General features: G+C 35.8%; 8 protein-coding genes across 8 annotated transcripts; 5 read left to right on the forward strand and 3 right to left on the reverse strand.

Moving 5' to 3' along the window:
* Nucleotides 1-11405: 11405 nt before the first annotated feature.
* Nucleotides 11406-21979, reverse strand: LOC132184652 (uncharacterized). The gene is made up of 7 exons (XM_059598368.1): nt 21628-21979; nt 19132-19941; nt 16450-16805; nt 14284-14495; nt 12346-12602; nt 12066-12244; nt 11406-11953 (listed from the first exon to the last, which is right to left on the reverse strand). The coding sequence occupies exons 1-7, from the start codon at nt 21881-21883 to the stop codon at nt 11870-11872; spliced, it is 2154 nt and encodes a 717-aa protein (XP_059454351.1). The 5' UTR covers nt 21884-21979; the 3' UTR covers nt 11406-11869.
* Nucleotides 21980-23940: 1961 nt separating this feature from the next.
* On the forward strand, nt 23941-27220 carry LOC132184057 (uncharacterized). The gene is made up of 3 exons (XM_059597540.1): nt 23941-24124; nt 24927-24997; nt 26436-27220. The coding sequence occupies exons 1-3, from the start codon at nt 23941-23943 to the stop codon at nt 27015-27017; spliced, it is 837 nt and encodes a 278-aa protein (XP_059453523.1). The 3' UTR covers nt 27018-27220.
* Nucleotides 27221-28327: 1107 nt separating this feature from the next.
* LOC132185865 (cypmaclein-like) lies at nt 28328-29356 on the forward strand. Its single transcript, XM_059599669.1, has 3 exons — nt 28328-28390; nt 28568-28613; nt 29026-29356. The coding sequence occupies exons 1-3, from the start codon at nt 28328-28330 to the stop codon at nt 29205-29207; spliced, it is 291 nt and encodes a 96-aa protein (XP_059455652.1). The 3' UTR covers nt 29208-29356.
* A 1468-nt stretch (nt 29357-30824) lies between these two features.
* LOC132184915 (gibberellin-regulated protein 9-like) lies at nt 30825-32674 on the reverse strand. The gene is made up of 4 exons (XM_059598705.1): nt 32412-32674; nt 32290-32340; nt 32141-32201; nt 30825-31185 (listed from the first exon to the last, which is right to left on the reverse strand). The coding sequence occupies exons 1-4, from the start codon at nt 32454-32456 to the stop codon at nt 31004-31006; spliced, it is 339 nt and encodes a 112-aa protein (XP_059454688.1). The 5' UTR covers nt 32457-32674; the 3' UTR covers nt 30825-31003.
* A 2025-nt stretch (nt 32675-34699) lies between these two features.
* On the forward strand, nt 34700-41715 carry LOC132185912 (uncharacterized). Its single transcript, XM_059599725.1, has 11 exons — nt 34700-35189; nt 35289-35614; nt 37190-37267; nt 37408-37510; nt 37930-38018; nt 39009-39120; nt 39974-40027; nt 40113-40161; nt 40725-40825; nt 41019-41131; nt 41241-41715. Exons 1-11 carry the CDS (start codon nt 34818-34820, stop codon nt 41578-41580), a joined length of 1737 nt encoding a protein of 578 aa, XP_059455708.1. The 5' UTR covers nt 34700-34817; the 3' UTR covers nt 41581-41715.
* An 11407-nt stretch (nt 41716-53122) lies between these two features.
* LOC132185007 (NAC domain-containing protein 30-like) lies at nt 53123-56964 on the forward strand. The gene is made up of 4 exons (XM_059598822.1): nt 53123-53219; nt 54072-54244; nt 55051-55326; nt 56111-56964. The coding sequence occupies exons 2-4, from the start codon at nt 54085-54087 to the stop codon at nt 56674-56676; spliced, it is 1002 nt and encodes a 333-aa protein (XP_059454805.1). The 5' UTR covers nt 53123-53219; nt 54072-54084; the 3' UTR covers nt 56677-56964.
* Nucleotides 56965-58572: 1608 nt separating this feature from the next.
* On the forward strand, nt 58573-64022 carry LOC132184344 (proteasome subunit alpha type-1-A-like). The gene is made up of 2 exons (XM_059597943.1): nt 58573-59049; nt 63161-64022. Exons 1-2 carry the CDS (start codon nt 58699-58701, stop codon nt 63662-63664), a joined length of 855 nt encoding a protein of 284 aa, XP_059453926.1. The 5' UTR covers nt 58573-58698; the 3' UTR covers nt 63665-64022.
* A 1028-nt stretch (nt 64023-65050) lies between these two features.
* LOC132185718 (uncharacterized) lies at nt 65051-69009 on the reverse strand. The gene is made up of 8 exons (XM_059599488.1): nt 68775-69009; nt 68011-68274; nt 67830-67901; nt 66953-66991; nt 66452-66559; nt 66076-66173; nt 65836-65947; nt 65051-65585 (listed from the first exon to the last, which is right to left on the reverse strand). Exons 1-8 carry the CDS (start codon nt 68958-68960, stop codon nt 65337-65339), a joined length of 1128 nt encoding a protein of 375 aa, XP_059455471.1. The 5' UTR covers nt 68961-69009; the 3' UTR covers nt 65051-65336.
* Nucleotides 69010-70536: the final 1527 nt, after the last annotated feature.

Here is a 70536-nt window from a genome sequence, read left to right on the forward strand (position 1 = left end):
GTGCATGGTGAAGAAATAAATGCCTTGTACTAAATTCTTTAAAGGAATCATTTGAGCTCTATATATAATTATTTGGAAGGATGATAGGCTACAAAAGCATTCATATCCAAATTAATAAAAATAAACAATTAGTAAGATTAAATTTCAAGATATATATATAAAACGTGAGTTACGGGACAAAATAGTCAAGCTAATTCAACTACAATTGGGTAAGAAGTCATTAAACATTGGCCATCAAAGTCATAGGGATTATCTCCCAATTTATTTATCCTCCAACCCCAACTTAAGCAGCCATATTAAATAAGAGTAACTAATTCTAAATGTTACCTCATATCCCCTTGTGGCCTCCTACAACTAATATGACTATTAAAATTATTATTAAATTTAAATTTAATAATAATTTTAAAAATTACACCAACTTTGAGTTAATAAAAGGGGATATGAGATGACATGTAACAATACTAGTTAAATAAACCTTGACCCAAAACGTCAACACCTAGTTCTGAAAAGTTATGATATTCAACATAAGTAAGACAATAGCATTAATGCAAAGAAAAAAGGGTTTTAGTGATATGACGGTAAAGATAAGCCCATCGCTAAAAGAAATTATTATCGATGACAAAGTGTTGTAACAAACAAAGAACCGGTTTTGTAGGCGGTTAGAAAAATACCGCTAACTGCTTTAAGTCGGAGTAGTTAGCAGTTTTCGAGGTAGGCAAAAGCTGTTAATAACTGCATAATCGATTTTGTAGGCGATTGGAAAAATACTGCTAATCGCCTAGAGTGAGGTGTTAGCAGTTTTAGGTGTAGGCAAATGCGATTAATAACTACTAATTGCCTATCCTTATTCATATAATAATATGCAAACCGACGTCATTAATTTTGTTGCGCTTGATATAGGATTTTCATTTTGAATTAAAATGAAATTGATCTTTATTCATTAAATAATAATAATAATAATATTTTTAAGCTTTCTTACATTTTGAAGCCTTATAATTATTTTAAAAATGCATGAAATCATCTAAAATAGGCCCTAAAAATGGCTCAAGAAGGCCCAAAAAGTATATTTCTAAAAAGCGGAGGGCCAAATTTTTTTTTGGGAGGGACCAATTGGGGCATAAAAAACATTATTATTTTTTTTTTTTGCATAATTTTTTTCTTGTGATTTTTTTTTTTTTTGGGGGGGGGCACCAGGGCCACTCCCGGTCTCCCCTGTCATTGGGTGTAATTATTTAGTTTCAACAACTACTTATCGGCGGTTATTTTAAAACCGCTAACCACTTAACGCATAAAGGTTGCAACAATTATAAAACAATCAAAGGATAGATGTCATCGATCAATTTAGCCAATTTCAAACGTTCAACCCTAGCTGAAAATTGAACGATCGACCATTGATGACAAACATTTTATGACAGTTAATTCAGAAACATCTAATTTTGACGCATCAACCCTTTTTCGGTGTGCATGAGGAGCCTATTTAAGCATCCTAACATCCATTCTTAACTATTTTGTCACCCACTACGTTAGAAAAATCATAGAGTAAGAGGGAGGAAGTGATTTCTTGAAGCCTTATCTTCAAGGAGAGATAACTCCTTACGTTAAACTCATGAGAATTGACTAAGCATTTTTAATTATTCATTTTCTAGCTTTTTTTTATTTAAAAAAGAAACAAACCTAGCAGACAAGAATGCTACGAGACAAACACTTGTGAATATGATTCCGAGGCTTTTTTATTTTGCTAATTTTTATTACAAAGCTAATCAAAATTATCTTTTGACTACTTTGACTAGCACAAAATAAATGCTCTTGGCGTGCGAGTCATTGGTTTCAATACAATAAAAATAGGTAGCAGCTGGATTGGAGTTTGCCATTGACACGTGTTTGGACTACAGTGCAATCTGCTAAGGAATTCATTATTTGGGCAGCCAAATTTTGACTGAAAAGCCATCTACGTCTAATCAATTTACCACCATATATGAATACCAAGAATGAGACAGAGAGTTGGTAGCAAAGTTACGAGCATCAAAGATTTTCGAATCTTAATTTAGTCAAATATGTCAAACTTAGAACACAAGTTGTTTTGTAACTCTACTTTCGAAAAGGAATGAAAGGAAAAAGAAAAGAAAAAAGTTGTTTTTTTTTTTTCTTTTGTTTGTAAGTCAACTTCAAATCTTTAGATCACTTGTGCGGTGTAGTGGTTTAGTACGTAGTTTCATGTAAATGTATCAATGAAAAATCATTTACACAAATTTGATTAATATGAGCCGTTTTGAATTTTATTAATATTCTGGTAATGTTTAATTAATTTATGATTTAATTAATTTTGAGAGTCACGCCCAACTAGATTAGCAATGGCCATAGTTAGTTGCCCCCCTCCTATCCTTATTAAAAAAAAAAAAAAAAATGTTTTTCTCCATAAATGCCTTCTATCCATGCATGGCAGCATGTGTGTTTGCACTAATAAATTATTTCAAGCAATAATTTTAGATCTATAATTATTTGGAAGGATCATGGGCTACGTCTGCATACAATATTAAACAATTAGTAATAACGTCGTGGATCTAATCCTTATTATATTCCCCATTGGCCAACTTTCATAATAATTGAAGTTGGTAATCAATTATTATATATATATATATATATATATATATATATATATAGGGTCATGATTCTAAGCACACCAGGTCATTTAATTTTTTTTTTAATTTTTAATATTAAAAAAAATTACAAACGTGCCATTACTTCACCCATATATATATATATATATATATATATATATATAATTAATTACTTAATTCGAACAAATCCAGAAGAGTCAGAAGACAGTAACAATAGTGTTTGACTGGCCTGGCCCCTTCCCGGAAAGGTATATTGCAAGCTAAAAACTAAAAACATACTTTATTGATTAGAAACCTCTATATCTAATTGTTTTTTTGTCTACATAAAAGCCTTTATACTTCTAAATGCGGTCTTTCAAGAAATAATTTGAGCTCTATAATTGTTAGAAAAAGTTATGCTATTGAACACGCGAAATTAGAAGGGGTCGGCTCAATAGTATAGGCAGTTTAGGCCGCCTGTTTTGTAAAGACCTCATGTTTTGTAAATACCTCAAAGAGAATGTGAAAGGGCTTGGAAATAAAGCAAAAACAAAAGAGGAGATTTTACTTAACATGCTATGAGGTCCTTAAAAAAAAAAAAAAAACAAAACAAAACAAGGAAGGTGACAAAGAATGTTTAAAAGACTTCATACAAAAGAACATCTACCTCTTTCTTTGGTATTTTTTGTTTTTTCATCATCCCTACTCAAATCTTAATTATAAAAAAAGTGAACTTTTGGCGATGATAATGATTAGTTCATCTCATCGATCGCTGATAAGACTTTTGCAAGGACTTTTGTGTATGTTATTTTTCACTGCATTTTATTTTGATATTTGTTGTTATAAGTAACACTTTAGTTAATTACCAATTATTTATATCGGAAGAGTTACGGTAACACTCAAAGTTAATTACCATCATTAATTATTTTGGGGAAGTTAGTTACGGAGTGGGTAAATAGAGTTAATTACCTGCTAAGAATCATTCAGGAAGAACCTAAACAGTAAAAATCACATATGTTTCCTCATGACCGATCGAGCCGTATCTTAACACCAACCCCATCGAAAACTCTAACATCCAAGCCAATAACCCACAACAGTTTCCATTGTAGAATTCGAACTTGAAATCTAGCCATCACTTGGACAACTCAAGTGCCACTAAACCACACTCTGATTGGTAGATGAGATTGAACTTTATTAATAATTCTAGATAATTTCAAATTAATAAATCATTTCGGAGTGTGAACGTGTGTACGTAGGACTCCTCGACCAAACAGGGACTTTGTGCTCAAGGTTATTGCCATGCAAATCATTGGTCCAAAATAGTAGGTAGCTGTGCTTATCGGACACCATTGACTCCTGTTTAAATTAAAATGCCGAACATGTTGTTGCTGAGATTCAGATGGACAACAATTCATTATTCAGACGACCAACGACTTTGAGAAATGCAACCATTCATTATAAGGTGTAGTTGTTTTTGTTTCTTAGTATATGTTTTTTATTTATTATTATTTGTAGTTAATTAGAGTGTTACTTTCTGAACAATACCCCACATGTTGGACTATGCTATGTATTCTATTTGGGCCGTCGAATTTTGAACGAAAATACAAAAAATAAAGCAACCCACTTGGGACCTCCGGCCAAATTTTACAGCGAAGGTGTACCATGAACAGGAATCATACAACAGTTCGACCACGACAAAGCTACGAATTAATTAACTTGAAATATTTTAAAGTTTTATACTGTATGTTCACACTATATAACGTATTCAACGATATTAATACTTTTATATATATTTTTTTAAAATAGTTAAAATAAAAATTTATTTGTAATAAGTCACTGTTGAAAAATAGTCTCACATTACTTATGAATAAGATCTTGGGCATTTTTATAACAAATGGATAACCCTCTCTTATCAAACCGGTTTTATGAGATGAGTTAGGCCATGAATTTTTCATGTATTAAAGCCTACTCCAGGACAAATAGGAGCCCACATTACTTACCCCGTGACAAGGACCAAGAAAAATACTGACCTACACGTAAGGGAGGGTGTTGAGAAATAGTCTCATATTGCCTGTAGATAAAATCTTGAGTATGTTTATAAAGAATGAATAACTCTCTCTTATCGAACTGATTTTATGAGATAAATTAGGCTCATAAATTTATTCGGTGACGTCAATTAATATGAACGGAATATAAAAATTTTGTGAAAAAGTTCAACGTACCAAACACTTGGGTTGATAGAGCGACAGATGGGTCAACTCCTTTTGATATATTGTCCGATATTGTGATTTGACAAAATAAAAATCAAGATTACGTACAGATAATGCCTACTACCTCACCAAACCCTATCTGCGTTCTTCAACCTCATAATCGTACTTTTATATTCCCCCTTGGCCAACTTCCGTAATAATAATTTCTTCCAAAAAAAACTTCCGTAATAATTAATTATTTTCTGCATATATATATATATATGCCTTCTAATTTCAAGCAATGATTTGAACTCTATAATTATTTGGAAGGATCATAGGCTACAAAAGCATACATAGCCAAACAAGAATTAATTAATGTATACAATTAGTAAGATTAAATTTCATCCTCCAATATAATTATTTGCAATGAGATTTTGTTTGCACAAAACCTTCAGAATAGCGATCCTAAATCTCGAGTTTGTGTTGAAAAAATTATTAGACATATAGAAAAATTGTCACTAACGATGAAGGCGAAGAAGAAGATTGCATTTGAAAATGCGTTTATAACAGATATAAGAAATTAAAATTCCACTATTTAGTTGAAAAAGTTTAAGGGGACCATACAATAGTTATGGACGTGATTGGTCGGAATGTACTGCAAATTCAAAAACTGACTACTGTTGAAGACTTTTGTTATTGTCGCTAATCAGCTATTATAAATGACGACTGCGACGGATTACCAATATATGCTGTTTTGCTTCTACTAATAGATAATGGTGGTAGGAAGAAGTCAACTTCATAACATTAGTTACGTGGATAATAGTTTAGGTAATGGTGTTTGGTAAAATGCAAGTTTCATGATGACATCATGATTGATTTTTTTCTAAAATATGAGCCGTCGTCAAGTAGGGAATAATAGGTGTCATTTCTGATTCAAGAACATCACACTAGTAGTGAAGTCCCAAGAAATAGAAAAGAACATCAACTATTAGATGAATAATAAGATCAAAGGTAAATGAAGATTAATTACCCGTAACATAAATTAAAAACAACAAATTAATTTTATGTCGATTAAAAAAACACAACAAAGTATTTACTGTTGATCCTGAAAAACCCAACTCAATCGAGCTCAAAGAGCTTGTTTAAGACTATAAACATGGAGATGATGATAGACATGATCAAGTTTTGCTAAGATCCACAAAACCCCTACGGTTGCTCAATGAACACATCACCCACTAGATGGCTATGAAAGAAAGCATTGAAGACATCTAATTCACTCACACACACACACACATGTATATATATTGTGCAGTCTTTTTAACGAGCCCATAACATCATAGCATGTAGCATGTTGAAATACCATACAACCTAAAAACTTAAGCCTATGAGTTTGAGCCCCAACAATACTATACATATTAGTTAACTACTCACACTTCTTACATATATTCAATATGGGACTCTATCCTTTTTACACTCACACAAATCACCACATTGTTATACTCCCACTCAAACGAAAGCCTTTTATCAATCTTATGTCTTGTGCCACAAACTTTTTTGCTTCTTCTCCAGTGACCCTTGTTTATACTCGCAGCTTGCACTTTTGTTCCAACTCCAAAAATCATACTTAAGCTCATGCCATGAGCCTTTGTCCTTCACTCGATACTCATTCATGCTTGCATTTTACACCCTTTTTTGTCCATACTCCAGGAAACTTATTTTGTCCGTGACTGCGCCACTCAACAATCGGCTCTTGTCAAAGAATCTGTTGTGCTGACGGTTCAACCAACAAACGTATGTTACATGTTCAGATTTTTCTCTCCTTCCTATTATAGAAGTTGGAGTGCTTTGCCATTATTTATTGACATCTTAATTAATAGAAGCATTTTAGGCAATTTCGACTTCGAGGCCTTGAAAGATTAATTTGTAAAATTTGGACCGGAGGAAAATGTATAGCACGTCTCTTATTTAAAACTAATGAAACATATATATATATATATATATACACGCATTGCCCTGAGTAGCAAGTAGAAAGAGGAGTGGTGTTGGTATTTGCAGACACCTTCTATTGTAAGCAAAGATAGAGTATACAACAAAGTTACATTGTTAGGCTATGTGGAGCCGACCCGGTTTGCACTCAACTCGGTTTGACGTTGGAAGCATTACGATAGGGGGCTGTATATTTATAGTTGCTGTTTCTCACTTTAGGATTTTGTATGGATGTAATTGACGCCTCTTATATTGTTTCTCAATAAAAACGTATCTCTTAGTGGTGAATTACATAAATTTCAAGAAAGTCATGACCTCCAATGGCTATTTTGAGGGAGCCTTAACCTCGAACCAACAAACTATATTGTACAAAATAATAATCAACCATTCTTTTATTATTGATAGTTCCTCCTTTAAATAGAAGAATGTACAAGAGACTACCGATTACATGAGAGCCTGATTAAGTCTTAACTTCTAGGACTAGGACTTTAACTCTGTTAAGGTCCTTAAGGAAACAACTAGGATTCTGACTCTATTAAGAAAAAAATCTGAACTTTAGATTTACTCTTTATTAGGGTTGGAGATCTATGAAGATATACTCCTCATTAGATTCTAACCGACTATAAGGTAGGATTACATCACACGCTCAGATAGAGTAACAACTCCCATTTTTTCACACAAGGGGAGGAAAATAGTGAGGATGATTCGAACTAGTGACATTCACTTCATGAGGTGTGGTTTCCATCTAATTGAGCTACTTTTTGAAAACATAATTGCATGCCTATCTAGTATGCAAGACTATCACAAATAACTATATTAAAGCAAAAAAAAAAAAAAAAAATCTATTTGTTTTCCTTTTCTTTTCTTTTTTTTTGCTTTTTTTTTTTTTTTTCCCTGTTTTCTTGTTAGGGTGGATATAATTTATTTTCTTGGTTATTTAATGAATTTGAGGTTGAAGAGCAAAGGTCAAATGTTAATGTGTTATGCAGGTAGAAGGGGATATGTTTGTAGGTGTCCCAAAAGGTGATGACGCCATTATATCAAAGGTCACTTAATTAATATCCATTCACTTGAAGCTTGAAAGTAGAGAACAAAAAAAACAAAAAAGATGACTTCTGCTTTGCTTTTTCATCATTTCATGCATGTTAATAATATATTGCAGTCTACATGTCATGACTGAAGTGATGAACATTTCATTAGACTTTTGAAGAACTGCAAGAAAGTGTGAAGGTGATTATATATCATTGACTATATATAATGGCAGAGGCATCCGAGTCAAGTATTGCTGCTAAGCATATTTCTTCTATCTTTGATAATTCCATGGTCTCTAAACTTGGAGGGAAGGAAATAATTGAGAAAGGAGTTCGAAGCCTTGAGCAAGAGTTTAGGATTCTCTAGCGCTGAGGTGCAACAGTGTCGTTTTGTTCACGTGAACGATTCTTATAACATGCATTGCAAGATGCGATTGCGAATGTCGTAAAAAGGCATTGACTTTTCTTGTTGGACACTAATTAGTTTTCAGTTGATATAGTCAAAAGCTCAATCTAACACTTGGTTTTCAAGTTATCTGTTGCATGTGCCTACAACGTTTTGGGAGCTATGAAACTTCACAAATAAGTCTCCCAACCATCTAGTCTGTAGTGATCTTCTTTTAGCTAGTTTCATTGCCTAGCTATCAATTAGGGGTGCGCAGATTAACTGTTTACCACCTACCGACTGTAACCGAACTGACATTAACTGCCTACTGCTAGAAGTTGATCGGTACTCTGTTAAGACTTTTTAATAGAATGATGATTACGAGAGCATTAGCTAAGTTTTTTTAGTAGAACATATTAGTTGGTGGATTCTATGACCAATTTATTAATAGAACATAAGTAAGGTAGACTCTTATGGTATTAATTAATGGGCCCATTTAAAATTTGTTTGGTTCAATAAGCTATTTTAGCCTAAAAAACAATTTGAGCCCTCAAAACAATCAATTTTTTGCCCAATTAAAAAAGCTTACGGTTAACCGATTAATCGAACCGATTTTAACTGAGATATCCGTTTAACCGAAACTTTCGAAATAAATCCTTATTGAAATGTAATCGGTTAATTAACTAATTTAACTGACAATTTCGATTAACCGAATTGATACCCACCCCTAATCAATAGCTAGTCAAGCCATGTATGTCCATGAAATTGTGTATTTCATGCAATACATTGTGTGATGGTGATCAACTTAATCTTAACTCGAATAAGATTCAACTATAAAATTAAAAATAAATAAATACCTAGCAAATGCTTAGATGTGTGCACATCAATTCAACAAATTTAATATCTACGAGTGGAAATTTCAAGGTCTCTGAAAAAATGCAGCTTTGATTCAAACAACATGTTGAAGAGATGAATAGGTGTTTGAGACAAATAGCGCCAATTTTAAAGATGAAGAAGACAATCTGTTGAACAATAAGCAACCACATAATGATTATCAGAATCAAATACACACACTACCTGTCGAAGTCAATACAGAAAAAATGGTCTCTAACGACGACCAAAAATCGTCACTAATGACTATTAGAGACAACCAAAAGTCGCCACTAGAGTTGTCGCATTTGCGCTAAATTCCTTGGAAGTGTTAAGAATCACGACCTATTGGGTATTGTTCATGACAATGAGCCATGCCCACCAAAGTTTTTGGTTGACAAGTGATCCTAAATACTCACTTTGGCAGGAAAAAAAAAAAACCTTACCTCTTGCTTGCTTACTACCAACATTAGGCCCGTTTGGCTAAGTCTAAATTTTTATGAACTTCTCAACATTCTTACATTTTATATCATATAAATTATTTTTTATTACCTTTTATTACTATTTAAATAAAAAATTCATTACAAAACAAATTTCTTTTCATTTTTTCATACGAAATTTTTTAAATTTTTATCTACTTTTATATTTATATTAATCACTTTCAAACTAAAAACTACTTATCCGGTCAATTGCCAAACGAGACCTATAGCTGTGGAAAAGCTGGAAGATGATGATGATCTCATCTCTTTCTTTTTTTTTTTGTTTGAAGTAAGAACACTCCCAACAGACTCCCTTATAGGGAGTCTGTTCTCTATGTGTAGGGAATATGTCCAAAAAATCACAAAAAATGTCCCACAGCAGATTTTCTAAATAAGCCTTAACCATGAGGATCGCTACAGTAGAACCTAAAGTATAGGGTTCTACTATTGCGATCCTTATGATTATTAAATTCAAAAAAAACATTTCTCTCTCTTCTTTACACTCTCCTCTCTCCTCTCTCCTCTTACAATTCTCTCTCCTCTCTCCTCTCATATATATAATATAATTAAAAAAATAAATATTTTAATGATATAGGGAATGATTAAGGGAAGCTATTGGAGCATATTTTGACATAAGAAAGCAAAAAGTAGTTTGGATCCTTAAATATAGGAAAAATGACGAGGAAGCTGCTGGGAATGCTCTAAGGGCTCAACTTGTTTGGTGGATCCGATTTTCCCCCCAAAATCATGAATATATATATATATATATATATATATATATATGCTATGTTCCCCCCATAGCCTATAACATGAAAAATGCATCATATAATTAGATGGATGGAGTCGAATAAGCTTTGTACCGACAGAAGTTGGCATCATGCAAAACAGAGAATTACTTTTAACTCCATCCAGAAGACAGCTATGGTGATGTGACGTGCCCCAACAAATAGTGATGATGGCCGGGCGGCTACAATGTTCAATGTTGGACCAAATTTGCCATCAACCACTTCAACGAAACTCCTTTGTTTTTTTCTTTTTTTTTTTCAACCGAATCTTCAACAATATTGATGGCTGGCCACAATCTTCCAAAAAAAAATGCCCTAACGTTTCATCAACCCTGCTTTCACCTTGTATGCGTCCACCAAGAAGAAAATGCTCTCTTATTGTTTCTTCTCTTCTATTAGATTAAAAATAAAACTATACTACTCAAAGCAAAAATTGGCTAGTGCTTCTTTGATAGTAAGCAATTGTGAGAGGCCTTCGATGGAACCCACATGTTTGAACAGATGCTCAGACAACTAAACCTCATGGGGACCTCTCTCGATTACCAACACGATTACACGGAGCAAACAATTGTAAGAAGTCCCTAATTGCAAGGTATCTCAATCCGGAACCCAACTTTACCATGTGGTTTTGGGAGCCTTTAGTACAACAGTTGGGGTATTAGGCTATTAGAAACAACGACAAAATTTAACTTGGAAAATTCAGAGGCTTTTACTGATTCGTTGACAATCGAACTCAGCATTCAAGTACCAACGCACCATATTTGAATTTTGATTAAATAAGAATAAATGATTGTCAGTGGAAACATATCCAACCCAAAAGTATGCTTATACAAATGTTCACAATCCTTAAACGTAGTGACTTAATTGCCCACACTACCAATCACGATTCCTAAAACACCAATGCCTTTCGAGAGAGAGGAAGAAAAAATTATTAAAAAAAAAAAAAAAAACAAATTTTCAGTAAATGGTCAATCTTTCATTCTCTTAACAATGGAGCGACCAAACAAAATTTCACTGCCAACTCAGAATATAGGTATAATGAATCATTGTCTGACTAAAAAAAAAACAGAACTGCAAAATCACTAGTCGAACTGCCCAAATATCATACAAGCTTGAATGGCCAATCAAAATTTCTTACAGGCAACAACGAACTCAGTGAGTTAGTGAGAAGGGAAGATACATCGAATGGTAGCTGTGGTACCGGGCGCTTCGCTTGCATTCAAACGAAGTAATGAATGAGAAAAAAAAAATGGATATCACATGGATGCTAAAGCGGATTGCAATTATCTGTTTCTATAGAGACGGTCAGTTCAAAATACTGCAGAATGTTGATCTCACCACAGATGACTTACTGCCAATAAAATTCTGCATCCGCTATAGCCATCCCTCACATCAAACTCACAGAATTCATGTATCATGTGGAGAAGCAGCACTTCTGCAACATTTAGAACATTACAGGACATACCTTCACCAGGCATTCAAGAAGTGAGCGGCAAAGCACAACATAGAGAATCCAGCTTCCTATTGATAAGGTCAAAGACACATTTTTACTCCGTTGCACTTTGGCGAATATTCCGCTTTTCCTCTGCTCTGTGATGAAACAACTTGGCTATGGCTCTCCTCTCACAGTCCTGGATGTAAGGAACCAAACAGAACAGTTAGATTAAGTTTAAATTTTATTCTTTGTGCTGTCATTATGGTCTCCATTTAGTTTAAGGCGGTGACATTCCATAGGATATTGACCTTGAACATATTAAGACGAAACGGTTTGGCATGATTCTTCCTTCTCAACTTCTGGTATGTATATGCGAAACTCAGTTGATCACGAGGAGTGAACCGCTCAACTTCATTGAACCAAAGGCAGGAGAACAAATTTGACATCGGAGTGTGAGCCCTAATGATAAAAGATCCTTCAGGTACATCTGTGGCCAGCAAAGCAGAAGGCAAATTATGTCATAAATTGTAGGAGGAAGTACATATAGCTGCAAGTTTGGACAATAATAAATTCTTATATAACACATACTGCTAGGGAGAAGCTTGTTTGGATCTGACGCATTAAATCTTTGCAGCCCATCAGCCCGGTAGAATGCAAATTGTTCATCGATGATAGTGTGGTTGTACTTGTTCAGTTTTTTATTCTGCACAACTTCTTCCCATACACAATGCCGGTCATAGTGATTAGAAATTGCATATTCATAACCTTTTCGCCACAAGAAGTATTCCAAGATCAGAAGAGGGTCAAGTTGGAGACGCAATTTGCTATCCAACCAGATTGAATACCTGAAAATATTTTAGATACATGAGATTTAGACACAAGAGCCAGTGCTTTTTTTATTATTATGCCACAAGAGCCAGTGCTTGTTTGCATAGAATACCCACCTTACCAGCAAATATACAATTCCAATGAGCAACATATGACATAGAAGCAGTTCCTACAGAAGTCCTATGGTAAAAATGGACTTCTTTGACAAGCAGCTCCATTTGAATAAAAGTGGACAAAGAGTTTGCGTGTTTATTTATGATGTATTACTCTAAAGTCACAAATTTCTTGATAGCACTTACATTTTGAAATAAGGAGCTAAGATTTACAGCCAGCATTAACCCTTTTTCATTTTTTTTTGTTGGCAGCTCTAAATCAAAATTATAGCAAATTTGAAAAAGTATATATATATAAATCATGTCATCATTATTTATACACAGAAAGGAACTTAAGCAACCACTAAACTAATAATAAACAAAAGGCATACTTTCTTCTCGATTAGATTCTCTGGGAAAGCTGCATTGAATTTTATAGAAAGATGACAACCCTTTCTGACCAAAAATATAAATAACTACTAACTCATGTCAAGTAGACCTTATTGAGAATTATAATCATTAAGCTGAGAGGGCAACTTTAACATTATAAACCACAAACCTAGTACAATGATGCAGCTGGATTGGGTTGTTACGCACTTCACAGACAACCCCCCCAAAAAAATAATAAATAAATAAAGCAACCCAAAAAAAAAGGTTTATGTATACATGTTTATCTTGTATACTTCATTTGTACGAGGCATTAACTGGGAGCCCTCTAAAGCACTGCTATGGCATATTACAAATTTGGTAGCAGACAGTTAAATGCTGCAACAGTCTCGTACTAGAAGTTAGACGACTACAATAAGCGGAATTTAAAATTCTTCATTAAATACTCAAAAGATATATAGAGATTAAAGAAAGTATGAACTTCTGAGAGCATGTCGGGTATTTCATTGATAATTCAAATCATAAAAATTTAAAATACTGGAGCTAATTTTGGGTGTAACCTAAACACCTATGCTTTTAATTAATTAACAAAAGTTTGTGTAAGAATATGAGCTACATGTGAGTAATCAATATATTCTCCAACACTCACAGGTCACAGCTTACTCCCAATCAAAATTAGGTACAACTTTGCAAACATAAATTTAAAAAGTGAGAACCATATTCCAGTTTCAAGCTTGAAAAAATATGATAGCCTGTGGAAGAAAGATTTTATTCACTATGAACTATGCATATCTTTCGGTATATCATATAAACTCTTAAAAAAGATTATATTCAAAAAGAAAGACATTGTCATCAAGACTACATTCCAGTACATTTCTAACAAAGCAACAATTAAATGGTCCACATAGCAATTGAAACAGGGTTGCATGATGGGAGATTCTTCTAAACATTACTATTTTTTTTTTTGATAAGTAATGTTGTATCTAAACATTACTAATTTACTAGACATTCAATTTCCATCACCAAGTTCGACAGTAGATAAGAATTATAATCATCACTATCATCTGCCATCCATGATATGTACGTATATATATTAATCAATGCAAATGCAGATGAACAGAAACAAATTAGTTCAGTTACAAGCTATAGGGACTACAACATTTTACTATGAACTGCAATGCAACACACACTTCTGTAGTCAACGTAGTCTCATTCTTACCTTGCAGAAGGAAAAAGCCTATGTGGCAATAATTTAGGTATTTTCCCCACTCTTCGCATATCAGAATAAGGTAGATTCTTCACCAGCACAACCTTCCATAAGCCAATAAAACCCATTCTATCTGGTACGTGACCTTCTGAAGAAAGTTTCTGCAAAGTAACTTCATCCATGAACATAACAAAACATACGTTTTTCCTTGACAGTCGAGTCACCTGGAATGAAGAGAAACTGAGACATCATCTACAATCCCAGACAACACTCTTGGTAAAGAACTAGACCAAATATATAAATGACATTCAGGACAGTATTGTTATTCAAAATCAACCACATGTAACTCAAAATCACTGTAACCTTAGAAAATCCCATCAAATTTTATCACATCTAATACCCCTTTGTAAAAGTGGGAAAAAAAAAAAAGGACATCTACTTAATTCGGCCTCAATTTGCATCAAGATGTGACTTCTAGTTTCAAATTTAAATTCCTGTTAACATCTGGGATGCAAATCATTACGTAATGATTATTAAAAGGGTAGCACAATAGCTCTTAAATTTTCCAGCTGGCACAGTAACTATAGGTTCCCTGATGCACATGGCATGGGTAATGATGAAATTGCAGACAACATGAGGTTAAGAAAAGCAGCATAAACCCCCAAGGGGTTGGCTGGAATAGTAAGTCACTTGACCTTGGTGTCTCATAAAGTATTAGGTCTAAGGTTCGACCCCCTTGAATGTAAACAATTCCTTGGGCCACACCACGGGCAAAAGCCCGAACTTTATCCAAGCTGTATGAAGGAGGCACTTCGCATGGTGTCCCAGATATCTAGTCGGAGCAACGCCCTGAATATCAAAAAAAAAAGAGCAAATATAGGCAGCTAAAAAGTCTATCCAATTTGGCACTTTCCAAGGACTGTAAATCACTTGCTTTGAGATCAACTTTGAACCTATGTTTTCCTATGTTAGTAGGAAGTTTGCGTAATTTTTTTCATATTAATAAATGAGTATGTTTCAAGATTTCTTAGACTTGGCCCATGGGTAGAATTTTGATTAGAGTTCGTTACTGAAGTCTAATGTGTGTTTTAAGCAGTTTCAAGCCAAATTTTTAAGTCTCCCTTTCTGAATTTCTCACTTCTATATTATAAGTAATCCTGTGTACTTATCCAACAAAAAAAAAAAAATAATAATAATCCTATGAGAAAGATATGTTTCACTGTACTTCAAATATAATCAACCTTTGATGAATGTAATTTTCCATGTGTCCTCCCCCTCCTCCTCTAAGGTCGCAAGCTTAGACTTTTCTTTTCTTTTTTTATAAATAAACAATCTTACTTATCAAAAAATAAATAAATAAACAAGCTTAGACTTTTCTTATTTACCAAACCTATTAAAGAAAGCCTAAAACCCCATCACACTTCTTCACCATAAATAGCCTAGAGCCTTTATCCCAGAGTTGCACATCTTATTCCTAACCTAGGCACCACATAAACAAGAGTAGCCTAATTTCCAACTGTGTTTACATCACGTGGGCCCCACATAACACCAGGTGGCATGTTCACAGAGGGCTATGTTTACTGAAGGACCCAAAAGTATATTCACATGCTTAACAGTATCCATATTAGGAAGTAGAACAAATATCATTATTAAGCATAAGATTTTTAGTTTTCACTTCCACTAATCTTTTTAGGCATCAATATCTTAAATTGAGGTTCAAACTTTCTACCTTCACGATAAGTCTAAAAGACAATTTTGCACAAAAATACACCTGCTCAACGAAGCAAAATATATATATAAGAAAGATTGTTGTTCATCTTTTATGATAATGTAAAACTATCACAGCCGCCTCCTCATTTAAAGTCTCAACTGATAATTACAAATTCATACTGTAAAATAATATAATATGTCAGATAGATATTTCAGAGACAATATACAATCACAGCATCCAAATGTGTCCAGCAGAAACACCATATTTGAAGTGCAATTGCTCCTTGAAGATGATATTAAAACTCAACAGCTCAAAAGAAATACAATAGAATGCCATAGAGGAAGTAGAAAAGATTCCTATTTCTTCTAGGTACAGGCATAATTCTCCAGAATAAATGTCTTTTTCTTCTAGCATAATAGTGAACATTCTTGTTTCTCAATTAAAAAAAGAAAAGAAAAAAACTGTACCGTTTTACCAGTCGGTGTCCTCAAGCGGTCTGAATTTCCAAAAATGCAAGAGACCACAGCAATGTGGCATTTACTGATGTAGTTTACGTCATCTTCTGCCAAGTCAAACCCTGTACTTGGGGATCCTTTGGGACCTTTAACAAGGCCACAATTTATTTTCTGATCATGGGCCAAAAATGAATTTTCCCTTTCTTCCAAACTCTGATGTCCTGCAAACCTAGGCTCCCATTGTTCTTGTCCACTGGGCTTCTCCTCTACATCTGTGTACTGCAAGGTAAATCTTGCAAACTTTCTACTTTCTAAAGGCTCTACAAGCTGTGCAGTAGAGTTTAAGAACTTCATCTCACAAGAGGAACCTAAAGCAATTAAACATTATATGTCAGTAGGACTAAAACTGAGTACATAGAAAGTGAGTAAAATGTAGAAACAGGGATGGAGGGATAGTAACACTTGATGGTCAAGAGACAGCAAAGAGTGACTACTTTCAGTATCTAGGATCAATAATTCATAAGGATGAGTAGATTGATGAGGAATAGTAGAAATAGTGTCACTGATCTCACTGATCAGTGATCAGTTGGTACAAATAGTGCCATCAATCAACAAGGAGTCAATGGAGTTCCTTCTTTTGTTAGAGTAAGCCGTCATGTGAAAAAACTTCATGCACTTATAACCTTCCCTGAGCCACAAGATCCTAGATTTCTGCCTCCAACTCACTTCGTCCATGAGAGTGGATCTTTCTAGTTCGCTAACAATTTATGCCTTCTTCCCACTCTCCCCAACACTTAATCCCCTCCCCTCTTCAATGATACCGAGAACACAGCTCCTCCAAAAGGAACTTCGTTTCTACATTGTGAAACACCTCATTCCATCTCTTTAGGTCAACTTTCAAGGCCTTAAGCTAGCTAGCTAAAATGAAGCTAGGAGTACCTTGGAAAAGATAAGAATCTCGACACTGTTTCACCCTGTCCACAAAGCCCTCAGACTTTAGCCACATATTTCCAATTTTGATGACCTACTACCCCTATGAAAGTCACCTCAGTCGAGGAGGATTGGGAAATGATCCAAGCAAAATCTAGGAAGCCTCCTCTGTGACACACCAGGAAATTGGCCTTCCTACTCCGAAGAAACCAAGAAAGAATCAATTCTTGACCAAGAGAGAGATTCTCAATTATTTGACCAGGTAAACGTTCTTGCCCCTTAAACACGGGGTAACCCGAACCCCATTTACAAAACTTGGGTTTAAAAGAGAATTTGGGCCAAGAACCCACGAAGCCCATCTTGGCCTTCCCTTTAGCTTCACAGGCTATAAATCCCATGTTAACAACCAGGCATTCAGAACTAGGCTTCGGCTCATGAGGAACTTCGATTGGTGGCCCTCAAATTGTAATTTTTTGAATTTTCATGCTTTTTTAGATCTCTTCTCCACAACTTGCAAGGATTCACAGGCTATAAATCCCATGTTAACAACCAGGCATTCAGAACTAGGCTTCGACTCATGAGGAACTTCGATTGGTGGCCTCAAATTGTAATTTATTGAATTTTCATGCTTTTTTAGATCTCTTCTCCACAACTTGCAAGGATTCTCTCTTGTACACTTCCTATGTATTTGGGTTGTGCCTTTGCAAGTTTTAATGAATTGGCAATTACTTATCCAACCAAAAAATGTCAAGGTGGTTGCGTGGCCACCCTTGCACGGCCACCCTTATCTTTTTCTTTTTTCTTTTTTTTAAATAATAATAATTTTTAAAATAATAAGTTAGCTTTTACCTCTACAAATTAATCACATGTTTTGTTAAAATATTTCTACAAGGGAAGAATACAGATTTATAAAAAGAGTTTGTGTTTTCAAGGGTGTTTTATGTTTTTGAGTTATGTATTAATGTATTTGTTTTGAGAACAGAAAAAAAAAAAAAAAAAAATCCATTTAACAAACATGACATTTGTCTTCTTTCTCATTTTATTTCTTTTGGTCCACCAAAGGCCATTGTGTTATAGATTACACAACAGAGGAAACACTCTCCGCCATTGAGTTATAGATTACACAACAGAGGAAACACTCTCCCATACCTTAGAGCCCTCCCTCCCTCCCGATTGTAGATGGATTCAATCACAACCCTCGTATACAACGATAAGAGACTTTACTAGCCAAACTAGCTGATACCCATAACTTTGACTTCTTTCATGTCAGAAATTTACCTTAGTGTATAATGATATATTGCAACAAAAACTAGTGAACTAGTTTCTCAATTAACCTTCAATCAGTTGGCATGCTGCCCACAACAATCTCAATAGGCAAGGGAGCCTTGTTCCCCCCCCCCAAAAAAAAAAAAAACCATGACTAGCAAGCCACATTTTTGTCTAAATCACCTAAAATCTTTACACATAGATTGTCAGTCACTAGCTAAACCTTATGCTTTCAAGTTCCACGTATTTAGTGACAAACTCATATCATTTCTTGGGGATCCCATTCATCACCCATGTCATGTCTTTGTAAGAGGTTGTAAAAGATGTAAAATAATCTTTATTTGGCTTAACTAGCAGTTGTGGGCATCAAAATGAATAATAAATCCCAGACTACAAGAAAGTTATAATTTTGTTGGCACAATCTAATTCAATTTCAGTTAATGGAATAATATACTAACATGCACCCAGATCATTTGCATAAGAAATCAGAAATTTTACCAGAATATTTGCGACGCTTTGCTTTCCTCTTTGAATCAGACCGTGACCGAATAGACTTTCTTTCGATGACACCAACATATCTGGAATTTGTGTTGACATTAGCAAAATCTCGCAAATTTAAAGAAGAATCATTCTCGTATGAATTGGTGGAGGTTTTCTCCACCTCCTCAGCTACATTCCGATTCTTGGTTTCAACACTAAGAAAATCAGACAACTCCCTAGAGTTTCTACTATCTTCATTGTGTGAATTTGCTACATCTAAATGGTCCCCTTTCTCATCTCCAATGTCATCATAGTCTTCCTTTCGAGCATCATGAAAGTCAAAACCATCATCATACTCATCATCAGCATCAACCACCTCATCCTGCTTTTCCAAATCCTCAACATCAGACAGTTGATCTTTACTTCCACTTTCCGTAGATGTTCGTCCCACATTCTCCAAAGATGCCTCATATTGTGCTTCATACATTTTCAATTCATCACGCCCATCTTCATTGTACAACCCAATGCTTCTCTGATGTGAACCCTTGATAGAATCACCAAGAGAGGGCTTCTTGTTGCCATTCCTCATTTTCACGAGAACATCATCAGAAGCTTTATCAGTAGCATCCATGCCAGAATGCTCCACCACGTCCTCATTGTAATCTTCATCCCTTCTCCTATCATCTCTATCCCAATACCTTGAGTCTCGGCCATGCCCTACTGAACCCTGGCCAAATCTGAGAACTTTATTTCTCTGTGTCCGTGTCACATTTGTAAGAAAATCATCATTCTTCAATTCATCCTTCTCAACATGATAACTATCTATATCTGCAGCAACACATAAATAGGCATTAAATCCTTTGATAAAACTCATACCTCCACAATCAGAGAATACAAATGAATAATCAAGCTTATTAATCTATTTTGAGAGAAGAAAATGTAGAAGAAGAAATAAGTTATGGGATTTAGCCGCTATTCAATTTCTTAGACTTATGCACCCCATTGAATAGAGTATTCGATAATAGTCTTGACCCAAAGAACGATTACTTTAAGATTTTTCTGAATAATATGGTTCTTTTGCTTCTTTCTAGCTATTTGGTGGTAGAACTGGTGGCAACAACCAAATCAAAGGTGGTGGTGGAGGTGGCGGGTGGTGATGACAATAATGAGTAGCCTATGGTTAACAATGATGGTAATGGATGATGCTGGAGGGATGGTGCTATGACATTCATAAAGATCATGATGGTGGTGTTGTGTGAGCCGCACCAAGTTGGTGGTGCTAGTGGAAGTAGACATGGGAGCAATTATTCTGAAGTAGCATTGATAGTTGTCACTCAAAGCACGGACAACAGTCATGGTGGTGGTGATGTTACTTGTTGCAAGAATGACAAGAAACAAAAAGAATGAATATATATATATGTGTGTGTGTGCGCGTGTGCACGTGCATACATGGATATGCATATCACTTCAAAAACAATAGAAAATATTCAGCATTCAACAATAAGCCATGAGCAACTGTAGATTTAAGTGAATTTTTTTCCTAATAGATCCTGAACTATTAAACATTATCAAACTCTAAAATATTTGAACATAAAGATGCAAGCTCAACAAATGCACTTCTTTTTTTTTTTTTTCTAAGCTCATCATCAGATGCACTTGAAATGAACAAGCGCTCATTTTGGTGATCAAACAACACCTTGATATTATACACCTTGCCTTTCCATTTGGTTATCAAACAACTATTTGGCTAGCAAAGGCAAGTTTCCATTTACACACGGTTTGGAGGCAAATAAACTGTAGGAAAATAAATTGCGTATGTTTTGACTCATAAAAGTTTCACTAGTTTGGGACCCAAGAAAGCAAAAACCTTTACCACTCACTGAATCTAATCAACCCATCTCTCGACTTGAGTTGATTTGAATCATTCAAGTCCCAATAATTTCATTTAATTTCCCTTTCCTGCATCTCCAATGTAACCAATCAAAGGGTTATTGAAACCTCAAAACAACACAGTCCCAATAATTTCATTTTATTTCACTTTCCTCCATCTCCAATGCAACCAATCAAAGGGTTATTGAACCTCAAAACAACATGGCCACACAAAATTCAGATTCCAGCTTTCTTTCATCGAAGTTTCTTGTCAACCAAACAGGCATTCAGTAGAATACAGAAATAGAAACATATTCACAAGTACTGGAAAAACGATTCAAGTTCCTGGTCTGAAGTAGAATGCAATATCACTCTCTCATCTCACCAAAACCGCAAAATACATTCAGAAAGGATGGAAGCCACGGTGTTGACATATGGTGATCGACACGTTCGTACATTATTTCAGCGAACAAACACATCAAACATGCCAAATCAAAATGCATTGAAGAATAACTGAAATTCATCTCAGGAAAGATAACATATAACACATATAACTCAGAGATCTGCACAGTTACCGAACAAAGAAAAGCGAGCAAATACGCAGTCGTCTTCTCAATAGCAAAACGAAAAGGCTTAGAAACTAACCTTTGGTGTCTCTGGCGAGGTAATAGTACGCCAAGACGGTGACGACGAGCACGAGAGAGAGGATCACAATGACGGCGCCGACGGAGACGCGACGACTCTTGTCGGACCGAGCCGAGCGCCGAGGACGAGCCGGCTTGTGCGGAGCGGCGCGAATCCCGATGGCGAGGTGATCGGGCGCGCCGTTGGAAGAATGGTGGAGATCATGGCCACGTGGCCCGAGGAACCTCTCCGCTCCTGATTGCCTGTGCTGAGCCATTCTAGCATTGTAGAACTCTGGCTCTGAGCAACTCACACAAGAGAGAAGAGAGAAGAGAGAGAGAGAGAGAGAGAGAGATAGTCTATCTATTTCTTTTTTCTTTTTTTTTAATAACTTTTTTGAATTATGTGTTTATTATTTGGTTAGAGATCGATAATCACTGGAGGAGTGTGAAGGAAGGAAGCGTGAGATTTTTAAATAGAGATTATTTATTTTGAATTTTCAAAATGATTATCAATGATAAAAGAGAGCGGCCGCGTGAGATTGCCCGGCGGTGGAGGGCGGTGGACTTATTGAGGCTTTTGACTTCCCCGTAGCATCGGAATTAGTAAAGTACTCTTATACCCGACCCATACCCGGATTTCTCTTTGTTCTTTTTCTTTTTTCTTCTCATTAAAAAGTTAAAGAATTACAACTTTAGAGTTTGGTATATTTATTTAAAGAAAAAATAATTAGATTCATTGTCAAATCAAATGTTAACATTGAATATTCATATTTCCTAACATTGCCTTTCCTGCAATTTAGACGTCAAAATCATACTTTGAGATTTATTTTGCAATGCGGGTCGACCCGTACCGTGAGAGAAGAGAAGAGTTGTGCCGTGTGGCTGGCTGTATTGTGTGGGAATGCAAATCGTGTGATCCAACTTGTTTTCAATTTCATAATGTGCGTGATTCACGGGAAAATTTTGCTTCAAATGAGGTAAACGGAAAAGGTCGGAAAAAAAAAGAAAAAATCTCGGGATAAGTACAACTTTTAATATGGCACGCCATAGCTAATAAAACTGTGGCACGTGTCATATTTAAGCTAATGATACACTGAACGAGTTTATTAAGTCAATGAACATAATTGAGTGTAGAGAGTAAATTATTATTATTATTATTTTTTTTTTTTTTTTGCATGCACAAAATTTTCCTTGAGTTGAAAAAAAAAATTTCAACCTAATTTATAAAAGTGATATGTATTTATTTTTTTAATAACATGTGAGCTATAGAATAAGAGTAATTTTAAGAGGCCTACTTGTGTCTTACTTATGTCCTACAAAGAATGATGTGGCGTGACTATTAAAATTACCAACTAGCATGAGATTGATCATTATTGAATTTTGATCAAATGGTAATTTTAATAGGCACATCATTCTTAGTAGGATACAAGTAGGCTTTCTAGAATTACTCGTAGAGTACAATAAGAGTAGTGGCACAAGGGTGCACTTAGTACTAGGGATAAAACCCCAATTATTATTAAAAGGGTTAAATACTAAATACCCCTGGAGTTTCATTGCTTTATTTTTTTTCTTTAGGGTTTGATTTTTATCACAGAAGGTTTCTGTGGTTTTGATAATAGACTAAGTTAGTCCTTCGTCAGTTGACAGTTAGTTGACTTAACGGAATTCCACGTGAACCAATCAAATGTTAACACGTGACACATACTGAAAATTTTTTTAAAATTAAAAAATGATTTAAAAAAAATAAATAAATTGGGGGTGACTCGGCTATTTGGCCACTCCCTAGGCTCCATGGCCACCCCCAAATTTTTTTTTTTTAAAAAAAAACATTTTTTAATTAAAAAAAATTAAAAAAATTTTAAGTAGGTGTCACGTGTCAACATTTAATTGGTCAACGTGAAATTCTGTTAAGTTAACTAACGGTCAACTAACTTGATCTATTATCAAAACCATAGGGACTTCTTATAATAAAAATCAAACCTTAAAAGGAAAAAATAAAGCAATGAAACCCGAAAGTATTTAGTATTTAACCCTCATTAGAATTATCTTCTAGGGGAGTTATCTCTAAGTAGGATGTTAACGAGTTCTACTATAAGTCTAATTCTTATATTTAAGCATATCTAATACGGATCCCGTAACTCAAACAAATTTAATCATATAGTGATTGACGTAACTGACATGACATTTTTATTTTTTATAATTATTATATTAAAAATTGAATAAACTAAATACACCAAATAAAAAATAGTTTTTTGGGGTTTTAAATTGCATTTGGATTCATGATAAAACGGATTCTTGATTGTGCTATCCGAAGCTTGGGGTATAGGATTCAATGCAGCCAAACAGACCCTTAGGCCACACTAGCCATTTGACTATAAGTCTAGAATCAAAACCGACGGACGAAGGCTTTTGGCTTCTGATCCCAGTTCCTGTGGCGCATATACTGGAACAGGGCCCCACTTTCCGTTGGGTGCTGGTGGCAAGGAAGGAAGCACCCTTTTGCAGCTTGCATCCAGGTATTCATCCACTTCTCAGTTTTTCAAACAGAGGTATCATAGTAATTCATTTCCGCTTTTATATCATAGAAATTCTAAGAGGCGTGGCTCTATATCCCCAATGAATGTCTAATCCACTAGCTTTTTTTTTTTTTTTTTTTTCTGAAAGGGTGATGAATGAAGATTGATGGGTTTTTGCAGTTTTGGGTTTTGAATTTGATTTTAGCAGGATGTCATTGAGGCTGACCCATCGTCAAAAGTTGTTCTTTTCTGTCTTTTGGTGACGTTAAAAGGACTAGGTAATAATATGGCTAACAGTCTGGGCCAATGGGATTTGCTTCGACTGTTTCATTTCTGTGTAGTAGAAGTGATTTGTCATCTTAAACAAAAAAAGGAAAAAATAGCTTCTTTCTGTGGATTTGTTCTTGCGCAACAACATCTCTGAACTTAAATTAGTTAGGTTGTGAAAATTTTAATCTAGAGGAAGTTTTTTGACCAAAAGGTTGATAGTCGATATGTATGAGAATTTAGTTTTTATTTTATTTTTTATTTTTTATAATTAACTGAAGGTCAGATGCTATGTTAAATGTCTTGAGCTCTGTATGTTAAATAGTTATTTGCAGATAACTATAATCTTTCACCTGTCTCACTCTAACTTTTTTTAGTTTTTCTCTTTATTCTCTGAATTGTTGTTTCTTTGTCTAATATATATTTCCTAATTCCTACCCTATTTTCCTTCTCTCTCTCTCTCTCTCTCTCTCTCTCTCTCTTTTTCTTTCTTTTTTTTTTTTTTTTTTTTTTCTGTTTATTTTTGGCGGTACAGGGATGCTAGGGAAATCATTGGCTTCTCCTCTCTTGACCTTTGGTTCTGCAACACCCTTCTGCTTTTCCGCTGTGAGTACCAAACTACCAATTCATGCATTCCTCTTTTGAATAGGTGAAACTTAAATGAATTCAACTATGGCCTCTTTAGCCTATATAAGAAGCTGATCTGACTTCAAAATGTAATCAATTTAGTAGATTGGAATCATTGCCATGTGTCATATATGTGCATGAGGAACAAAAGCTTTCAATCATATGTAATTTGGTTTGGGCGTTGAGTCACCTATGCCAAAATGTGCACCGCTTTAAGCTTTGGTTAGTCTTGGCTGCTTTCAACCATATATGATTTGGTATAGGCATTTGGACATATGTAACCTTTATTTTAATGATTCATGAGTAATTCATATTAATATGGTTTCCCATTGCCAGTGGTTGGATTGATATCTGTTGATTCTGAATAGTTTTTTGCCCCAATTCCAAGTTATAAGATTGAAGTCTTTGTGGTGGCTCAATATACAATCCCCGAAACATTCAAGAGAACTGGCATATAGCTGAATGAAGAGAAGAACATACCCAATGAGAAAGAAGTATGGAACTCTGGATTCAAGCTGTTACGATGTTGGTGCACTTAGCTTGTCACAATTCTTTTGGTGTTTGTCTGTGGAAAAATTTCAGGAACTATTGTTACTTATCAAAGAGGGGGGAAAAAAGAAAGAAGTTTTAAGGAACGGTTGTGGGAAGTTTAGGAGGTTTGTTGCTTTTAGGGTGGGAGACAGGAATAGGGTCTTGTTTTGGTAAAGAAGTTTTCAAGATGTCATTGCTATAGCTTTAGATAAGAGGGCAATGGTGAGAATTTATATGGGGGGTTTGGAGGAGGGTGACATTGCAACCCTCAGTCAATTAGGCCAGCTTCTGTATTGTCTATGCCAGTGGATGCTTTCTTTAGAGTCTTCTTTGTGATGCACGTGACTGCTAGGGGAGGATGGGACACTTTGGGTTAGGTCAAGCAGAGGTTTTCATTGAAGAATGTTTGGCATTGTGGTGTTACATGATGTTTTGTGGAAAGTCTGCAGCTTTAAGAACTGAAAATCAAGGAGAAAACAACTGTTGTGAGTTTATGCTTTATGTGCAAGCATGATGGAGAGCTAGTTGGTCATCTTCTTTGCATTATTTGGTAGCCTGGTAGAGGTGGTCTGTGATGTGCTGGTTTATCCCCAAATCTGGAACTTTGAGTTTGTGCTTGATACTTTGATGTGCTGGTTTATTCACAGAGTGGTTTTACTTTTGAAGAGTTATTCTAAAGAAATCTATTTTGTCATAAAAAAAGTATGCGTCTAGTTTATTTTCTGCTTATTTTGATTGTGGGGATTTTATCTTTATTAATTAAATGGCTTAATAATTGGTTTGGTAGTCTTGATTGTTAAACTTGGGGTCAGAATCATATTTTTTAATTTGATTATATTTCTTGCCTATGAAATCTTAAAATTTGATCAGCAATTTCTCAATACAGGCTGATCTTGCCACTGCTAAGCCAAATATCGTGTTGTTCAATGTGAACTTCTCTAATGGTCTTCCACAAGATGTGCTCAGAGGAGCTAGGTCCACCAATTTCTCTCCTAAGAAATGGGCAATACATTCAACCGCACAAATTGAAAATTTAACTTTGAGCAATGAAGATAGGAAGACGTGGGAAGCATGCAGGCAAGCTCTATCTGCATTCAGTTTAAGTGTTGAGGAGGAAGACAAGATACTTGGAAAAGCATTTGGCCAGTTTCATTCACCCTACTGGGGTGAAGAACGTAAAAGAGAAGTACCAAAATTTGAAGTTGTCAATGAAGTATTGGATTATCTTAGGGGTTTAAGCCTTTCCAATGATGATATCTGCAAGTTGCTGAAAAAATTTCCTGAAGTTCTTGGATGTGGCCTTGAACATGAGTTAAAATCCAATGTGCAGATCTTGGAAAAGGAATGGGGAATAAAAGGGAAATCCCTTCGCAACCTTCTTCTTCGAAACCCGAAAGTGTTGGGTTATAATGTTGATTGTAAGGGAGATTGCATGGCACAATGCACTCGATGTTGGGTTCGGTTTTAGCTGTCTACTAGTTTATATGCTTTTCTCTGTATACAAAATGGATCATTTTACTATACTGAAACTAATGTTGAAGTTGACTTGATTTGTAAGTTCAAATGTATTCAATGAGAATATGCCTGTATCAGTTCATTTGATCTAAAGATCATTTCTTTTTTCAATCTGTATCAGTTCAGAGTTCTTTGAAACTTGAATGTTCAACTATTGGGTTTTTTTTCTTTAAATTTCATCAACTATTAGAGTTGAACCTCATCCATATTCCATCATTCTAAAAAATGTAAATTTGATTTGAAAAAGTATTTATGTTCTTATGTTGCCAGCAGCCTAAACTACAGAGCTATATAAGCCAGAAAGATTGAGTAGGTTCTTGTAAATGAGCAATGTATATCTTTGTCGTAGAAAACAGAGTACTGTGGGATTTCATATGCAAGAACAGGATGGAAAGAAACTAATTTGCTTTGAGTCTTGAGAAGCTCAATTAAATAAACTATTGTAAATAGAAATAGCTAAGTCATTTGAATTCTCTGTTTTCAATTAAATAAAATACTAAGGGTATGTTTGGGATTGCGTTTGATGGGCATAAAAATGCTTTTAACACTTAAAAAGTTCGTTTGAAAAAAAAAATAATCGTTTAGTAAAACAATTAAAAACACTTTTAAGGGTTCAAAAAGCCTAAAAATTGTCAAAACACACTTTTGGCAAAAGCTTTAAAATGAAATTTTTGTCCAAAAACTCTTTTTGACTTAAAAACTTTATTTCTCAAATGCAATCCCAAACATGCTCTAAATAATTTGCTTAATTAAAAAAGTGAAACAGCTTCTTAATATGATTAGAATGAAAATTACAAGTAATTGAGTGGGAAAAATATACTTTTAACTCCCTAAATTACCACCATTTTTGGACCTATGCTACAAACTTTAAACTTTAAAGGTGACATATTGGCTCCTCAAACTATCACATCGTGTTAAATAAGTCATGTCATTAGTCAAGACAATTAATAATTGGTGCAATTTAATATTCAAGTAATGCTACGTATCATCATTTTATCATCTCAAATTTAACGTGATTTTTAAAATCATTATTGAATTGACTTTAAAAGGATTAAAAATAAAATAAAATGCTCTTATATTTGGAGTGATACAGATGAACTGGAAAGTCAGTTGGGAATGACATTATGGTGCCCATGAAAAGCTTTAAAGTTGCGCATGAAAGACTACGAGTGCCTACACCTTGTCCTTTTATAAAGGAGCTCGTAGCTTTTCTCTCTTCACAAACTTGGCGTTCCTCTCGTGTCCTAAGAAGGCTAGCTGGAAATGGCCTGCACCAAGACCAGATTTATGTCCACCATAATTTTCTTTATTCTAATTTTACACGAGGTAATTCTAGAAAATATCATGAATTTTCCCATATTATTTATTAATTATTATATGAACTCTAAAATATTTGAATAGGCTAGAAAAATGAAAAGATATTGTCCGTGGCTGTTGTTAATATTTTTCTTTCTTTTTTTTTTTCTTTTTTTTCTTTTTTGGGTTTTTTGGGAAATTTTCCAGATGGGGATCTCCAGTGGACGGCAGTTGATCAAAGAGCAGATGATAGGTAAGACCATCATCATTCTGGGTTTTTGTGAGTCATTATCAGTACATTTCAAGCTGCATGATTTAGACCCAACTTCAAATTCTTGGAGAACTTTTGGCGTAAACTACATTTTTATCCTACAATTATTTTACAGTGCCGATGTAATCCGCTCAACTAACCCTTAGCTCAGTCTCTATTAAAAAAATATATCAAAGGAAATAGTTGTAAGAGACCATGTTTCTTAACTACTTTGTTTTCTATTTTTTGTTTTCCGTTCTCAAGTTAAAGATATTAAAAACCCCAAAACACAAAAGATGTTTCAACACTTTTTTCAAACAAAAAAAATAAAGATTACTCTCCAAAACACGTTAACAAACATACCCGTCATCTATATTCTGACCGAAAGCTGTGTATATATTGTATCATTATGCAGACTGCAATGGGAAGTGTGGTTACCGGTGCAGCAAGGCATCTCGGCATAAGATGTGCATCAGGGCATGCAATTCGTGCTGCCAGAGGTGCAACTGCGTGCCTCCAGGAACCTACGGCAACTATAATGCTTGCCCTTGCTATGCCAATATGACGACTCATGGCGGTAGACACAAATGTCCTTAATTAAGTTAGAATAATGCTAAAAATTATATTTTTATTTCATAATTATTCCACGATATTAACGTGTTAGTCTCAATGAACCCGGAAAAAAAATAATAATAATTGATTGAGACTGACACATTGACATTGTAGAATATATAGTTGTGAAATAAAAATGTAGTATATAATATTTCTCATTAAATATAACGAAATAAATTATAATGAACCCGAATGTTATTATATAATTACAAATAAAAAAACAGTTATTATATAATAATTGCATGCCTTATGCATGTGTTTGCCAATGTCCAAAATCCTGTATATGATCACTGGCCTTTATTAAGGTAAGGAATTGTATTATCGAATATGTATGATTTCTTTGATCTCGTACACTCATGCACGAATTTACGTGGTTCGGCAACGTGCCTATGTCACATGAGAGTACGGTTATATTTTACTATTAATGAGTCAGGATATATATATATATATATATATATATATATATATAACCCTAATTGTACGGAGATATTTTGAAAAACCAAAATACTATGTACTGCCAACCACTAGTATTTGAATATTACTCTCTATACTTAAGAGAATATGAGCCATTAGTTTCAACAATTAGATATTGAAGCATAGGAATAAAAGGCATCACACAACCAGGGACAGAATCAAGGGGTAAAGAGACCATATATGGCCCCTCAATTTTAAATTGTTTCCTTATATATATTTTATATATATTATACGGACGTATTTTGAAAAACCCCAAAATATAGACTTTGTACTGCCAACCACTAGTATTCCAATATTACTCTCTATACTTTAGAGAATATGAGCCATTAGTTCCAACAATTAAATATTCAAGCATTGGAATAAAAGGCATTACACAACCAGGGACCGAATCAAGGGGTAAGGGGACCATATATGGCCCCTCAATTTTAAATTGTTTCCTTATATATATATATATAGAGAGAGAGAGAGAGAGAGAGATGCTAGAATCTAATAAAAACTTCACATTTTGCCCATAAAAGTCCACATGGCAAGATGTTACATATTTTTTTTAAAGAAAAAGACAAAACAAAAACATATTGTCACATAGACTTTTATGGACAAAATATAAAATTTTTATTAGATTCTAGCATATATATATATATATATATATATGCCAAATTTGCTCTTCTAGCTCCACATCATAAGTGGTCTGAGCCACAGCCACATGTCGACCAAATTATTGTATTCCTAATACAAAAGTTCTTTGTCTAGAGATGATAATATATATATTATCATCTCTAGACAAAGAACTTTTGTATTAGGAATACAATAATTTGGTCACAATGTGGCTCAGACCACTTATGATGTGGAAGTAGAAGAGCAAATTTGGCTAGAGATAGAAGGTATGTAGATAGTAGGACGGAACACGATTTGCAATTTCAATCTATGCGAATTCAACACGAAGTAAAGGGTTTATAATTGAGAAGTTTGATCCGGTTACTTAAATGAGTTGAATGAAGATTAACCTATATAATTTTATACATTCTCCTACATGCCTCAATACGTTTCAAACACGACACGTGATATAATAAGAGTTGGCAATTTTCTATGAAGGTCCAAGACTCAAGGCCTGATCACCTGCATTTCTCATAAACCAAACAATTTCAATCATGCATTAATATTAGCATGCAACATAAAGAAGGAAACGTACAATACTGTCATCGAAACAATACAGAATTAATGTGTACTCAAAGCATATATATATATAGCTCTGGGATTTTATTCAAATCAATTCTGAATGTCCATGCATATGATCTCTTTCAATCTGTTCAGGGGCACTTGAGCTTGTTCCCATGGGTTTTGAGGCGTGCATAACATGGGCATGCATTCTTGTGGCCGTAGGTGCCAGGTGGAACACAGTGGCATCTCATGCAACAACTCTTGCATGCCCGAGTGCACCTCTTCTTTCTTGATGCCTCCTTGCATCTCCTCGAGCATGCAGAGCTGCAATCTGAATCATCCCCACAAAACAAAAGTTATAATATATTCTTATATTTTATTTTTATCTTCTCTAAAAGTGTTTATGGGTGGCATTTAAAACCACAAAGGGAAGGAGTAGCTAGGGAATGGGTTTAAGTCAATGAAGGTCATGCGATGCATTTTTCGTCCAAGTTAATTATGGGGTGAGAGCAAATACAGTGTCAATTCGAGGGGCCGGGTTATGTTTGTAAATGTGTTTCGGAGAGTATTTTGTTTGAAAAATTGTTTTGATGTGGCATAAAAATAAAACCCGTTTTTAGAAGTATTTTTTAATGGAGTCTACATTCATATGCCTCCAATTATAAATAGTTTTGGAACAGAGATAACATAATCTAATCTAATGTTGGATCGATATACATAAAATGGAAACTCAAATAGTGCACTACTTATTTGAGTGGATTTTATGCAAAGTTATCGATGTGCTTACATATTTATCATGTAACATCATCTATACCGTAAGATACAACAATATCAAATGACTAAATCTTTATTTCATAAGAAACGGAAAGGATCTTATTCCGTGGCTAGGAGTGCATAAATGCCTATTCAGATTTCAAATCTTGATCTCAACTCTCAAATAAAGTTTTCCTTTAAATTGAGTTTGAATAATATATATATATATTTTAATTCAACCCATTAAACTGACATGTGTTCAAAATACATATGAAGAAAAGAAAAAAGAAGGCTCCTTTTATTATTTGTTTTTCCCAAACAAATAATAATCATTGAAGGAAAAGACAAGAATACCCTTAAACTTCCCTATTAAGGCAATCATATATATGGACAAGCTTTGACTTCACAGTTTATTTTACAGAAAAAAATCATTACAATTAGCATTAGTTTTTATCAAGTGAGTTCTGGTTTCGATCCCCAAGAAATATAAAAGGTCTTAAGCTATATAAATCACAATGTGATCAACAACTTACTGATTTTCTTAGGAAGATGATGTTTGCTGTCAGGAGCTATTACATTGCTTCCTTCATCAACCTGAATCCATAAGATAATGTTACAAAAATCTTTCCTATTGAAGACTCAAATATCCAATATTTGCTTCATTGGCTATATAGAGACTCACAGTAGCAAGAGCATTTGCAGCCTTGTTAATGGATGAAGCCTCTGCAAGAGCCTGGAAAAAAGGTTTCAATTATGATAAGATATATAATAATCTTCTACATATTGAAACATTAAAGTATATACCTGTAGGAGGAGGATGGCAATGACAAAGCCTGAGAGGAGCTTCATCTCTTGGGAATTTAGGTAGATATGGGGAAATGATAAGGCTGATGATGAGAGCTTCTGAATGAAAATGGGTGGGGGCAGGAGTGTTAATATATAGGCATCTTTGTTGCCTATTGACCTATATCTTTTAAAACTCACATGCAAAGGTTGGAGCAAATTCACAGGCTTTGTGTTGAGTGCAGAGGAAAATGTTGGAGCAAAAAGGCTAAAACCCTCTTTTGGAAGCTTCTTTCTCTTTAGTTTTGTTGCCTTTACTCAAGCGTGAGCACAGCTGTTGATGCTTTGGCTGAATGGTGCATGTATATGGACAAGAGAGAAATTATGAGAGGTCCCCCACAGCAGATGGGTATAATGTTTGGCTTGTGATCAACCCAAAAAGGCCTTTGGAAATCGACAAAGACAAGGATCATATGCTTGTCCTTGTCTTTGCTAGACGACCAAAGCATCTTAATTAGTAAGATTTAAGAATTGCCAAAGCCTGTAACCAATACAATACATCAACTTGTGTAACTGAAGAACCCTACAGAAATCCATAGCCTTGGAAACTGTAAGAGCAGGGTACTTTCACTTCTTTTGAGAATGCCAAGGCATATACAATTGAAGAAAAGTCTATTATTAGAATATGCTAATTAAATGATTAAATTCGTTATTTTTATTGGTTTAAGCTTTAAGTTTAGAATAAGTGATAATTTAATATGGTATTAAAGCACATGTCATAAGTTCGAACTTTGACTTTACGTACAGTTTACTCTCCCATGTGGAGTCCTCAAGAGGTAGATCAATCGGCTAGGACCACACCTAATAAAGCGGAGGTCACTAGTTCGAATTCTTCTCTCCTTCTTGTGCAGACATGTCAAAAAAAAAAAAAAATCTCTCCCATGCGGAGGGAATGGTAAAATATTAATATTTTAAAAGTAAATACAAGGGGGCGGGGAGGGAGATTAAGATCCATAAAAGAGAAACAAAGAAAAGGGAAGGGTGGAACAAATCAATAAAGACCCAATTACAACCATTACAATGCAATAAAAGATTAAAAATCTTTTAGGGTTATGTTAAATGAATGGTCTGGTCCATTGAATTTTTGGTACACCAACTAAGAAAGTAGCTCCTTGATCGAAATGACGATTTTTTGGAGCTACATCGGTAAACAAACTGAGAACTACATTCAAGAGATGTCAGAAAGGAGCACCACTGTGATGTCTAACGAGGGAGGTACCTAACAAAGAAAGCATTATGGACACCACATCTCGATCTTCAACTAGATCTGGAGGTCTTTGTAGGCAAAATTATGGTACCATCTATGGAAATCTTGTTGGGAAGGAGAACAGAAGTCATGGATTTGTTGTGGGAGACAAAATGGAGCGACATTGTGTGCCGTACACGTGTGCTAGGGCGGTGCGTGGTGTGTAGTGTGTACGCACAGGGGCAAATGGAAGCGACGGCTGATGGGTGCAACAAAGATATTTATATTTATGTAACTTATTTTTATTAATACATATGAATGAACTAACGAGTTGAGCTTTATATGAGCCTGGTCACGAACATAGCCGAATTGAGTCGAGTTTTAAATGAATTTGTATCGTTTAATAATCGAGTATAATTTTGTGTTAACGAACAACCCATTTAATAATTGAGTTGAGCTCGAGTCGAGGTTAACCAACCTAACCTTGTTCACGAGTAGTCTTGTTCAATTGTTGAAAATGCTTTAGTAAGCTAATTGTCTGGTGTGACTTAGTATGGCTAGTCTCAATAAATACCATCATATTAAATTTCAAAATCTATTGGACATTAAGTTACGGGAAAAATCTATTTAAATACATAGAGAAAAAAAGCTAGTAGTCTAATTGTCAAAATTGGAACCACATAAATTAAATTGAAATCCCGTAAAAACCAAGTGCTTGAATTTAATTTTTTTTCTAATTTTCGTGACCCTAAATATTAAATTAAAATCAGATTAATTAAACCAAAGCAAAGATATCCCGTCAATCCAAAGATAAGTAATAAATAAATCCAGAAAAATTTCTAAACTGACGTGAAAAAAGTTTTTAAATTAAAAAAATGCAATTCGCTCTCCCTTGTCTGTCACTCATGGTCTGCCACGTCAGTTTGAAAAATTTTTTAGATTCATTTATTTGACTCCTTAATATTTTTCCGATCAAAAAGGCTTTTTGGCCCGATCGGGTTGAGCAAGTGCCGCTAAACAAAGCAGGAAACAGCCCAAGCCCGCACCGGTAAATCCAACTGACCCGGAACCACCTGACCCGATTTCTTCCTCAACCCGTCAACTGCAACAATATCACAAAAATTGGAGGTTAATTCAGACGGAAAAGAGCTCGATTCAGCAAATCGTAGGAGCGTCCCAAAATGGGCGATAAATCGAAGAAGAATAAGAAGAGGAAGACAAAAAAGCACATAGACGACACAGAGACTTCATCATCGTCGTCGTCTCCATCGAGCTTCGACGACGACTCCTCCAAGAGGCGGCACCGGCACCGGCGAAGAAGTGACGATAAAGAGTCGAGGAGAGAGAAAGAGAGGAGGAGAGAGAAACGAAGAAAGGAGAGAGAGAGAAAGAGAAGGAAATCTAGAAGAGATGGAAAGAAGAGTAGGGTTTCCGAGTCCGAATCCGGTTCGTCGAGTGATGAGACTGATTCGGAGCGGGTACAGGCGAAGCCCGACGCGGTTGTGCGAGACTTGTTGAGAGAATTTCCTGGTGTTGGCAATGATTTGATTCAGGTTTCTATTTTTTTGGTGGCTAAATTTGACAGGACTAGAATTTAAGCCAAGTTAAATACATTTGTTGGTTTCGTATTAATCATTGTTTATGATATACAGCTATTGCAAATGGTTGATGGTGGGCAAGCTGTTGACATAAAGGGTGTATCTGAGAGGTTTCTGATGAAGCATATAAAGAAGCTTTTCCTTTCATTGGGGCTCAAGGAGAGTGGTGATAGAGTGTTTTTACTAACTTCAAATGCTCGTCCTTGTTTGGAAGTTGTAGGACCTTTAATTCACGCTCATATAGAACCCAAAGAGCAACAAAACGATGCTTCTGTACCGGCAAATGGGGATTTGGAAGCAGTGGAATGCGGACAAGTGATGGATGAGGGTAATGTGGCAGGGCCATGTCCAGAGGATGATGCTACTGCTCCCAGAAGAAGGTAATGATATACCTTGCTATGTGCTTTATTCTCAAGGATCACAAATATGGACCAGTGAATGAGTCATTGAAGGTTCTTGCGCATTTTAATGAGAAACAACCAACTTTTGGAAGATTTAGAATTATACCCATGTGTGCTGTTCTCTGCATTCAGCATTTTTGTTCCCCGTGTTAAAAGTTTGTCTCATGTTACAAGTAACTGCGCATTTTTTCAATATACATTATTTATAAAAAAAAATGTTACAAGTAAAATAGAAGACAAAGTTTCTAAATGAAGTGCGAAATATTCAGTTTCTGGACTACATTTATTAGTAGTTAGGTAGCTACACTGTGTATATTTTTTTTAGATGCTGTGACAAACAGAAAGAGGATGTGGGTATGAGTACAATACAGTGTCTGAATTAGGAGCACATGATAAGCGAATCTAATTGTCAGACAGGTTGCCAACAGAAGTGCATGAACTCTGGAGAAATAAATTTTTAATCCTTTACAAATATTTTATTAAAAGCAAAAAGGGAAAGAGAAGAAATATTCAACCTGAAAAAGGAAAGATAACAAGAATCAGGGATTACTATGATTCAATTTATTCTTGTCAACATCCCCTCTATATTGTGCCTTTGAAGTTCTGATAAAGGTGGTCAAGTGCATTAAAAAAAAAAGGACTTTCTGATTCAGGGAGAATTTAAAGGGTAGGTGCTTGAATTGGGAGTACACCTTAACATTCTACATGGAATGCCAATTTTATCTGAATTCCTCATGAGTTGGAGTTTATGAGTTTCTTGTGGCCCCCTTGAGGTGATCCTTTAGTGGATCTGATATCTTGGAGGCTGCTTCGTGAGTAACTTTCAGAATCTGTTGTTCATACCCCACACTTCTTAGGTGATCCTTTAGTGGATATGATATCTTGGAGGCTGTTTCGTTAGTAACTTTCAGAATCTGTTATTGATACCCCACACTTCTTTCTCAGATGGCTCAAATGACATCTCCTCCCCCTGTTGGAACAGGGTGGAGAGTGTGGTTGTTGGTATAAAACTCGCTGGATGTTGTGTAACTTGCCAATAAAAAATAAATAAACTTTTTTTCTTCTTACAGGTGTCGTGACACCATCTAGCATATGTTGCATTTAATAACCAGCCTAAGAGAAAAAAAAAATTGACACTTTTAATTTTTACATTTTCTTTACCAGGTTCATATGCTATATACATCACACGCTGCATGCTTTTGTAAATCATTTCAAAACTCTCCAGGATAAATTAAGAAAGTGAGCATACAGAGGTTCCATTAGATCTGGGTGAGCTGATATGACTTGCTTGAGCATCTCCAATCCTTTTGTGAACACACATGAAGCTTTTAGAAGCTTGAACTCCCTAAATTGAAATTTGGCGTAAAGACATTTTAATCATAAAACCTCTGGACTTGAACATAATTAATAACATGATTTAAAGCACCAAGCAGGTACTTGGATGTGGAATACATATGTTACTAACCAAGAAAAGAATATATATTTGTTGACAATCATCTATGATTTGTTAAAAAAATATTTAATTTTATTGCTCTTGCTTGCTTCTTGCTGCAGAATAATTGGCCCTGAGATGCCATCAGCTGAGTTGCTTGCAGCTGCAGCGAAATTAACAGAAGCGCAAGCTGAGCTCAGGTATTTCCTGGAAAAATTTCAACAGATGCTTTTGATTTATTTGAGGGTACAGTTAGGGATTTTTTGGTGATATATAATTGTGAAATATGTAATGTCAGTGGAGATGACTTGTTATAACAATCTCTGACTAATATTTCCAGGGAAGTTGAGTTGGAGGAAGATACTGAGATTTTTATAGGACCTCCACCACCTGCTATGGTTGCTGAGGCTGCATCAGCAAATGAGGCAGAGAGATTTGAAGAGGTATTCTAATCCTATTCCTTTTGTGTACTAGGGTTGTGCCCTTTTACACTTTTAATGAATTTAAATTACTTAAAAAAAAAATTATTTGGAGTTTTTATGTATGTTGTATAACTTTATGTTAGGGTGCTGATGCTGTTTAGTCATCATAAACTCCTTTCTCATTCCTTCTTCTATTTCTTCTTCCTCACACTTCACTTCTTGTGCTTTTGAATTATGAATGGCAACTAAGGACTTATTGTTAAGTTTTATTATACAAAATCTCTTGACTTCTCCAAAAAAAAAATATCGTATTAAATAATGGCTATAGGTGATATAAGGTTCGCATGTATCTTGTTTGTTGATCATAACAATTTTTCCAAGTTGTGCTAATTATTACATGAGTGCAATCATTCATAAACTAATTACATTTATCTGATCAGGTCACCAGAATTATGGGGGTTGAGGCTGATTGTCCATATGATGTTGTAGGAGTGAACCTGACTATGTCCGCTGATAATGTAAAAAAAAGGTAAGTATCCTAATTTTTTTTTCATCTTTCAAATAATGGAACTTAACATGTTCTATGCATCGTTTATGAACTTTAGTCTTTGTATGTATGAGATGCAAATTTGGAAGTTGGGTCTGATGGTTTTTTTTTTGTACTGAGTGTGTGTGTGGGTGGGGGGTGATTTTATTGTCTGAATAATGTTTTGATGCTTGGCTTAACTACATTGGGGAAGGAAGAGGGGAAAGGTTACTGATAGGGTGGTTTTGGGGGAACCAGTGGAAATAGTTAGCCAGTCTGTAGTAAATAAGAAGAGAGGCATGCCAAAACCTTTGAAAGCTGAGATCCAGCATGAAATTGTCACAAAATATTATTTGTTAGATAGCTTCCGTAGGCTTATAGATGTTTCTAGCACTTTAAGAGTTCGACAATAAGCGTCTCTGAAGAGGACATGTCTTGGGGGTACCCAGCAAGTAACCACCAGGCTGAAGGAGAAAGACCTCAGTGCGTAGGTCCTACAGTAAAGAAGAAAGTAGTTAATAGTCTCTTTTGCAATCTACTGCCTAAGGGAAGCTAAAAATATTCATCAAATCTACTAATTAATTTTCAAAAGAAATACATGTTGAAGTGGTCTTATTTGATTAAAACTTTATTTTGGGTTGTACGCTACCACCATCATAGTGTGAATGATGTTTTATTTTTGGAATCATGCTTTTCTACTTGCAAAGTTCAAAATTTGAAAATTAGGGGGAAAGATTTACATTTTATCACGCTGCAAAGTGAGATGTTATCTGCAAGTCAAAAGAATGGTTTTTTTTCTATGCCATTTGGCTGATGAAAACTAAGATACGGAGACAAGTACCTTCAAGCTGCAATCACCATCTTAACAGATGGATCTAGGTTCTATGTTGTTAGAATTTTGGTAGATCTTTATATGGTTGTGAACTGGTGAGCTTGTGCATCATGCAATTATTATTATTTTTTTGTCTAATGATGGACATGGAAATGATTCAGGTACTGGAAGTTGTCTCTTTTAGTGCACCCAGATAAATGCCCTCATCCTCAGGCTCATCAAGCATTTATTAAATTGAATAAAGCTTTTAAAGAATTGCAAGATCCAGATAAGGTGAGTTTCATATGCAACATAGTTAATATGTTGACATTTAAAATGCTTGTATTTGTGCAGTCACTTTTTCTGTTACTCTGTTTTCTTTATTTCATTCACGAAGTTCTGATACAGTTGATTTGGGCATAAATTAAGTATATTTGGATTTCAATTGTCATGTTGCATCTGATTTTGTGGTCACTAGTTATTAATTATAAATGGGGAGACACAATTGTAATCTCAGAGCATATTATGGCTTGAGAGGACAAGCAAAAAGAGATTGTTAAATTTCAGTTTAATATAAACAAATATATCTTGTCCAGCTGAAGCCTAAGAAAACAAAAGATGGTCACCATTTCCAATTATCCCAAATTTCCTCATTGGAATCAAAGTTTTGTATAGCGCATGGTTGTTATTAGCTTTTCTATAGTCAATGCTGGAAAATGACTGAAAGTTAAATGCTTGGCTAATTGATTTCTAACAGACAGATCATAATCAAATACTTTAATGAATGACAATTTGAGAGGCAGACTGTAATAAGATACTTCAAACCCAGTCCTAATCAATGGTTGGAACTCACTGGAAAAGCTAAAAACAGTTTAGTGTCTGTGGGAAGCATGAACACGAACATGCTAGTTGGCTCATTAGCCTAAGAATCCCATCAACTTCCAGTTCCATTTCATCAAAGTTGTTCCTGTTTCTTGTTCTCTGGATAGACCTTTAAATGCAACTATAAGGACTGTAGTTGGTCTTCCAAGCAATGATATTTTCATGCAGTATTCCTATGGTGATTATAGTTGTGCTTTGGCATCTTCACAACAGATATGTTCAGTTTGACATTGGCGTTTCTTTCTAACTCATCTGTCTGTTGTAGAGGAAACTGCTGGATGAGAAAATTAAACTTAAGGAAGAACAGGAGAAATTTAAGGTACGTACATTCACTGAAGTAGTGGTCTAGCTATATCTTAAGAAAGTTACATCAAAAGTAATTTTAATTCTTTCTGCTTCTTTAGGCTGAGTTGAAAGTAATGCGTGAGGCTGCGCAGTGGAGAAGATCTCAAGGTTAGCCTTTCTCTCTCTCTCTCTCTCTCTCTCTCTCTCTGTGTATGTGTGTGTAACGACTAGGTGAAAGGGTGTAGTTGTGTCCTATCGGCTGCATCTTAGTAGAATGATGTTCTTTTCTCTCTTAATGATTCAATGACAGGACTTCATCCTATTGTTATTTTCATGGGTAAAGCATATTATTTTTATCCAATTAGGCTAAAAATTGACCCATGATAAAGTATTTCAAGTAGTATTGTGCTTGTGCAAGTTAGCTTGAGGGAAATGCTGATATACACAGTTAATTATTGATCTCTTGGAATGCTAATATACAAACAAATTGATCAAATTGTTTAAGGTACAAAATAGATTACCTGTAGATGTGACAACAGCATGTGAAACTATTATCTCAAATTGTTACCGGAAAAAACAATACACTAAATTGTGAGGAAAACTTGTGCTTCTGCCAAAATTAGATGTTCTGGCTGAAACCGACTCAATTTTTAAGGAAGAGGAATATATATAGTAATCTTTTTAAAATGCCTTCTACTAATCTGACTGCGAGAAAGCTGTTGTGTTTGCAGGTATATCTATGGAGGGCGATGATGAGCTGTTGGCAGACATGGATGTTAAGGTGGAACCTATTAGAGATGAATGGATGACAACACTACCTCCTGAAAGAAAAGTAAGACCGTCATTCAATTATCATTTATTATATATAAATTAATTAGTTCCACTTTTGTCACTATTTCTTGGAACTTGGAACCTCCTGTATGTGTCACACACCCTGAAGCGTTTTACTTTCATGGTCACTGAAACTCTAAATGCCTTTTATGTTGTTTACCAAGTCATAGCCTCCTACTGTCATTTCTTTTCAGCCCGGTATGACTATGCAGTCAACACAATTTAGCAGGAGCACAAAAGTAGGACGTGGTGATACTAGTGTTTGGACAGATACCCCTTCGGATAGAGCCCAGAAGGCAAAGATGAAGTATGTTTCACTTTCTAGTTTTGAGAATGCCTTAAGTGGTCAACTCTCTCTCTCTCTGTCTACTGTTTATTTTAAGGGATTTTGTAATTCATTTATTTTACCATGACAGTTATTTAGAAGCATATAATGAGGCTTCCGCACTTGCTTCAAATGAAGAGCAAAACAAAGGGAAAAGTTCAGAGGCAGAGCTGGTGGATAAATACAATAAAGAAAAACGATCAAAGTCATTGTTACAGAAGCACCAGGAAGAGGCTACGGGCCGTTCGAAGAAAAAATCCAAGCAGCAGCCAGAGAAAGAAGAGTGGGTGGGGCAACATCCTTGGAAGCCTTGGGATCGTGAGAAGGACTTGACAGCTGGGAGGAAAAGTATAAACTTGGATCCAGAAAACATGGCTCAGGGTTTAACTTCCAGGTTTTCTTCAGGAAACTTTCAAAGAAACTTCCTTTAGACCTTGGGCTTGTATGTTTACAGTTCATAGTATTATATTGCCTTTTCGGTCCTCTTTACTTTGTATTTTGTGTTCATGAATTGTGGTTTTATCAATATAGGAAAGAGAGTCCTAATGACACACTCTCTCTCTCTCTCTCTCTCTCGCTCTCTCTCTCTCTCCTATCCAAAAGTGTTTAATAACTTTGCTCATGTGCGTGGAATCTAAATGACTGTAAAATCTAACAAGTTGCATCCCACTGCGTATATGATTTTGAGCTTGGTCTATGCATTTGGTACTAGTACAAATAGTATTTTTAAGTGGTTTAGTGAATAAATTTATATAGAACAATCCGAGGGATATGTTATGCCTGAATAACATAATAAAGTCTAAATTACTGAAGTCATCTATGATCTTAAATAAGCTCCTAAATAATGGCATGGAAAATTTGATAAAGCTTTGTTTGCTAATAGTTTTACAATATAGAAATATGATAAGTGTGTCTATAGCAAGTTTCATAGATATCAGGATGTTATTATATGCTTATTTGTTGATGACATACTGAGTTTTTGTACTGATAGTGAAAGTATTGAGATATGATATTTTTGTCTTTCAACTTTGATATAAAAGATTTGGGTAGTATTGATGTAATTCTAGGTATTAGAATCGTAATAAACAACGAAGTTATAAAATTCACCCAGTATCATTATAATGAGAAGATACTTGAATGATTTAATCATTTTGATTGCAAAGCAGTGATTACATCTGATACATATATGAAACTTTATCCTAATACAAATAGAGCTGTAGATCAATTGAAATATGTTAGCTATTGGTTGTCTAATGCAGGCAATGATATGCATAGACCTAAAATTGCTTTGCAGTTGGTAAAGTGGATATGCTTTTAACCCTTGTTATATTCATTGGAATGTTGTACATAGAATTCTTAAATAGTTAAGAAAAACCACAAATTTTGGTATTTCGATATAACGTGTATCCTATAGTGTTGGAAGAATACATAGATATTAGTTGGATTACTGAAAGTGATGATCTTAAATCAACCAGTGGTAGATGTTCAACTTGGAGATCTCTTGGGGTTTTTGAAGGCAAACTTTTATTGATAAGTAATAACCAATATTATTAAAGGTTTTTAAAGGCAAACTTGCATTGCACACTTGTCATAGCATCAGCCTTTTGTTGTAGCAAAGAGGCAGAATGGCTCATGAATTTGTTATTGGGAATTCCTAATTGGTCAAAACCAATATCTTTGCCTTGCAACAATCCAGGTAAATTTTCACGAGCTTATAGCCATGTTTATAATTATAAATCTATACATTTTGGCCTAAGACATAATTATGTAGAGAGGTGCTGCTATACAGTTGTGGCAAAAATCATGGGCTTTCTGCCCACCAATCAACAAGTGACACATTAGCATTTTAAGAAAAATGCAAAAACTTAAAATGAAAACAAAACACCAAATCAAAATGAAAGCAACCAATAAAAGACCATAACGGCTGGGTGGCTGCACCGCCACGGCCTCAGGCCACGGGGTGGCCGCAGAGCCACCCCAAACAGATTTGCAAGGGGTGGCCGAGGGTGGGTCGGCCACCCCTCTCCTTCCCTCTTCTTCTTTCTCTCCAAAATCCTGCCCAACCCAAATCAAATAAAAAAAAATGGAGCTTCTCTTTTTGCTCTTCCTCTTGCTTCACCTCCAAATCCACCCCAGTATGACACCTCTCGCTAGACCACTCCTTCACTAGCGACAAGAACAAGACAAGTTTCAAAGCGATGCTGACGACGTCTGCAGATCTAGACACAGAGTCGGTGACATCTATGCGGTTGGATCTGAAGCGGAAGAGCGGCGTCCCCATGAAGATTCAGATGGACACAAGAGTGAAGCTCGGAGGGCTGCGAAGCAAGAAGGCCGGGAAGAGCAATAAGAGAAGCTCCATATTTTTTTGGTTTGATTTGCGTTGGGTTGGGTTGGAATTGGAGAGAAAGAAGAAGAGGGAAGGAGGGGGGTGACCGATCCACCCCAAGGGGTGGCTTCGGCCACCCTTTGCCTCAACTGGGGTGGATCGGCCACCTCCTATGGGGTGCCCGATCCACCGAATTGTAGATATTCGGTGTTTTGGTTTTTTAATTTAAATTTTATTTGTTTTTTAATTAAACCTGATATAATCAGGTGGTTTGGTTTTATTTTCTTAACTTGTTCCATGCTAAGGTGTCTTATGTTTATTGGTGGGCAACAAATGGGGTTTTTTTGCACCAACCGAATTGCAGATATTCTCAATTATGTAAGATTACTCAGTAGTGGAGTCAATTACAATTGATTTTTTTTTTTTTTTGAAATCTTGTTAAACTTTGGTAGATCTATTAACAGAAGGAATTGCAAGGGATTTGATGTAGAAAACATCAAAGGGGATGGGCTAAAGCTTAACAAATTATCACCAATAATGTAAACTCAATTGAACTCTTAAAATATCAACATCTTAAATTAAATGCATTTTTAGCACAAAAATTCATACATGTTGTGATTTGTAAGCACTATGAAATTATATTAGTTTGAAACTAATTTACCATCTCAAAGTTAATGTGTTTAGTACTTATAATGTAAATGTTGAGGTTGTGCAGCATGCACTTAATAGGCTTATTACAAGTTTATGTTGAAGGGTATTAATTATTGGTAATTGTTGGAGGTAGTAAAACCCCTTATGAGAATTAGGTTTTGGCTTCACTCATATTTTCCCCTTATTAAGGAGTTTTTTTTTACATAAAATTAGTAATTTTTCTTTTTATCGTGTGATTTCCACTTGTTTATGTTCTAAACTTCCACAATGAGAGAATGTTTTGAATTGTCGTATCAAATACTTGAGGCATTCAATTTTCTTCATGGCACACTTGAAAACGTTATTGATATCACCTAATGATACAATTCTTTGGATCGGGATCCCCAGCAATAGCTGGGGAATTGCCAAAGAGTTTTTTGGTTAATCTCAACCGTCCAATGTTATTCAACGGCTATCGATATGCCACGTGTCCCACTAAAAAGAAAATAATAAAATATTATTTAAATTTAAAAAATAAATATAAATTAAAATAATAAACAAATAAAAAAAAAAATAAATAAATTATTAAAAAAGATGGGGTGGTTCGGCCACCCCCAAGGGCCAGTTAGGGGTGGCCAAGGCCGAAACCCATAAAAAAAAGCAAAAAAAAAGGGTTTGACCCTGGGAGTGGCTTGGTTGAGATGGGGTGGTTGGCCACCCCATCTTTTTTAATAATTTATTTTCTTTTTTTATTTGTTTATATTTATTTTTTAAATTTAAATAATATTTTTATTATTTTCTTTTTAGTAGGACACGTGGCATGTTGGTAGTCATTGGATAACATTGGACGGTTGAGATTAACAAAAAAATTCATGGGAAATTCCCCGGCTATTACTGGGGATCCCAATCCCAATTCTTTACCTGTTAAAAAATAAATCTATGAATTAATTTACTAAATAAAATATTTGGATATACAATTCATGATCAATAAGAAATAACTAGGCCCTTTTCTAGCTTTTCCTATATAAAGGACCAATCTCCATGTTGTCCAGCTTCCAAACAAAGTAACAAGGGTATATATAAAAAATATAAATAAAAAGAAATTTAGAGAGAAGTAGCATAGTACTGAAAGAGATTATTAAATTTGTCCTAAGTTAATTAAAGAATACAGAAATAGGAACAAGAACAGACAAAAGGAATAAACCCCACAAGCAATCATGAATGCATCTATGTCTCTTATATCGTTGAGGTGAGACCTAGGGAAAAGAAAAAAGAAAAAAGAAAAAGAAATATAAAAGAAAGATAGAAAAGGGGGGACAACTTGGGCCGTGTGAGGCGACATGTCATTATCAACCTTGGTTAATCCTCATTCTATCTATCCATATGTCTCTCTAGAACCTTTGTTTTAAGTCGTCATCATCATCAAGCTTATAGTAATTAATAATTAACCCTAGCTTTCTTCTCTCTCCTTCAATCTAGAAGGTTTTTTTTTTTTTTTTTTTTTTTGGTATAAAAAACGCATAGATGTTGATATTATGAGGAGAGTTGAAAATGTTGTTATAATAATACATCAATATTGGATGTGGGACGGAGTAGCACAACCTCCAGCAGTCCCACAAACCGCCCCAAACACCCCACATGCTTCATTCACACTATATCTGCTTTGCCAAAGCAAACCCCACCACCCCTATAAGATATTGAGGCATTTTTCTTGTACTACTATGGTGCACCGTCCTCAATTCGCCTCCCAAAAGTGTTTTCCTACGCTTTCAGGGCCAGAGCCCGACATTTAAGGATGGGAGACAATTTAAAAAAATAAAAAAATAAAAATTTAGTTTTGGAGGAACATTAATTAGTCTCCCCAAATTAATAATATATAGTTCTGCCTGCGTAACGCTTTGTTTTTGAAAATCTTACTTGTGTCCGTTCCTTGTATCTCCCAATTTTTTTTTCTCTTCTTTTGTTTGGGGAGGAGGAGAGAAGAAGAAAGAAAGGAAGAGTGGGGTTTGTTGTACATTCTAAGCGTAAAGGAAGAATATCATATCAAAAGGTGATGGATATATAAATTATCAAAGCTTCGTCATCAGCTGTTCAGCTTGTTCATTATATATTACCAGTACAGTACTATGCTCTTTTGGATGAGTTGGTAATATTGATTCTGGTCATTGAAAGAAAAAGCATAGTACGCAACCACAGGTCCACAAGCAGCATTAATATTCACTTGCCTTGCCTAAAAAGAACCACAAAAAATAAAAGAAAAGATCACCCCAAGCAAACAACCTTGCATATGTGCATGCAAGGTTGTTCTACTTCCTTAACAAAATTTGTTCATTTATATTGTTGGTGCAAGACCTACAGTAACCTCACACCGCCCGCCAATGAGGAGATTTGCGAGAGAGAAATTAGGGCTAGAGGGATTCATCGGTGGTATTTGTTGAAGTCGTTCCAATGCTTAAGTCACTAAAGGTCAGCTGAGAGGGAATTTATGTAGAGTCTGGTTAGGGTGAAAAATGCATACCTGGGTGAATGCTCTTGCTTCCTTTATAATTGCATTGTCCTTGCCTTTTCCCTTTAGGGTTGTAGGAATTCCTGCCAATAAGTTATTATATTGATGTGGAGATTCTCTCACTAAAAGTTTGAAAATGGATGCATGATGTGGGCATGCTGTTAGCTGAGGTGATGGAGGAGCATTAGCTACTATGCACTATACTTAAGTAAAGGTGCACTCGGATTTTAATAGTTAGTCGGGTCGTGGGTCGACAGACCTGTGGTGACTCACAAGTCTTAATATTCCTGAGGTTTGTTGGGCTTTCTAGTGAATGGGCCTTTGAGGTTGGTCCGTCAATAACTAGGCCCTCCAGTAGCCCTTCAATTTCTTTGAGCGATTAATCTACTAATCATCGGTCAATGAAAATTTGAATTGAGACCCGTTGGACCATCAGTAATTAGGCCCTCTAGTAGCTCCCAAATTTTCATCTACCAATCAATATAGAGCCGGTGGATAGTCAACCCTCCATATATATAAAATCACCGAAAAAAAAAGGTGTGGGCAACGCAATGTAATGTGATTGAGTCGAAAGCCAGGTTGCTCATTAATGCTAGCTACCTCCTGTAGCGATCACTTTGCTAGCATGTAAGTTGTCCATTTGATATGATAGAAATCATAACAAGCCGCAAAGAGAAATTTGATAGCAATTAAACTTAATGAATATCTTGGTGCACTCAAAATGTTTTATTTATTTATTTATTATTTATTATTTTTAATTTCTCAGTTCATCCATTCATAGTGCCGACCAGATGAACTCAACTAGTTTTAATGCTTTCATAAAATTTCAAGATTGTAATTATTCAGTATATGTAGCCATCTAGCTAATAGCTATCATGTTGTAGGCCTCCCCATTTTCTTCTTCATTCAACCTCATTTCTATTTCTTGAGTGCTGATTAGCAGGCTGCCCAATGTGAACTGTGCAAACAACCAAAAGTACTGTGCCTACTACATCGATCGAGTCTTGATCCCAGGAATCATTATGTCTATCAACTTGAAATTTTCTTTTTTTATTAAAAAAAAAAAATGTGCCCAAATATGGTTGGAACATAGGGATTGTAACATACAACTATGCTTTTGCAACTGACATCTACAACGGCTCACTCTATCGACATTGACCCGATGGTAGTCTTTTCACTTTTGACAACTCCACTCACTTATCAGTATTTTACTTCAGCCCATAGGTCGCCCCGCCTCCGTGACTTGAACCAGTGACGTGGTGTTTGACTCTGATACCAAATATTACAAATCTTGGATTGAACACACCCTTAAAAATTGGCTTGCAAGATAAAGTTATTTACACATGATTAAGATTAGACTTAACCCATGCGAGATACATGGATCGTAACACTCATGCACCTCACTCATGTGACAATGTCACACTTTTCATCCAATTTGTTAAAGTATTCATTAAATTTATCTATTCGTATAAACTTAAACTTTGGAGACAAATAATAATTCAACACAATTACTCAACATAAGTACATTTCATGAATATCATATACATTTTCCAACCAAAAACAATAATATATAGCAAGAAAACTTAGGCTTTTTCTCAGGCATGCACCTTCCATTCAACGTCTTCTTCTTGAATCACTAATTATTTTAAAATTTTAATTAATATTTTAACACTTTCCCATTTTTATTTTCCCTTCCACCACCGCGTCGCGGAAGGTCATACGTCATGGCCTCACCACCTGAAGCAGCCCTAGCTAGACAAGTAGGAATTTTCTGAATAAGAAATGGGTAGCACGTCAACTGCCTCCAGATTTTCAGTCAAGCAGAATCCTATATATGTAAATGTTGTAAAACTCTCTTACCACGCGACCCATACTCACACTTTGCTTTATCTGCTCCCCTAATTCAATGTGAAATGATTATTTGTTTTAAAAACTACAAAAACCGTTTACTTTTTGGCTAATGAGGGGTTTGAAAGAGAAGTGTAGCCAATGGGAAAGGGTCTTTCTTCATACACCATGTTTGACGAGGAGCCTATTAATATGGAAAAAAACAAAACCATTTATATTAATATACTATAAAATACTAAATTAAAGGACAAGTCGGTAGATCGCATCAGATTGTAATGATTTATAAGATTGGTTTCATGATATATAGAGACCCATCTCAAGGATTGTTTCATCTCTAAGAATAAATCAATCACTTTATGTGAGTTATTTCTCATCTTTTCAATATGGTACCAGAGTGTTAGAAGAGTACAGGTCATTAGTTCAAACTCTAACTTGGTAGTTTACCTCCATTTTAGTTAGAGAAATGCAACGATCCTGATCTTATATGGATATTGTTTTCTAAAAAGTCACAAAAAAAAAAAAAAACTTAATTACCCCACCAATCTTATATATATAAAATAATATTCACATAGGACAATGAAAACATCATGATCAATGACTATAACTTTTATCTTTTAGTTAAGAATAATGTTATTTAGTAAACTGTTTTGCAATTGTCGGAACAAATTTGTAGCGGGGATAATTGAGGTTGACCTTTAGGACCATTTGATAAACCATGATGCATTACGCACCGGCCCTCCAAGGAAGTTCTGTTACGTTTACGTTTGGACAATATATATAGGGCCAAAGTTGAGAGTAGATAGTGATGGAGAAGGACTAGTCTGTCCACCCTCTTTTCTAGCTATCTTTGGTACGCGCTACGTGATCATGATGAAAGCAAAACATTGGAGATAATTTGCCTCTAGCTAATAGTTGAAACAAGAGCTTGAAGCAATTAATCATAGATCATATTTTTACTTCTTCTAAAAGAAATTGCTCAATAAGATTGTGTTAGGGATTGTCCAAACTATGTAATTTAATAAAAATTTAAGAGAAAATTGAGAGAAAACAATACATAGAGAATTCACGTGGTTTGGTAGTGAGCCTACATCCACAGAAATGAGCTGCCAGAGACAGACCTATTAATAGACACGCCCCTGGCTTTCAATTTTTCTTTTAAATTCTTTTTATAGAGTTGAATATATATAATATTTTTTTAAGCTTGAAACTAAGCTTGACCCATATCAAAAATAAGTTTAACCCCTCGTTCATACTTTGACCCCTCCAAATGAGAAATTTAAGTTTCGTCCCTATAAGCAGCTACTTCTTTAGTACCATGTCAACAAATAGCAGGATTATAACTTAATAATATAGTAAACTTTTCAATACATCTTTATTTATTTATTTATTTTTTTTTGTCAAATCAACCATTGAATCTGTGAACATTGATTTGAAAAAAAGATGAATGGGCCTGAAATGAAGAAATAGTATGTCTCTCTCAATGTACTCCGACCTATTATTCAAGCTATCGTGGCATAACAAACTTAAAATAAACTAGGACGGGCAATGCTCCACTAACTCTTGCCCAAAAAACTTTTGACTAGAGACCAATATTACTTTCCTATTCAAAATAAAAGTCACCATCGATCTTTTAACGGACTGAAATGAAACAAAACATAGTAATTAGAAAGAAAGGCTGATTTGTTGTATGGTCATAAATCTCTAGACTAGTAGACAAGTTACCAGATTGTAGAGTATGTGGTGCCATAACTATGATATCGATGTTGAAACTGCAGCTTTCATTGAGAGCCCCACATGAAAGGCAAAAGGTTAATAAATTCACAATGAGAGGCTTGAAATAGTGCCTGGGGTATTGGGGGTAACAAGACTATCTTTTTCAAAGAAGTGCAATATTCCAAACAGGTGTATATATATATTCATCGTTGGCTTATAACAGGTTTTTCTCACCGTCCAGAACAAGACTATCCGTGCAAACAAACACCCCCTAAAGCCCCAGGAGTTCACGAACGTGGGGTGATCAGCTAGTGATTAGTGCGGGTACACAGTATAATCAGATCCGTACAGTACTTCTAAAGCAATAAGGATAAGCACAACCTTATAATTAATATCTACTAATTTTTCTTAGTTAGTAAAGGCAAAAGGTACAGGAATAGGCTCATACAACAAATGACTTTTACAACTTATAACAACAAAGGACCAGAAGAGAACCGACTCCTCTCCTATACGTACGATATCTTTACCACCAGTTTATTTTGGACTGGTTTATCCTTTACTGCTTTTTTCTTTAATATTTTTTGCTTGGATTTTTGGAGGTCAGATCTATATCCATCATTGCATCCCGGCCATCCTCCCGCCTCCTTTCACTTTCACCGGTCTGCCTTATTTTTTTTTTCCTTTACTTTATGAGGCGTGATCCCCAGTTTATATAAGCTGCCCTTTGCGGAACCAAATTCACACCATCTTACATATTAGAACGTATTGTTGATGGCTCTTTGTTTCGGGTTGTAATTAATACTTTCACACTATATATATGGTAGAATATTCTTGAACGGTACTACAATTTGAATTAATTTGGCTACTCTTCATCAGTATGTTAACACCATTATCTTTCACTGAGCATTCGATTTTGGAATATTTTGGCCATGCAAGATGAAAAAATGAGTGCAGACAACTTTCACATTGTCTTCCTAGCTAGTTCCTAGTAAATTAAGGGGCCGGGATGCAATTTTGGCCATTATTTCCACATTAGGTATGGACCCTATTCTTTGGACAATGGCCATTATTTTCACAATTAGGTATGAACCCTATTCCTTGGACAATGGCCATTATTTTCACAATTAGGTATGAACCCTGGCCTATTCGTTGGAGTTTGGGCAATGGGAAAGCTGCCTCTCCTCTTCAATTTTTTTTTTTTTTTTTTAATTGCTGTAGAAATCTTGATGTTGGAGATATTGTCTAAAGGAGAAATGATATTACGTATATTGCTTATTCTTTTTCATAATTACCGTATGTTTGTCAAGATAAATCCCAAATATGAGGCCTTAGATAGGGTCGTCGAATGACGAAATAGAAGTTAAGTGCATACATGCATGCATGGTTCACTTCAAGCTAGAAGAGATTAAGTACTTTTTATTAGGTTAATTGCGTAGGAATGGAAAACCATAACTTGTCTAAAATTAAGTGCACGTTTGGCATATGAAATGATCATTCCTTAGGAATATGAATGAATATATTACTAGAAATATAAGCGGCTGGAATGGAATGATTATATATTCATATTCTTTTGTTTGGTGACAATACATATATTCTTAGCGGAATTGAATCAAAATTCAAACACCCATAGAAACTTAAGAATATATATATAGGGTTTGAAAAAAAAAAATGGGTATTTTAAAAACTCCCTTAAGTTCGTCTAGAAATAGTTATTCGATTATTTGTTTAGAAAAATAGTCATTCTCATGTGAATGGATATTCTCAAGAATATTAATATGTACGTGACCAAACAGATTAAAAGAATGATTATTGCATAGTCTATTTTGTAAACCAAAGGTGCCCTAATATTGTTTTTTCTCATCAATTGATTTGCCAATATTAAATATTGACTATACCCTAGGGATCAGCACTCAAATTTATAGGCTAATAGAGGTCATTCAAAGTTGTCCCTATTTCAATAGCTTTCTTGACAATCACTCGTTTAAATATATATATATTGGCATACTCTTTTTGGTTACTTGGATTTAGGTCCAATGTATCGAATGGTCCAGTCTATAAACAAATAAATATAATACTAAAACTTAGAAGGGATAATAACCTAGTCATCAGCATATTAATTAATATATGATTAATTTGCCCTAAAGAGCATGTTCTTTCCCATTATACAAAAAACATAATTCAAAACGAGCAAAGTTGTCCTTTTGCTCCAGAGATGTTAATTGATCATATATATATATATATATATATATATTAACAAAAGATCTTGCTAAAATAACTATGAAAACAGAAACGTGAATTGTACATGTTAGATCTAAGAAAGGCAATGAACAAAATTGTCAGCGGTACTCTTACAAGATCGAATCTCTAGGATGACGCATGAGGGTATGCAATGGGCCGGGGAAGCTAGCTATAGCTAGCCAGGTGAAAGGTGATCATGTCTTTAGTGGGACTCATGTATGAGGAGGAGAACACAAATGATTAGGCATTTGATATAGACAGCTTGGGAGTCTGACATGTCATCCGCGTGTCGATCAATGAGTGGTGCCAAATGGCAAAGGGCGGCGCACCAAACAGACAGGAGCAGCTGGATTGTGGGGGGAGAGAATGTGATGTATAAGGTTCATCTGATGTGAGAATGTGAGATAGCGAAATGGCAGTCAGTGTTTGTAAAAGTAAATGGGAAAATCTTAGTACACAAAATTGCGGTGGGAGAGAGGGGGGGTGGTGGCGTGAAAACTTTGTGTCACGCCGTCCAAACAAACCTTTCATTTATCTGCCACCCCACGCGCAATCAATAACACCCCCCTTCCCCTCCCCCTCCCTCTATAGCATGTATATATACATTTATTATTCCTCGTTCTCTTACACATCAATATTCGCTCGCCACCATATATCCTTTGCATATTTATAACTTGCTCTCTCTAGATCGATCTTCAAGAACATTCACCCAACCCCTCTCTCTCCCTCCATCCCTCCTTCTCTCTCTCTCTCTCTCTGTTTCTAGCTGTGGCCTGCTAAGAAACACAGCAGCAACACATTTTTCTGTGAGTATTTGTATGTATTATTTACGTTATTATATATATATATATATGATCTAGCTAGATTCCTTGTTTTGGGTTTTGGGTGTTGATTGATTGTCCTTTACCATGCATTTGTTGTCTCAAATCTGAATTGAATGGTCTCAATTAAGGATGTTCTTGAGGAGAGAAATCCCAGAAATTTAGAATTTGTGAGAGAGAGAGAGAGAGAGAGATGGAGACTTTTGGATACTTTAGTATTGTGTTGTGAGTGGCTGTCATTGACAAGCTTTCCCAGGCATTGAGTGAATTGTGTAGCACGGTGGGTGTGAAAGGCTTTTCAAACACCACGGGGCAGCTGGGAGTGCACTGCACTCAAAGAAACAGAACATGCTTCTGCCAGCAAAGTCAAGCTTTTCGGCCAACTTTTGTGTTCAATATACTTCGCCTAAGCTCATGCAACTTAAAACCATTTTATAATTTTGTTTTTACTGTCTTTAAGGATCGATCCTTGGTGGGTTCCCACATTTGGTCTGCCATTTTTATGTGATATTACACATGCAGGACCACTGTAATTGGGTCCCTCAAACTTACATCATCATCATCATTACCATCTATCTTAGCCTTCTATTCGAATCATAACTATAATATACAAGCTAGCCAAACCTTAGTGGAGCTCCACTGCCCTTTTCAGCTCAGAATTTTCAGAGTCATATATATCTTCCACACTAGTTCATGTCTTTGTTTGCGGAATTGAATTTCACATTGATCTCCTCATTTCAAATATAAAAACTGTAACGGGGTGAAAAAAATAAATACTTAAGGTTAATTTACTGGGACTCTCTCTCTTTCTCTCATACTTTGTGATCTCTTTCTCAGGAGAAGATTATCAATGGAGATGGAGTCTTGTGTTCCACCAGGCTTTAGATTTCACCCGACAGAGGAAGAACTTGTGGGTTACTACCTTGCCAGAAAGATTAACTCACTGAAAATCGATCTAGATGTTATTGTTGACATTGATCTCTACAAAATGGAGCCATGGGACATCCAAGGTATTTATTTATATATAGTACAATAATAACTATATTTGCTTAATTAACTTCTTGTGTATATCTTGCGTATATATGCTCTTGTTTGTATTACTGTTGATTTTGAATTGAAATTAATAGATGTGACAATTTGATTTGATAATAACGAAACTGATGAAAGATGCGCACAAAAAAAAGAAGAAAAGAAAGTAATAATTAACATTGTATTTACCATACGAAAGGTCAATATCAGTGCTATATGGCCTTATTATGGGGAGGGACAAATAAATTTTTTTTAAAAAAATGCTTATGTCCTCTCTAGTCAATATAACTTAAAGCTATGCTTGAACAATATTCCCGTCCGACTCAGTAAATTTTAGCTAAACTTTTTCAAAATACATACAATATCTCACTCTTTATGTTAACTATTCACTTTTCTTATTCAATTCAAAATATTATTTCTTTATCTACTTTTACACTTTCCAAATAAGAGAGAGAATCAAGTTAATTTTTTTATTAGTTTATCTACGCATTAGTTGAGCTACAGTGCTCAACAAATTTACTAAGTACTGTGACAACTAGCCATTTTTTTAGCTAATTAAAAAGACTACTTTTTTTACTCGATCATTTTTACGACGAGGCTAGCCAAAATAACATTAAGATTAATGCTTCATTTTGACAATCTAAACATAGCCATGTGTTTTTTAGCAAATTGGCACAAATGTTCATATTACATCTTAGCTAGAGGGGAGAGATGGTTCCAATATTTAATAAATACATGATGTGTGGTTTTCTGATATTTTCTACTTTGTGATCTGTGGTTTCTGCAGCCAGATGCAAGCTTGGGTATTATGAACAGAATGAGTGGTACTTCTTCAGCCACAAAGATAAAAAGTACCCAACTGGAACGCGGACCAATAGAGCCACTGCTGCTGGTTTCTGGAAGGCAACAGGGAGGGACAAAGCCGTGCTCTCAAAGAACCGGATCATAGGGATGAGAAAGACTCTTGTGTTTTACCAGGGACGAGCACCCAATGGCAGGAAATCTGACTGGATCATGCATGAATATCGCCTCCAAACAACTGAGCATGGACCCCCTCAGGCAAGTTCAATAACCTGCAACCTATTTCTACCATTAGTCATAGCAGAAAAAACAATCTTTTGCGACGATCCAAAGTTGTCGCTAATGACTATTAATAGCGATGACTTTTGTCATCGCTATATTGGTCGTAGATATCCCTGTCGGTAAAGACTCATTGGCAATGATCTTAATAAATATCATTGCTGATAATTCCGACAACACTTTCATGTTATTAATGATGCCCGAGTGTCATCGTTGATATTGATCCTATTAGCAACGACTCAAGATGTCATCGCTAATGATATTAATCCTATTGATCCTAGTCCATAGTATATGCGCAAGGAAATTGGTTGGAGTATTTGGAACCAAACACTAATAATAAATAGACTTAGAACCCTTGAACTACCACGCATTTTGAGAATATCACCTAAAATTTAAAAAACTCTCAATTTCATTTCTCGAACTTTCAATTTGATACAATTTACCTCTCTCCGTCAATTTTTGACGTTAAACCCCCAACGGAAATAATTAAAAAGACCAAATTACCCTTTAATTTTCTTTTTAATTTTAATTTGAAATTAAGGGTAAATTTAAAATTTTATAAAAATGTCAGGAGTATAAATGTCATTTTATCACTTTTAATGTGGGTCTTTTCAAATCGTTTAATAGTTCAGGAGTCTTTAATGAAATTTCTCCTAATACATAAATAAGAATATGATTATTATTATTATGCATGATATGATCATCTATGCAAATTAGTCATATATATTAGTAGCCTTAAAAGTGCATATTGTTAGTGGAACAGCTAGTAAACCAATGTTGGTGGCAACTGCAGGAAGAAGGATGGGTGGTGTGTCGGGCATTCAAGAAGCCCACGCCTAATCACAGACAAGGTTTCGAAGCTTGGAGCCATGCTTACTATGTCAGGGATCATAACAGCCAACTTAGCCGGCCTCCATCGTTTCCAGATTTCGCAACCACAGCAGAAATGGTTCATCCAAACATTCAAGCAGCTGCTGCAACATTTCATGATGACCAACCCATTAGTTCAGCACAGCAAGAGCAGCTTGTTTGCAGCCATAATGTTTTGGACAGCCAGCTTATTGAGCTGCCACAACTAGGTAGTCCCACTCTGTCAACAAGTTTGGCAACAAAAGAAGGCTTTCATCATCAGCATAATGGATCTGTAGCCATTGAAGATTTCGACGAGGAAAGGAGCATCAGCAGCCAATATATTGACTGGAGACATTTGGATAACTTGCTCGCATCACAATTTCCAGCTGGCACAACATCCTTTTCCCATCAAAACTTGCCATTAATATCCCCGAACATCGAACTTGAAGCTCAAAGCAATGCTTGCTTTCCTGACTTATAACAAAAGCTCATGCATGCATGTGGATAACCGCAATTGATCTATATTATTATTATGATAATATTGGCTCATGACCATCATAATAACAGTCTGTGTCTACTAGATTTAAGGTTGATTTCCCGTTTAGAATTGTCAAAGAGAGTCCACACTAAAACACACACACATACATTAGAGCAAAGAGTTAATCTCCTGCTACTCTAGGGCTCTGGGTGAAAGTTTTTATTCACCATCTTACTTGTTTGTGCTATTTTGTAATTGTAAATTGTGCTCAATTACATGCATTAATTTGTACTCAATGAGTTTCGTCTTTGTTGTAAAATTGCATTTTGTACATTATCCATCTCTCTGGAACATAATGCAATTATGACTTTTTATTATTACTTTGTGTCTAGCTTTTTGAACCTTTTCTTTTCTTCTTTTTTTAGTGAAAATCTCAGGTTTTCATTAATATCATTACGATATCTATCATCCATATTTGAACCTTATAATTACACATAAAAACAATGAGAGACAATTCTTTTCTACCTCTTTAAATCTTTGTGAAGACAAGGTTTGATTTCACGACTTAATTGCAGTAAAATGAGTATCAACGAGAGCATCTATGATAAAACTGTTAAACATTCTCGTAATCGTAAAAATTCAGTTCATAAAATCCATAATGACTCAAGTAACTGCATTTATCTCCTAATCTTCTTGCTCAATCTCTAATGATGGGTCCTCTATAAAATAATGATGTTTTACAGATGAAATGAGATAAATTCACGACTTAATAAGTAAACGTTACATAGAAATAACATGAGGTGAGACCTTGTTATAAACACATAAAATAAACATTTTTATTCCTCCATGCTCATAATGTTAGAGAGTTCGCAAAGTACTCATGTCGTTTCTTGAAATGCAAGGTAACATAATTCATATATATTATGCTTAAATCGTGATATTTTTCACTTTGATGAATAGAACACATGAACTTTGCCAAACATGCATATATGTATCATTAGATCATTGTTATAACTCTTCCCTTTGGCCATAGAGGTTAGCGCATCAAGTATAACTTCATATTAAATCCCATGGTCATGGGAAATTCACAACATACCGCATATCTTAGCCGATCGACCAAGGTTTTCTTCAAGGCAACCTATCTAGAATACAAGTCATGGTAGCCCACATCTTACTGTGGCTACGCCAGCTATAGATAATACACACATGCATACACACCATACAAATCCGATGTAAACATAATATGCGTAGAGTCAACTGTCAAACTCGTATAGCATATAAAAATGATACGAGTTCATAAACAACATTTCATAACATCATCAATCATACCGTATCATAGCATTTCATAACATAGTGAACGCATCATTCATTTTTCGTATCACACCATGGTTAAGCCTTTTATATGTGCATCACATTCGTATTCAAAACCTAGTGAACTTGACCGGAATCATGTTGTTTGAAGGGGAGATCAAAGACGCGTGGTTAGGGTTTCTGATGACAATGTAATAGGAGAAAGTGAAGGTGAACAAGAGTTAAGAGTCTATGGTGGTTTATGGTGGTCCGAGTTGAGCGTAGAAGAGGAGGAAAGAAGGTGTGGATGATTGGATAAGGGGATTTAGTATGATTAGACTAAACTTTTTTACTATTTTGAACCTAAGATTGTTATTTTGAGCACCCAACCTATAATTTGGGCTTGGGCTCGAAAGCTGGCCAAATTCAACAAGCACCTATATGAGAGGCTAAATGAAATTGGGCCCTGTAGAGAAAAACAAGTGAAGAGGAAAGTTTAGGGCCCAAATCCAAATCTACTCGAGCTAAGCTCGGGTCAGAAAGTCGGCCCATTTACGGCATTCGAAGACAGTAACTACTACCACCGATGTTCCCAATCACTGATGCCTCTGCTTTCTCATTTTGCCTTGTGGAAGAAGAAAACCCCTATAAAAGCAAAACACTGCGAGAGAGAGAGAGAGACTGTTCTCGTGTGAATTGCAATACAGAGTTAAACGACGACGTAGAGGAGAAACGATGTTCCGGAACCAGTATGACACGGACGTTACGACATGGAGCCCGGCGGGGAGGCTGTTCCAGGTGGAATACGCGATGGAGGCGGTGAAGCAAGGGTCGGCGGCGATCGGGCTCCGATCCAAGACACACGTGGTGCTGGCCTGCGTTAACAAGGCCAACTCCGAGCTCTCCTCCCACCAGAAGAAGATTTTCAAGGTCGACGACCACATCGGCGTCGCCATCGCTGGCCTCACCGCCGATGGCCGCGTCCTCTCTCGCTATATGCGCTCCGAGTGCATCAACCACAGCTTCACCTACGAGTCCCCGCTCCCCGTCGGTCGCCTCGTCGTCCAGCTCGCCGACAAGGCTCAGGTCCGTCGTCAAGCTCGAAACCCTAAGTTTTTTAATTGCTCTTGTTGTGCGTGTTTGTTGCTTGTGATAGTTGGTGAATGTTGGTTATTTTGGGTGAGTAGTGTTTGTTGGATCGTGGAATTGCGTGGGTTTAGGGTTTTTCTCGTTGTGATTCGTTTTTAGATTTATGGCCTAAATGCGGGAAAGAAAAGGAAAAACTGAAATTGAGAACCCAAAAGAAAGTTGTATAGTTGATGAGTGATTGGATTATAGAAATTTTGGATTTTGGAGTTGGGAGTGGGTTTGGTTAAGGAGAGAATGCGTAAAATCTTGAGTTTTTAGAGAGGGAAGTTTTTAGAGAGGGAAAATACTGTGTACATTTTGGTTTCTTGGGATGCAAAAGAAGTGGAATGCTGAGCGGTTAAACATTCAGAGCAATTTTCTTTTGTTACCTGTTCACAATGGCATTAGTGTATTGTGTTTTGGTGGTCAAAGGAGAGGATATTGGGGTTTTACATGGTGTCTTGTTGATTTCTTTTTAATGGAATCTTATAGTTGAGCTGAGGTCGATATCGACGATATGTGACATTTTGGTTTCTTGGGATGCAAAAGAAGTGGAATGCTGAGCGGTTAAACTCTCAGAGCATTTTTCTTTTGTTACCTGTTCACAATGGCATTAGTGTGTTGTGTTTTGGTGGTCAAAGGAGAGGATATTGGGGTTTTACATGGTGTCTTGTTGATTTCTTTTTAATGGAATCTTACAATTGAACTGAGGTTGATATTGACTATATGTGAAAATGTTGGTAGTCATAGTGGGTGGGAAACCCTTTTGTTTTCCCTCATGATTCAACTAGTTGTTTTTTAGTTCCCTTGGCTCATTGTTCCGAATGCTGAGTAGTTTTTTTGGGGAGCGAAAGAAATTATTAGATCTTACAACTGCGTGGCGTGTTTTGTCTAGTTTTATCTCCTTTTCCCATTTCCTACATACTAGTTCTAATTAAGCTGAGCAAAATTCTAGGGGCATAGATGTGATTACACTCATTTAAATTAGTGGAGCACAAATGTACCTCTGTTTTGCTTTGCCTCTAACAAAATCATTTGTTTTCCATGGGCACAAGTATTTTTTTTTATGCCAAGTGTACTTTGCTATTTAGTGGGGACCTTATTTTTGGTGATGACATTAATTTTACATGTAGACCTTGATTTTCAGGAAAAAATTGAAATTTGTTACTAACTTTTTAGAAGCATTCCTGGACTAATATGATGCACATTCAAATCCATTTTTTTATAAGGAATCATGAGGGGTTAATATCATGTGAATATTGGCATTTCAAATCCTATGTTCAAGCATGGGATTCACCAACCAGAACTTGTGTTTGTATGTTACATGACCTGGGTGGTTGTCAACGTTTGAGTAACTCACATTCTACTCCAATTGAAGATGCTAGGTAGGTAATATATTGTGGGTACTGATTTACCCAATGTCAAAAACATCCTCTACTGGTTGTAATCAAAGAATTTGTAAGAATAGTCATCCATCTATGTTATTCTTAGATTTAATAATTTTGAATATTTGAACATGTCAAATAAGCTGGGTTTGATTCTGCTTTGATAATTCTGAGAGCCAAACTTAGATGTGGTAAGGCAACGCAGTCAGTGTTGCAAGTGGTAGATTGGTGTTTCATGTGTAAGAAGAGTGGGGAAACTGTAGATCACCTTTTACTCCATTTGGAATTCTGCTTTTGGTCTTTTTGGGTTAGAGTGGGTCATGCCTCGATAAGTGGTGGATCTCTTTGCATTTTGGTAAGGGAAGTTTGGTAGGTTTCAAAATGTAGCAGTGTGGAAGATTATCCTGCCTTGCTTAATTTGGTGTATGTGGAAAGAAAAAAAAATGATAGAATTTTTTAAGATTGTGAAAGGACAGTAGTGGAGCTAAAGGCCTTCTTCTTCAAAACCCTTAAACAATGTACAATTGCCTATGATTGTTTTCATATTTTAGCTATCCTGATTTTCTAGAATGGTGTTTCTTTTTCTGGTTAGGTGTTTCTGTTTTATGCTTCATGTGTACTTGGGTTGCACTCTTTGGCCTTTTAATAAATTTTGATTACATATAAAAAAAATGTGCTCGGTTTCACTTGCAGCATGAACACTCCTAGGCTGGCTGGAAATATTCTGGCATAGCAATGTCCTTATTTTCAACATATTAATAGACTGGTGAACATATTTTTTCAGTGCCCAACCCATTTTATGAATTTCCCAAGTCTTGAATTATTCCCGTTGCTTTCTGATGAATAGATCTTGTTATAATAAGTTGTTAACGAGCAGCAGCAATTATAAATGTCTTGTTTGATATCTTTGAATGAATAAGGGTGAGTTCTGTGCTGTGCAATGAAATATTTTTCATAATGTTGTGATCGAGTAAGAATGCCTATAATGGTTTTTCCAAGGATCATTTGCTCATATTTGGAAAGAATCAATAAGTCTGATCTTTGTTTAACAGGTTGTGGATGGATATGTATAGTCATTATATGAATATACATATGCATATTTTTTAGAAACTTTTCTTGTGTATTGTATATGATGTTATGTTGATGGGATTAAGAGATTCTGACTCGCACAGAAACCTGTGAAAAGTTGTTTTGAGATCTATGGTAGCTAAGATGCAGAATGCAACTATTTTAAACCTAGAATTTGGGTGCATCAGCCAGTGTATGATGGCAATAGCTGTCTTAAAATGACCATATCCCTGGAAATTTTTCAAGTGGGTAATTGAGGAGGATTTGACCATACAATTAGAGTGAAATTTTAATTCTCTCTTTCAAATTTCATTCCTTTTATTCATTCACGGAAGCTCCTGCATCTTTCTCGCTTTTCTAATTGGTATATGTTCTGTATTTTAGCTGATTGCTTCAGCTTCTATTACATGTCCCGAGGTACACCATTGCTGTCCTTTTAGCATTAGGAAAATGTGTTTGTATAGTTTCAAGAATTATGCGATCATGATTTTCTTTTTCTGATTCTTAGTTGTAGATACGCATACCTTGTCTCAAATAAGAAATTTTACTTGAAGCTTGTTATTTTTAATGCAAATACTATGTGCATGTGCTGTGAGTGTCATTGTTTTAATTCTAGCACATGGTTGTGCCCTGTGTTCTAAGGTGGTCTCTCTCTCTCTCTCTCTCTCTCTCTCACCACACAGATACTTGTACATGTGCACATTTGAGAAGAGACACATAAACACGCCTACATGCTAAGATCAGCTCTCCTTTCAGCATGACAGACTTTCGCATCCTTCAAAAGAAAATGTTTCAGCACATACAAGAAAATTTTGTTAAATGTTCAATACTTGATACCTGCTTGTAATTTATCAGGCTTTAGAATTGATATGTCGTAAGGAGTATTCCACAATTATATGAGTGGATAGCTTCAACCCAATGGGAAAATACAATTATTTGGCATATTTTGCGTATTCCCAGTAATGGTAATGTTGAAGGTGATTCTTTGCCCCGTGATTTCCCCCCCTAGCATCCAAGTTATCTTTGCAAGCATGTTACTGAACTTGTTGGACTAAGTTGAAGTTTCTGACAATAAATTTTAATCTGATGTTAGAACCATGAGTTCAACATTATTATTATTATTATTATTTTGATGTCGGGGAACCTCTCCAAGGCAGGGCCCTTCGGATCTACCCCTGCCGAGTAAACCCCGGTTCCGTGCACCGCACAATGAGTTCAACATTATTTGACTGAGATTCTTTCAGATGTGGACATGTAGTTCAATTGGTTTGGGATTTGGAACGGTAGTGTGAACTTATTGGTTCTCTTTTGTTGTTGACTGAACTTAATGTTCTGCACTTATCAAAAAAAAAAAAAAAAACCTTAATGTTCTGTTTAGTCTCCTTTATGCATCACAGTTGAAGCAAAAGCGCTAAGGTATTATTGTTTAATGGGAAACCAATCTTATTGGGGTATCTACATTTATTTACCTAGAAAGTTACCTAGATAGTGTTTTAATTATATTTACCATGTGTTCTGTGTATGAAGTAGAATGAAAAAGGAATTTATATGTTTACATGCTTGCTGCAAGAGAAGCTATTCCTCATGTGTAGCTATAACAAACTTTTGGGTGGCAGGTTTGCACGCAACGCTCATGGAAACGGCCCTTTGGTGTTGGCCTGCTGGTAGGTGGCTTAGATGAATCTGGAGCTCACCTATATTACAACTGCCCAAGTGGTAACTATTTTGAGTACCAGGCCTTTGCCATTGGATCCCGTTCACAAGCTGCAAAGACATATTTGGAACGCAGGTTTGAGAACTTTGTGGACTCGTCGTGGGATGATCTGATCAAAGATGCACTTATTGCAACAAGGGAAACTTTGCAGGGAGAGAAGCTCAGGAGTTCCATATGTACAGTTGCGGTAATGGGAGTTGGAGAGCCATTCCATATATTAGATCAGGAAACTGTACAACAATTGATAGATAAATTTGAGCTTGTGGTAGAGGATGAGGGTCCTGCTGCTGAACCTGATGCTGCTGCTGCTGAAGAGGGTGCTGAAGAGGGTGATGCAGCAGAACAGGGTGGTGATGCTGACCAGGGTGCTGCACCTGACCAAGGTGTAGCTCCAATGGAGATTTGAGGATGGAAGAACCAGCCATTGTCTCCCCATCCCTTGTCTTCAGATAAGGTTTTTCTGGCGTGTCTATTTGAAGAAATGGCTTACCAATATGGATGGCACCATGGAAGATCTCATTTTCTTCTCAAACTTTTTTATTTATTTTTTTCTTATCTTTGCCTCATTGATGCAAACATTTTAATGCTAGACCCTGGTGAACTTAGATTTACACTCTTTACGTTTATACTCGAGATACAGTATGAACTTAGTGGTGGTATCCAACCTGGTTATGGCTACTGTTTTGTATTGTGGTAATACTCACCTTTCTGCACGTTCAGCACGTGCAAGGAGGCTTTCTTCTATTTATCCCCCTTTTTCTCTCTCCCTTTCTTTCTCTTTGCCTAGCTTGATGTGATGTGTCACCATATTCTCTCCTAATCTGTTTTCTGCGGAGGTGGTTTTGTGTATGAGGCACAAGCCCTGGCTGTGCTTTTGTTCTGTTTTGTAGACCGACTGGTTATAGAGATCTCGAGCAAGCAAAGCTCTGGCTGGCAATGACATACCTATGTCATTTTTCTTTTTTCCAGCAAGTTCGTGATCCATGTAACATCAATTGTGTGTGGTTACTCCAGGAGAAATATGTTTACATCGTAAGGGAGTGTAGTTAGGCATATGAAGCAGAGTGAGCATCCTTTGAATTTTGAGCTGACCTTGAGGTTGTATATGGAAAGATTAAATTGGGTGAAACCTAAAAAAGTAACATAACAGCACTCAACGAGGATCGGAGTTATCAGAGTTTCTCAAACACTAAATAATGTTGCTTCCGATTAATGTATTTTGTGGCTCTTGAAAGTCGTCGGTATTTTGTATTAGCATTGTTTACTCGTCCTTTGTTGTGGTTGTTTCTTGCCTAGTTTTAGTTGAATTTCTGCTTAACAAGAGTTTTTTATTCAACCAACAGAGAAGAGGAAGAAAAATGATACCGAGTTGAGATTCCTGAATCCTGGGTTAAAGTTAAACCATGATCATAAGAGTTAATGCAATCCCAAAAAACAAATAAAGGAACTCCAGATCTTAGATCTTAGTTATCTAGGAATTTTATGGCTTTAGAGTAATGCAACATACCACAGGAACTCCAGATCGAGCAATGCAACATACCACGTTTTATCTTTCACTTATTTCACAATATTGTAGTAGTCCCAATTAGTGTAAGAAAATATGACGAAAAAAAATATAGACAAATTATTGACACCAATCATTTCTTAACCATTTACGGCTGAACTTGAAGCAGTCAAAAAAATACTCGCTCAACACTCTCACATAACATCCATCTTGTTTAGAATTCCTTGCGACTTGATAATCAGGGTCTCAATTTGGTGTTAATTTGGGGATTCAATATAAACCTTTACGTGTACATACACAAAGTATCCAATCCAAATTGATAAATGTAATTGACTGATTACTGCCTGAGCACAGCACTCATTCCCCAACATTTCAAATGGGATAATAGGCCACAAGATTAAAAGCCTTAAAAAAAAAATGATTTTAAATTGATTTAGTGATTCTATTTTCCTGGAGAAAGTCTTGTACGCATTAGTCAAGCCAACCCCAAAATGCAACTCTAGCTGCCCCTTGCTTAAAAAAGAATAACTATAGCAATGGGGAGAAGTACAGCCACCACGTGATTATGAAGTGATCATTTTGTAATATCTGGCACAGGGAGGCCTTTGCTGTGCATCTGCTTGTACATCCACTGCCAATTATCCGGGGTCACCTCGCCTCCAAGAGAGCGGATGACAGATCCGCCACTGCATGAGCCAACTTTGCAGCATTCCTCCAGAGGCAATCCTTTTACCAATCCATATATAAATCCACTTGCAAATAGGTCACCCGCTCCAGTGGCATCAATAGCCTTTGCTTCTCCAATGGCTGGAACTCGGACAACCTGACATGTAAAATTTTATACGTAACACTAGTGTAACTATTGAAAATCCGTAGGGAATTGTTATTGCTGTGGAAAGGATAAGAAAACCTCAAATTAGAATTGTAGTGTTCGCACTTTTTTTTTTGCTGTTATTTTTAAAGTTGGGTGCAGATTTGGAGGTTAACCTTCTATTTTTGAGGGGCCATTAACAGAACCCTGCAAAAGCTTCCACTCTCCTCCAATGAAACAAGGACAACAAGGATTCACTTACCTCTTTTCCATGCTTAGCAATGCATCCATTAGGGCCTAATGTCACCACAGCCCATTGGCAGTGTTTAGCCAGAAATTCAAGTGCAACTTCAGGATCAGCATTTTGTTCACCCCTACATAAAATGGAGGATAAATTATCAAATGTTCTAATAAAATGCATAACCGAAGAGCCAGTAAAAATGACTATTTTTCATTGGAAGACAATGTTAGCATTTTGCCACAACAAAGAGCCAGCAGTCACCTTAGAAGCTCTGTTGCTTCATCCTCATTGGCAAAGCAGAGGTCTATATTGCCCGACTCCAGTAACTGTAGAAGAGGTGCTTTAAAGTTTCGAACCATCTGTACAAAGTTAAGGACCATGCAAGATTAATCCTGAATTTTGGCATAGAAAAACATATTAAGAGAAGGCAAGGGAGGGGGGAAAGAAAAAAGTGAGAAAATAATAATGGAATGTAAATCACCACACAAAAAATCATATTTGAGAATTGGGTTTTCCAATTCCATGCATAAAGTGATTCTATGCAATTTTGTACTCAATGAAATAAAATATTTATTTCAAGTATTCTTTATCAGCATCTTGAACCACACTAAAAGAATTTGTAGATGTATAAATATACCTCAAAACTGGCCAAATCCATGGACACAAAAAGACCCTCTTGTTTGGCAATCTTTATAGCCGCTTGAATAACTTCTAAATTGAATTTTGCATATCTCAACAATAACCACTGTAACAAAAGAAAAAATATTTTCGATAAGTACTGTAACAAAAAAAATATTAAACAATTAAGTCCATAGAAAGCCTCAACATATTATCTTGCAGAAGTAATAGGAGAAACAAAAAAATAACAGATCTAGTTTGTGGCATGAAGGATTTTATCTTTATTACAATGAGTCAAATAAATTCAAGAAACCGCATTATCTGTACACTATGTTATACACTCCAGCTGGATTACAAATGTAACCTAACTAGTTTAAAAGTGACAGAACTACTATGACAAGAAGAACAATAATAAGAAATTAAGAATTTGCAAAAAAAAAAAAAAAGGTACTGAAAGAAAGGGGAAAAATGATATTGGCAGGTTTGATTCACAATTTTATTCAAGAGGGAGATGCCTAACCTTGGATCCCTTAAAATCTTCTCTTGTCAAGTCATCTGCCTGAAACAGAATAAAGATTTTAAGCTTGGTCAATTAATAAATCCTTAAATTCGTGACAAACCCTAATCTTAATATGAAGAAAGACACGCACACACACACTCCCGGAGACGTATGCATACAGAGACATGTAAAGAAGCATTCATCTGAGTGCCTGTAGCTCATCTCAATAAGAAGCCTAAGTCGACCCTCAAAATTTGTGAAAAACGTAACTTCAAAATACACATACACTGATGCACACCCTGAGATATATACATATGAGAAATGCTAGGGTTACAAAGAATTTTGCAAAGAGACTTTCTACACACTAGCGTGGCAGTGACACGTATCAGACATCAAAGAAGAGAGATTGCAAAATGAAGCTAGCTTGAAGTTCAGAGGCAGTTTCGAAGTCCCCCCCCCCACTTTCCCATGTTCAGTGTTTTTACTTCTATGTATATGTGCCACGGTTACATTTCTTTCTCTTTTTCTACGCCACGTTTTTACTTTTGCAGTGCTTCGTAGATCTGATGCCAAGGAAAGGATCTAAAGGAGAGGGCTTTAACCTACTACACTTTGTCCCCTTTTAGATGAGATTGCAGAGCTGGCTGGCTTGAAGTTGCAGTGATTGACTTATGTGTGCAATTTTATGTGCGATTTTCCTTTTTTTAGATGAGGTTGCACAGAGCCACTATTACTCTTATGTGCAGAATTTTTTTTTAACCGACGTGGCAGTGCCACATCCCTTTGTTAAATTCTTCGTACCCCTAACATTTTTCTGTAGTTACTTAGGGGCGCTTCACGCTTTTTTATAAAGTTATTTGATTATATATATATAAAACATGTAAAAAAGCCATCCCACCTGAACCTTCACAGCATTGGAGAGACAAGGTCGCATGGTACGGTTGCCCAAAGCATCAACCAGGCAAACACACTGTACCAGACAATATAGATTATAAAAGTTTCAGCACCAATCATTTAGAACTTCAACCAAAAAAGATTCGGAACGATCAACTTCACAAAACTTGTAACATGAAGCTCACCTGTCCCGTGTGTCCCTTCTTCATCCTCAATCTTGAGAGGTTCACTCCATAAGAGCTCATGTTGCTCACAAAGGACTGACCTTGCTCATCATCCCCACAGGCCCCGATTATTCCACAGGAGACGCCAAAGCCTGCATTCAGTCCCCGGATGGTATTGGCCACACTGCCCCCAGCCATCGCCTTCATAGGCAATGGATCATCTGGGGACGCGAGGATATGGGCTCTCAACTCACTCAATATGTGCTCAAGCTCTCGAATTGAAACCTAAACAGAATATATATATACACAAAATAAAATCTATCACTACACGCAACAACAACTTTACCCAAGTTATGCTATAAGAAAGTGCATACGCAGCTTTTCATTCATCTAGAAAACACAATTCTAATACCCTTTTGATCAACAACAGGAAAACCATTACTTTACGTTGATCTAAACGAAAACTAACTATTTGCATAGGGAGAAAAAAATTTGAACATTTAGTACATACAATAAAAAGGGAAAACTAAATAAAGCTTTTAAAAAACACCCACAAAAAGAAGCATTTAATAGCCACAAACAAACAGACCGCGAGTGAGCAGTCCAACGTGAACTAAACGAGAGCCTGCATTGTCAGAAAGCATAAAATTCACCCAAAACAACTTGGAAATGGAAAATACGTAGCAACAAAAACCAAGCACATAAATTGAACACGCCAAATCATCATAAAGATCCGCAATTGAGCAAATTGAAGTGAATCAATAATGGCGATAGAGTGACCGTACCGGAGTAGAGCCACCGCGCTCGCCGGGGATTTGATCGAGCAAGGACCAGTTAACGCGTGCCACGTGGTCGACGAGGGCGGCCGGTTGGAGACCGAGGACAAGAGGAGCCTCGACGTCCAGCTTTGGCTTGACCTTGACCCCCTCGTCCCCGTTGTTTTCGCTGGGCAAGGGCTCCTCCGCTCCCATTGTTCTGCTCAGTCGCCCCACCCCTTGCCCTCTCTCCCACTCCGCCTCTGCTTCCTTTTATACACACTGCTTGCCTTCCCAGCAGGGCCAGCAGGCCTTGCGCTTTTCGTTTTCTTTTACCAATATGCCCCCCCGAAATTATCTACCGTTATTTGTTTATGCATTTATTAAATTGCGTATCAAATCACTCACTTATTTTATTTTATATATAGTAATTTTTTTTTTCTTGGTAAGTTAGTTTTAATATATATGAGTTATTGAAAATAAAGCTCCTCTTGTCTCTAAGAGGTAGTTTAATCGGCTGGGACCACACTTAATGAAGTGAAGGTCACTAGTTCGAATCCCCTTTCTCTTTTGTGCGGACATGTCAAAAAAAAAATAAAAATAAATAAAGGTCCTCTTTTTACCATTAGTATGGCGGAAAATTCTGTCTAAATGTTTATAAACACCTGACACTATTTTAAATAGATTGAAGAATATTTTTTCTGACCTGTTTGGAGGAAATTTATGTCCAAAAAGAAAATTAAATTCTCCATCTCCATCTTGTAAAAACTATTATCTCACGAACTTTTCAGCAACAAAATAAGAGAATAATAGCCTTAAATGAAAGTGGACGCACCTCTGTTTAGTCAAAATATCATATTATATCAATGAAGCTATGACTTTAACTAATTTTAAAACAAGTCCTGCATTAAATTTTTCATTCATTTTGCCATCAAAGAAGAATACCCATATTATTTTTTGGATTCAAATTTTCTACAATTTTCTTAAACTTAGGTGTTTGTTTATAGTAAACGGTTGGAAGAGTCATGCCAACAAGCATAGACCAAAGAGGTGGATTGGGTGGGTTTGGAGTGGTGTATATGACCATCCTATATATCAATTGTCTTGCAGGTAATCAGCCACCTAAAAACAAGTTTGAAGGTAATTTATCCACCTTTGGCGTATTTTCGAATGCTCAACCACCCTTTTAGAACTGGTTAACCACTCTCCTCTGTGGGTGGTCAAGCTGAAATGGCTGACCATTCTTATAAATATATATGAAGGAATGAGATGCCAGGAAATAGCTAGCGATAGTTACATTTGCATATCCTTCTCATCCTAGTTTCCTCTTCCAACGAAATAATATATAGCTCACGATGACCACCCCAAGTAGAGTGGTGGCTAGCTAGTGCAATTCTTTGCTTTCTTTAATTATTCTAAATACCCGCGCAAGTGGCTGAGTGCTTTGGTTGAGAGCCTCAGAATGGGCTATATCTTGAAGGCATCATCAGCGAACATAGACGCAGCTCGATATATCTCTACCACTGAATCTGAAAGTTTCCAACATATTCTCACACATGATTGAAAGCCTAAATTAAAGCTTCAACCACTACCGCATTATACAAAAGAGAAGTAACATGCACTCCATTATTAACATCCATACATGCACCATTTTATTTTTATATGCGGTCATATATAGCTAGATGCCTCATGCTCATACTATTTTATCAAAGTAAAACTTGTATTAAGAATACATTCATATATATATATATATATGTTAAAATGGGTTTTTGGGCCTAACTCAACCCAAAAG

This window comes from Corylus avellana, chromosome ca6 (assembly GCF_901000735.1).
Source record: "Corylus avellana chromosome ca6, CavTom2PMs-1.0".
NCBI classification, from domain to species: Eukaryota; Viridiplantae; Streptophyta; class Magnoliopsida; order Fagales; family Betulaceae; genus Corylus; species Corylus avellana.

Excerpts from the sequence above, each read along its gene's own strand:
- LOC132184652 (XM_059598368.1), bottom strand. The coding sequence starts at position 21,883 with ATGGCTCAGCACAGGCAATCAGGAGCGGAGAGGTTCCTCGGGCCACGT. Across the intron at positions 14,496-16,449 it reads GGACACCGACTGGTAAAACG|GTGACTCGACTGTCAAGGAA; the intron begins GTACAGTTTTTT and ends TCTTCATTCCAG. Across the intron at positions 12,245-12,345 it reads AAACAAGCTTCTCCCTAGCA|ATGTACCTGAAGGATCTTTT; the intron begins GTATGTGTTATA and ends TGCTGGCCACAG.
- LOC132184057 (XM_059597540.1), top strand. The coding sequence starts at position 23,941 with ATGCAGCCAAACAGACCCTTAGGCCACACTAGCCATTTGACTATAAGT. Across the intron at positions 24,125-24,926 it reads CTTTTGCAGCTTGCATCCAG|GGATGCTAGGGAAATCATTG; the intron begins GTATTCATCCAC and ends TTGGCGGTACAG. Across the intron at positions 24,998-26,435 it reads CACCCTTCTGCTTTTCCGCT|GCTGATCTTGCCACTGCTAA; the intron begins GTGAGTACCAAA and ends TTCTCAATACAG.
- LOC132185865 (XM_059599669.1), top strand. The coding sequence starts at position 28,328 with ATGGCCTGCACCAAGACCAGATTTATGTCCACCATAATTTTCTTTATT. Across the intron at positions 28,391-28,567 it reads TTATTCTAATTTTACACGAG|ATGGGGATCTCCAGTGGACG; the intron begins GTAATTCTAGAA and ends GAAATTTTCCAG. Across the intron at positions 28,614-29,025 it reads GATCAAAGAGCAGATGATAG|ACTGCAATGGGAAGTGTGGT; the intron begins GTAAGACCATCA and ends ATCATTATGCAG.
- LOC132184915 (XM_059598705.1), bottom strand. The coding sequence starts at position 32,456 with ATGAAGCTCCTCTCAGGCTTTGTCATTGCCATCCTCCTCCTACAG. Across the intron at positions 32,202-32,289 it reads CTGCAAATGCTCTTGCTACT|GTTGATGAAGGAAGCAATGT; the intron begins GTGAGTCTCTAT and ends TTATGGATTCAG. Across the intron at positions 31,186-32,140 it reads TCATCTTCCTAAGAAAATCA|ATTGCAGCTCTGCATGCTCG; the intron begins GTAAGTTGTTGA and ends GGGATGATTCAG.
- LOC132185912 (XM_059599725.1), top strand. The coding sequence starts at position 34,818 with ATGGGCGATAAATCGAAGAAGAATAAGAAGAGGAAGACAAAAAAGCAC. Across the intron at positions 35,615-37,189 it reads GCTACTGCTCCCAGAAGAAG|AATAATTGGCCCTGAGATGC; the intron begins GTAATGATATAC and ends TTCTTGCTGCAG. Across the intron at positions 37,268-37,407 it reads GAAGCGCAAGCTGAGCTCAG|GGAAGTTGAGTTGGAGGAAG; the intron begins GTATTTCCTGGA and ends TAATATTTCCAG.
- LOC132185007 (XM_059598822.1), top strand. The coding sequence starts at position 54,085 with ATGGAGATGGAGTCTTGTGTTCCACCAGGCTTTAGATTTCACCCGACA. Across the intron at positions 54,245-55,050 it reads GGAGCCATGGGACATCCAAG|CCAGATGCAAGCTTGGGTAT; the intron begins GTATTTATTTAT and ends TGGTTTCTGCAG. Across the intron at positions 55,327-56,110 it reads GCATGGACCCCCTCAGGCAA|TAAACCAATGTTGGTGGCAA; the intron begins GTTCAATAACCT and ends TGGAACAGCTAG.
- LOC132184344 (XM_059597943.1), top strand. The coding sequence starts at position 58,699 with ATGTTCCGGAACCAGTATGACACGGACGTTACGACATGGAGCCCGGCG. Across the intron at positions 59,050-63,160 it reads AGCTCGCCGACAAGGCTCAG|GTTTGCACGCAACGCTCATG; the intron begins GTCCGTCGTCAA and ends TTTGGGTGGCAG.
- LOC132185718 (XM_059599488.1), bottom strand. The coding sequence starts at position 68,960 with ATGGGAGCGGAGGAGCCCTTGCCCAGCGAAAACAACGGGGACGAGGGG. Across the intron at positions 67,902-68,010 it reads AGAAGGGACACACGGGACAG|TGTGTTTGCCTGGTTGATGC; the intron begins GTGAGCTTCATG and ends TGTCTGGTACAG. Across the intron at positions 66,560-66,952 it reads AAGATTTTAAGGGATCCAAG|TGGTTATTGTTGAGATATGC; the intron begins GTTAGGCATCTC and ends CTTTTGTTACAG.